At 39.3% G+C, this 72,089-nt stretch overlaps 2 protein-coding genes, 4 long non-coding RNA genes and 1 pseudogene across 6 annotated transcripts; 4 read left to right on the forward strand and 3 right to left on the reverse strand.

The window, feature by feature from the left end:
- Positions 1-18,274: 18,274 nt before the first annotated feature.
- LOC133722153 (uncharacterized) lies at positions 18,275-19,985 on the forward strand. Its single transcript, XR_009852506.1, has 6 exons — positions 18,275-18,641; positions 18,813-18,898; positions 18,986-19,143; positions 19,255-19,413; positions 19,721-19,765; positions 19,903-19,985. It is a non-coding gene; the product is annotated as an uncharacterized LOC133722153 (long non-coding RNA).
- Positions 19,986-21,090: 1,105 nt separating this feature from the next.
- Positions 21,091-23,180, forward strand: LOC133722152 (uncharacterized). The gene is made up of 3 exons (XR_009852505.1): positions 21,091-21,211; positions 21,600-21,745; positions 22,928-23,180. It is a non-coding gene; the product is annotated as an uncharacterized LOC133722152 (long non-coding RNA).
- Positions 23,181-36,978: 13,798 nt separating this feature from the next.
- On the forward strand, positions 36,979-38,944 carry LOC133722913 (glycerophosphodiester phosphodiesterase GDPD2-like; annotated as a pseudogene).
- Positions 38,945-42,463: 3,519 nt separating this feature from the next.
- On the reverse strand, positions 42,464-45,133 carry LOC133720178 (uncharacterized). The gene is made up of 3 exons (XR_009851720.1): positions 43,980-45,133; positions 43,392-43,468; positions 42,464-42,512 (listed from the first exon to the last, which is right to left on the reverse strand). It is a non-coding gene; the product is annotated as an uncharacterized LOC133720178 (long non-coding RNA).
- A 4,691-nt stretch (positions 45,134-49,824) lies between these two features.
- Positions 49,825-52,598, reverse strand: LOC133722430 (uncharacterized). The gene is made up of 3 exons (XR_009852732.1): positions 51,341-52,598; positions 50,753-50,829; positions 49,825-49,873 (listed from the first exon to the last, which is right to left on the reverse strand). It is a non-coding gene; the product is annotated as an uncharacterized LOC133722430 (long non-coding RNA).
- Positions 52,599-54,209: 1,611 nt separating this feature from the next.
- LOC133722914 (uncharacterized) lies at positions 54,210-55,052 on the reverse strand. Its single transcript, XM_062149766.1, has one exon. The coding sequence runs from the start codon at positions 55,050-55,052 to the stop codon at positions 54,210-54,212; it is 843 nt and encodes a 280-aa protein (XP_062005750.1).
- A 581-nt stretch (positions 55,053-55,633) lies between these two features.
- Positions 55,634-59,771, forward strand: LOC133721372 (probable purple acid phosphatase 20). Its single transcript, XM_062147961.1, has 5 exons — positions 55,634-56,450; positions 58,232-58,523; positions 58,635-59,209; positions 59,321-59,409; positions 59,502-59,771. The coding sequence occupies exons 1-5, from the start codon at positions 56,292-56,294 to the stop codon at positions 59,686-59,688; spliced, it is 1,302 nt and encodes a 433-aa protein (XP_062003945.1). The 5' UTR covers positions 55,634-56,291; the 3' UTR covers positions 59,689-59,771.
- Positions 59,772-72,089: the final 12,318 nt, after the last annotated feature.

Here is a 72,089-nt window from a genome sequence, read left to right on the forward strand (position 1 = left end):
TTGTTCCAACAAATCAAGTCACCACCAAAATTGAACGCACCTATAATTTAATAAGCAGAAAGCTGTACAGATAAAAATAAGAAAAACTTTCCATTTCAAAACCCCACAATTAGACAGATTTAATTAAAAGCCTTCACATTAAAATACACAAACTTGATGCTAACCCATGATATATGCTATTGAAAATTCCAAGCCTTAGCAGCAAAAACATAAACTTGATTGCAAAAAGTGAGACAAACATAGTAATAGGAACACCCAATATCAAAATGAAGCTAAAGACTCAACATTTACATAAAAATGTGGGGACAGTATATTCGTACTGATGAAGTGAAAAAAAAAATGCTTCAGTTTGGCGATGAGGTGGATCAAATTCCAAAGCAAACCCACATACCCACATTCATATGCACCACCCAGAATTACATGCACCAAAATTCAAAACCCAATCAATCACACCCAAAATTCAAGCTTACCTTCTCTTTTTTGTCCTTACACTAAAACCCAAAACCGAAAGATGAAAGTGGTGTGATCGATTAGAAGAAATTAAAAAAAAAAAAAACGATATACCCAAATTCGTGTTCTTCTCAAATGAAAACCTGAGAACCGAGATTTACCTTGTTCGTGCTCTTCCCGTTCCCATGTTCTTCTTCTCTCTCGAATCAGTTGTCTCCTTTAGTATTAGATTGGAAATCAGTACCCTTTCTCTTCGTCTCCTCATGTTTTCTGCATTTACGTTCATACCCCTTCTTGCTATCTTCCACCTATGCCAAACCATGGGCAATATTGAAAGTTTAAAAATTTGACCAATGATGAACAGTAACAGACTCCTCTCTTTATTAATAGAGATGTACGATACTTAAGCATACAAACATAAATTCTCATATGTCTGTATAACAAATATACACAGTCATTTTTAGATGGAGGAATGCTTTGCAGACTTGACACTCCACAATCATGTAAATCAAAATTTTCATTGGGATCCTTTTTTTTTTTGAAAACCCTAGCTAGCCTTTTCTCGTCCTATAGTCGCACGGTTTTCTTCTCAATCTCTATCAACGCTCGTCCAGTGGCAGCCCAACTCCGGTGCCAACCTTTATTGTGCTGATGTTGCGGTGTCGTTGCCGGACGGGTGATGCATATAGGGCATGCTTCTTGATTTTGGAACAGTTTTGGCTTCAAGGTTGGATAGAATTGGTCTTGTTGGGTTTTGTTTTTGGCTGCAGATTTGATGTGGATGCGTGGGCACCGCCTCAAGGGGAGGCTTTGGGCGGCATAGTTGGTTTGGGATTCCAGGCGACGACGGCGGCTTGATGGCATCTATACAGCGTCAGGATGTTAGTGGCTCTAGTGGTGGTGTCTGTGGCACCGAAGTGGTGGCCAGCATGCTCCGACGGTCTGCATAGGAATATAGGATGGCAGAAGCTGGGTTGGGTCAACTATTGAGCATTGGATTGGACTGTTTCTTGGGACCATTGGGCTGCGACCCTTCTAATTAGCTTAGGTTTTCTTTGCTTTCCTATTTCTTATTTTTTGTAGGAAACTATGCACTTTTTGTGTTTTTAGGTGCCTATTTACTATGTATGTTTCATAGTTCATAGGCTCGCTTTAAAATAAGTGAGCACTGATTGTCTAATGGGTGGTACTAGCATACCACGTCTTAAACTTGCCCTAGAGATGACAAGGAAAGGTATGTATCCGTGCAATTATAGCTTACGTTGAATGAATTTGATATTTGATTAAAAATAAATAAAAATCATGCAAATCGAAACTGTTTATTTAAGTACTTGCGATATTTACTTTTATAAAATTAGTCAAATTAATTGTATTCATTTGATTATCATAATCGTTATCTGAGTTCTATTCACAAACTTGATTTAACATAGTTTTATACGTTTGGATTATCTTTGTAAATACGTTTGGGTGATCTTTGTAAAAGAAACTAAAAATATAACATTTAGAATATATGAATTATTTTTTATTATATGTTGAGACTTTGGAGGTCCTCTAAATCCAATATTTTTGGAACATTGTGTAGATCTACCTATTATACATATTTTAGTGATCAATGTAATGAGCCTATGCATAAGTAAACCAAAGTCGAGGTGTATAATAAAGTCGATCCAATCTGTGGCAACTGGCAAGTAATCCCTACTAGTTAATTATGATGTGCTTCATTAGCAATTTAGCATTAAGGTCGAGGCTGAGATGGGGTTTCCCAACCTTAAGGATTAGTTTTAAAAGTACGTACTTAAGGACATCAGTCATCGATCAGGTGCTCTTTGGGTGTATGTAGAGTTACATTGTAGTGGAAGTCAATCAACAAAGACTTAATCTCTTGATGAAGCAATACCAGAAAATAATGGGAATCTAATTTTTCTGAGGAGCATACGGTTTGAAATTTTTATCAATTATTACTTACCAGGTGATCATGATTAGTTTCTTTCAACAGTAACTAAAGCTTCCTATAAACCGAAGGACTATGAAGGGTTTGTTGCTACTTTTGCTCATTGATCGTGTAATGCCAGGATTGTTGAGGGTCGAATATATATAGCTAACCTATTGGGATCTTCTCCATTTCTCAGTAACCTTAATTACGATTGGATCTTAGATCCTTCAATTATTCATGGCCCTCCTCTACTGGAAAAATTCTGCGATCGTATTAGAGAGGGTGATTTCAATTATGTTTAGCCAGTAAGATGAGATTTAACATTCCTTTCCTCTCCCATTCACCTTGTGAGTTACAAATTTGTATATATGATTAAGAGCTAAAATCATTTTACCACCCTGATCAGGTACAGCCTTTTACATACTGACATCCGTGTGAAATATATGGTAGTATTTCACACAGATTTAAATCTGTGTGAGTTGCCCGTTTTGCTAGTAGTGTGAACTTTACACCTAAAATCATGTGTGTCCTCAAACTTCTAATTTGATCACATATGCCCTTATACTCTCCAATATGATCAAGCAAAGCCATTAGTAAACTAATTCATCAATTTCTTTATAAATTGATGATGATGAGAGTCCACTTAGGGTCAGTTTTTAGCTTTGGACATGTAAATGGTGTGTTTCTTGCATAATTGAAGGCCAAAATCTAGTTTGAGTGGGCAACACTATATGAAGAAATTGATCGATTAGTCAAGGATTGGCTATAATCAATCACATTGGAGAGTACAAGGGCACAAGCGTTCATATTAGAAGTTTAGGGGCACAAATGATTTTAGGTATAAAGTTAAGGGTGGTAAAATGACTTTAGCGATCTATGATTAATCTATCATTAGTTTATCAACTCTAATCAGAGTGTTTAATTAACAAGTGTTGTTTTCTAGATTTCTTTAGACAATTCAATTTTTTTCAACAGCGGATTAAGTGTTATATATAACTTATCTATCTGATCAACTATGAATGGTTTCAAATAGCACTGATATCTTTTTCCTTCTTAATCACTTAATTCTATTCATAGAGTAATGTTCACCTTGTTGGTGGCTGAGTAGCTAGAGAATTCTTAGTTAATTATTATTGGATCTAACTGGGTGAGCGCCTTACAATACGTTTTGTTTACATGCCTTTTTCTTGTTAATCTGATAAAATAATGAGGGTTCTTTTTTTTTAATTTCTCCATCAATTTTACTTGAGTTTTGCATGGTAAATATTTTAGGAAAGCTTTCTTTGTCTGTGTATTTTGGACAATTCTTAGGTTCACCTTTAGGGTGAACGAGCATATTCACCCCATTGTCGATTAACATACTTTTACTTAATAGATTTATGATCCAACGGTACTCCATATCTTAAAATAGCCTTTAAAGATTATCTCTGTAAAAAATCAATCTAATTGGAAATCGTTTAATTATTTAATTGAATCAAACAAATGGATGGTTCTAGCAACACTTACTACTATTATGATGAACCATCCATGTATTTCAAAGAAATGAATAACTAAAAGGTTTTCGATCAATTTGATTGATTTTTTACAGAGCTAATCTTTGTATTACATTATACAACATGAATGGTTGGATTAGAAAATTATAAAGTTATTATGCGTTAATCGCAAGTGAGGGTGAATATGCTCATTCACCCAAGGGGTGAACCTAAGAATTGTCTGTGTATTTTGAAGTTTGAGGATTGAGAATGTGTACTATTTAATTTTTTACTAGTATACAACTTAATTCAACGATTTCAACTATTGATTTTTTAGATTCCTATGCAAGAATGATGTATACGTACGAAAAATCATCCAAATTCATAATCATTTGGCCGGTCAACTAAAATGTCTGAACAGTGAACGGTTACCAACAGTTACTAACGGTTACAGCGGGAGTTTGCATAGTAAGTTTGATACTGGTCATATTTCTTGGGCCTCTTCTACTCAATCACCCTCTACTTTTGTATTGGGTTCATTTACCCACTCAGGCCCAATCTATCTTAGGGCCTTATAAACAGCCATGTGGCTTTTTTACACCACCTATGTTTCAGCTGTCTCGAAAGGGATTCGATCCAGCTAAATCACGAGATGCTCTGGTCTGCTACCATCGCTATCGGTCTTGCTTATCTGTAACACAAACAAAGGTCAGAGGGAAGACCGGGTGTGCCGGCCTTCAACTCTCTGATACTTAAGTCAGTATCGATATAAGATAATGATAATGGAAAGCGGTAGTAAACAGTTACCTCTTTGGGTTGTTGGAGATGTTCCTAATATAGCAAATTTGTATGAGCTTGGTCCCGTTTCTTTCAGTGTGGGACGCTTGTGGTTCTCGATATCGCCTGGAGGGGTATCGGGACCCTCAGCTGGGAGCTTTCTTTACTTCTGCATTGGCGATACGAGTCTTGTGTTTCTGATACTTGTGCTTGGGAGGTATATGCACACCAACAAGTCCCCGGTCAAGAGTTCTCTTGGGTGGGGAGTTTGTCATTGGTAGATGTATCGGAAGTTCAAGGCAAGTTCATGCCACGTGGCTTCCGTACAACCATTACCTCCCAGTTCCCCAAGTCCCCACCCAAAAGGAGTTTTGGCTGGGGTGAGGAGAGCATTCTCGCCATTGGTGTTATGTTGTTATCGCGAATTTGTGTTGGGATTTCATGCGTCTTTTGGCGCATATGTTATGCCCAGATGACATGTGTGCTATTGTCATTCATTTTTCGTGTGCGGGAAGTGCGGTGTACTGGAGTCCGTAACATGTGATAATGGCGTAGTGGTAAGGAGTCGAGGCGACGGCGCATGACCTCTATAATGCTCAGAGATGTCGGACACGTGGTGAGATCTGGTGTCGTCATCCTTGCACGTCCAACGGTCCCTGTACTCTCATGGTCCCTATATAAGGACAGAGGGGGGAGATAGGGGAGGTTACTGTTCCTCTGTTTTTGTTGGAGATTGAGATAAGAGGTGAGTAAAGTTAGAGCCTTTAGTGTTTCGAAAACTTGAATCTTTTGATTGGTTGTCGGATTTCCAGGTTGTGGGCGTCGTTGTCTCTGTTTTCCGGTTGGATGAGTGAACAAGTGCATTGTCTCTTGACTTTCCTGGGTTTCTGTCTGAGAGCATTTTGTGAGTGTGGGTTTTGTTGAGGGGTCATTTGCAGGAGGTGGGGTTTGCCGGTAGGCTTTGGGTCGTTGTGGGTTCGGTTAGTCGCCAGGGGAGGTGAAATTTGGGTATAGTTGGATTTTTTGTGCGACGCCTGGATAGGGTATTAGATTTTGAAATTTGGTGGGGCGGGTTGGGGAAGCCGATAGACAGGAGACGATTAACTAATCTTGTGTGCCACTCGCAGTATAGCACGGGAGCATCGTGGTCACTGTAGGCGAAAGGGTTCTTCTTATGGAGGTAGTGAAGGTGTTTCTCGTAATGGTGTTGGCGCTTCTCGTGGAGTGGGTGATGGTGCTTCTCACGGTCATGGCGACGGTGCTCCTCACGGTGGTGTCGTAGGCACTTCCCGAGGCAGTGGTGAGGGTATTTCCCAAGGAGGTGGCGAAGGGTCTTCTCATGGGGTCCCGAGTATGGTTGGGCATATCGCGGGCCCCGTGGTTGCCGAGGTGGAGAATGTCGAGTTGTTGGAGATTCCTCACTTGCCAAGTGGGCGACTGCTCCTTGGCAAGATGCCCATTGATCAGCTGGGCCCGAGTATGACCGATGAGCATATTGGAAACATGAGGACGACCTGGGGCATTCCGGGCAATGTATTGCTACACCTTTTAAGAGATGGTGAGAGTTTTAGCCACCCCGAGGTGGGGTGGTTGTGCTTTTACGAGTATCAGCTCAAGTGTGGGGTGAAGTTTTTGATACCAGAGGAGCTGCAGTATCTGCTGTCGTGCCTAAATATATCGTTGGGGCAGTTATCACCGAACGCGCTGAGGCAATTGATGAGAGTATTGCTGTTGTGGAAGCTCAGTAGACAGATATGCCCCAGCATTGGCGAGTTTAACTCCATGTTCAAGATGCAATATTCGACGAAGGCTGGAGATAGCGGGTGTGTTAGTTTTAGGGCACGCGGCCACACGATTATTGAGGACCTTCCATCAAACATTTATGCTCACTGGAGGGGCAGGCCTTGCCTGGTTGGGGGCCGCTGGCAGAACCCGGACATGGTGCATATATCGGGTTCCCACTCATTTCCAGCCTATTTGTGAGTATCATGATTGCGTATTTGGTGAATTTTCTTTTGTCGTTGGTGTGCTAACAGTATGTCTTTGTATCGTAGTGAGGCAAGAGGCTGTTAACGTTAGAAATCCGAGGGGACTCTAGTTAGCTATAAATAAAGAGAGAGAGAGAGATTGACACAAGATGTATAGTGGTTCGCCTCCGCATGAGCGGGAGACTACGTCCACTTGAAAGCTATACTAGTGTGTCGAGCCTTGCGGCCTAACAAGATTACAAGAGATGTAATGAAATCTGTTGAGTTGTGGGAGGAGGCATATTCCTTTTATAGATGAAGGAATGCCCTTCCTATACTTATTCTTCGATGTGGGACAAGTTTCCACATATTTCTAGTCTAGAAAGCCTAGAAGCATGTAGAAAGCTATGTTGTGGTGGCATCTTGGCAAGGGCGGAAAGGTGGCTTCCCGGTGGCGGATTTGTGACTTCCGGATACCGCCGCGTAGCCTGAACATAGGGCTACACGATGCATGTCTCGGTTAGGCCTTGCCATGTCTTGTGGATGTCCCAAAGTGGGTGTTACTTATGATTGGTGATGTAGTAAATACTCCATATTATTGGAGGTATGTATAGAGGCTATCCTGACTACGCTAGAGCAGAAGCGTGTGGCGAGGGTGTTGGGCGCGTTCCCTAAGGGGAAGAGGGGGTTCTATCGCCTGTGTAGGCTTCCGATATACGAGAGGTTTGAGATGGGGAGGTGTCAGGGTGAGGGGTTTCTTTTCATTGTTCATGATGTTCGATCGAGCATTTATTTGTGTCTTGCTAACATTGTACATTTGTTTTGCAGCGGATATGCCTAACGAGGCCGCTAGCAAGAGCGACGCTCCTTACGCTGAAGTCGATACCAGTGTTATCATAGAGGAATTACTACGAGAGTCGGAGACGGCGAGGTGATGTGATGTTGAGCTTCCTGATAAGGAAGTGTGTGACCGGCCATCAGGTGAACATTGGGTGAACCAGTGAGCGGAGGAGGAAGCGGGTGGTGAAGGTGTTTAGAACTCGGCTCAAGGTCCCCAGGGACCGCGAGGGCAGGCGGATGAGGGGGTTCAAGGTTCCCGAATACCAGCTGGGGAGCGCAAGGCCCCCGAGTCTCAGGAAGGTGCGGGGCAGTCCCCCTGAGTTTCGATGGGAGGGGTGGAGCGTAGCACTAGAACCAGCCATCGGAGCCGGTGGTTGAAGTGGAGATCTCCGTCGAGGAGCTGTTTGAGGAAGCTGAACGGCGTCAAAGCGATACCAGTGCCAGGGCTCGCTTAGTACAAGATGCTGTTTTAGAGCAACTGGATGCTGTTTTTGGTGGCGACATTGGGGGTATGGTATCACGAGATGTTATTACTGTCAACAACGGGGAGGCTGAGGTGACTAGCCAAGCTATTGGCGATGCAATTCCGGCTGTTGAAGCTCCTGAAGCGCAACTTGATGTTGGGGGTACCTGGGTTGCCGAGATGGAGACTCGTGTCCAGGCTGGCGAGATGGATGGGATCTGAGTGTCTGATACTTGTGCTCGTACTGATGGAGTTGGGTTGAGAATGAGGGTTGCCGAGCAGCTTCGCCTTGGGAGTCCCCCGGTGGGTGTAAGTGTGGATACTCGCGGAGGCAAGAGGTCTCGGGTGGATGGTGCAGCACACTCGAGATCTACTAGCGGGGGCTCTCAGGGTTCTCGTGATGAGGTTGCTGGGGGTCTTGCGCGCACTCTTGGCGAGATTAGGATCATAGATGGTGCCATTCTACACATGGTTGCTAATCTGCGCAATTGCCATCCCGATCGCAGCCGTGTGAATGCCGAGGATCCTCGCCTTCGGTATCGGGAAGCTAAAGAGAGGTTAATGAGGGTATGTATCGCGATTTTCATGCCTTCATTTCCTTTCATCGTTCATTTTTGTTTTGAATGTTCTGATTGTGTGGTGTGCGGTGTAGGCTGTGAACATGAATTATCAAGCCTCCGCCGAGTTGCTTGCTCATTTTGATCAGGAGATCGCTCGACTGCAGGGGAAGCTAAATGCCTAGAGGGAGTGGGCCCGCGAGCTTCAGGATGCGCTGAATCGTGGCCAAGTGGTGCGTGAGGATATGAAGCGGGTGATTGACGATGGGATCGCAAGAAAGATGGAGTTGGAGCGATCGCTCGTAGTGGAGGAGTCTCGCCAGCAAGAGGCCGGAATGTTGTTGCCCCGCTTAGAGAGTCAAACCTGGACCTGACTGGGAAGCTGCAGAGGGCTGAGGTTGGCTTGAAAGTCTTAGAGTAGCTGCAGAGGGCTGAGGTTAGTACCCGAGTTGGCGTGGCAGAAGAGTAGCTGCAAGAATTGGAGTGGCAGGCCCTAGAACGCGATGACGAGTTAGAGCTTCGAGGTACCTCCTTGGAGAGTTTGGCTCCTTATCCTGATCTCGTTGTGCAATTGGAGGGGCAGGTCAGTACTATGCAAGGAGAGATTGATCGCCTGAGGGTCGTTGAAAGCCAAGCTGGTGAGAGAGAGGCCGAGCTGGAGTGATTGAGGAAGGAGCTGAGTGAGCAGCAGACTCGGGCTAGTTCCTTCGTTGAGGAGTGTATTCGACTGCATTCCGCTGTAGAGACGTATGTTGACAAGCTCAAGAAGGCCAAGCGAGATGGCGCGGACACGGCAGTCGATACCTATCTTCGGTCGGCGCACTTTCAAGAGAAGATGAACAAGGCTTTCTCAGATGGGGCCCTGCACTCGATCCGTGATGGTATCGTGGCCGATTGGATTGATCAAGGGAAGATGGTCTGTGATATGCAGGCGAAGAAGTCAGTGAGATAGCAAACTAGTGCCGCGAGTGGTGGTCGTGGCGCTGGGATTGTGATTGGCGAGCCAGCTACTGCAACCGAGCACGTCTCGAACCTGGCTGGCGATCGCGAGGCGGAGGCCATTAATGGCGAACAGGGGGAAGCGTGTGTGGAAGCCGAGGGCGATCTGCAGGGCGATCTGCAGGAGCGAGATGGAGTGGGAGAGCGAGACCAAGTAGGGGAGCAGGCGAGCAGTGTCGAGGGCGAGACATAATGCCTCTATTTTTGCTTTGCTAGTGATAGGTTTGCTGATGTGTAAATGCTTTTGAATTTTGTCGAGACATTGAACGATTAGTCTTCTTTTTGGATGGCCGTTTTGCTTGGAAATATGAAAGCTTTATTGGGAACAGACATTTCTTTGGGCGATAGTCCCCCATGTGTTAAATGCATTTATTGCTTTGTCGATTTGGTGTGTTGTCATTATTGCAGGTCATTAAAGCGGCGTGACCATCGGTCATCTGGAGGCGGTTAATAGCAGTAGCCTTCCCTTATAAATAAATAGAGTGGGGGAGGTTTTTTTTTTATCACATTTTCAACATGGCATTCTCTTTGTTTGTCATTGTGCTTCTGCTCCTGAAATCTTTTCTCCCCTTTGGCAATTTGCGTTTCCAGAATTATGGGCTTTATAGCTTAATCTCATGCCTGGACAGTAGGCTTTATAGCCTAATCTCAGGCGGGCTCTGTGTCGACGTCCCTTGGCGGGTTGAGCAATCGGTGCTCCTGCGGAACTGAGTCTCCGTTCAAGTGAGAAACCCAAGGGCACTGATTGCTGGGGGTGCAGTGGCGCTACAATGGTGGTGATTAGGTGGCGATAGGACGGAGAGTGGCGGAAATTGGCGTCGCCCCCCCAGTCTTTCCCACCAGAGCTCGACCAGCCCGTTAATCCTCTAATTCAGTGATCTTCTTTCGGAGCTCCTCATATTCCAAAGAATTAGACGTGGCTGGAGGGGTGACGAGAATAGTTGTATGTGAATCGCATTCGTGTGCTAGGGTGTCTATCGCATTTGTATTAAGATGTAACGTATTTTCATTGTGTATCGCATTTGGATGGAGTAACAATTGATGTATCGCTATTGGCCGCAAAGCTTTTGTAATAAATTTCCTTTGTATGACATCGTGGAGTAAAGAATGTATCGCCTTTCATTATGCTATCGTCTTTCATTTTTGTACTCGCCTTTCATTGTCTTGTTTACTTGTCACTATGTATTGTCTTTTGTGGCGACGGAGTATTAGCAGGCGTTGGGCGATGTTTCACATATCGTGGACATTCATTCATTTGTTGGAACACATTCGTTTAACGCGATGTATAGCGTAGCGTTGGCATTCATTCGTTCGTTGAACATTCATTTGTGGCGATGTACCGCGTAACATTGGCGTTCATTCATTTCGTTGGAGGCATTCATTCATTTATCGTGATGTATCGCGTGTCGTTGACATTCATTCATTTAACGCGATGTATCGCGTGTCGTTGACATTCATTCATTCATTTAACACAATGTATCGTGTGTCATTGACATTCATTCATTCGTTGGAGGTATTCATTCATTTAACGCGACTGGCAGCGAAAGGGTCTGCGAGGGACAGCGTCGTGCTGTATCAGCAGAGCCGGTCGTAAGCGATATCACATTTGGATTAGTGAACGCGTAGGCAATAAGTTGGGATTGCTATACAGCGTGCCCGTGCCTGTTGCGTGTAATCGTTGTGGTGGCCAGCGTAAGGCCTATGGCGATAGTGATATGGGAATATAACATTTGACCGTTTAAGGGTCCGATGGCGATAATCGTCATCGCTCGTTTAGTGCGATTGATAAGTAAAGAATATAATAAATGTAGGAGCATTGCGATCGTTGCCAATAGCATGTCATTCATTACTGCACGAAGGCAGTGGCAAAATACAAGGAAATAAAATGTTGCACATTGTCATGGGGAGGGGGCGATAGCGAGATGGAAATTGCAAAGTAGGGGCGTCACGCTCTACCTAGGATAGTAGTGGAGGTATTGGGCATTCTATGGATATGGGAGAGTAATACTGACTTGACTCATAAACCCTCGCAAGCGTACGAATCGTTGTCAAGTAAGAGAAGTATTTGAACCTTGATTATCGTACCTCGGGGATTAGGTGTTGGACCTAACTGAGGTAATTGGCGCTAGAATGACTTAAAAACATACAATAAAAAAGCAAAAATAAAAATAAAATAAAATATTCACAAGGCACCAAGTCTCGACAATACTCGGCTTTGCTCACACTAAGCCTAATCAAAGTCACTAACTTGTAGCCCAAATGAGTTATGCACAATTGAATGTAGAATTTTGTTTGGGAGTTTTGAATTGGGAATTAACTAATATTAAAAGCAAACTAAAATAAAAACGAACAACCAATTATCAAGCAAGAAATTAAATTTGGATTTTCAAATTAATGAGAGCATGGGAGTGTCGGGTGATTCACAATAACTATCTTGTAAACATCGATGCCAATTTCACAAATGCATGCATTTTCTATGTGTCAAGTCCCGTATCTAGTACCGGTTAAGGCTACTAAACCAATTATCATTTCGGTGTATTGACTATGCCGGTTAAGGCCACAATCAACTCTCTAATTTGGGCATTACGCCGGTTAAGGCCGCAATATCCAAAATTAGAGGCCTAGAGAGCAAGATTATAGAGACCCAAGCAAGCTTAGCTACAATTAAGCTAGCTAATGGTTACCACACTTAAATTCTAGATACCACAAGATTAATAAGTTGTTAATTCATCAATTTATTCATCACAATTGCCCACAACATAATTTCAAAGGGTGATAAAGCCTAGAAACATGCTTCTAAGGACCAATAAATTCAGATTTAAAGCATACACAATGGAAATTGCATTTATTTCATTTAAAGCATCAATATTTACACAAGATGAGTTAGGGCTTCACAACCCTAACTCCCAAAATTGAACTACTCACTACCCATACTCAAATATATCATCAAATACATAAGAAATTAAGATAAATGATAGAGGAGAGAGGGAACACAAGCTAAGCTCATAATTTGCTATAGGCAAACATGAATCCAACTTGAAATTAAGCCACTACTCTTTACTAAAAGTAAAATCTCTTTGTGTTAATGAGCAATTGATTGTGTGAGTAGTAAAAGCCCTTTGATTTTCTTTGGAAAATGGTGGAGAATGATAAATTGGGTGAGGAGGTTCTTGGTGAGGTGAAGAGGAAATCTTGGTGAGGTGATGGAATCTTCGTGAGGTGAAGAAAATTGGTGAGGAAGAGGGAGTGGTGTTTGCTGGTGTGTGCGGCCGCTGAGTGAGAAGAAAGAAAAAAATGGGTCTGGTATATATGATATATCGCCCCGAAAGGTTAAGAGAAGAAAATATATATGATAGGGTAATAGGGTATGGGGTGCCTGAGGTCTTGAGGTCGAAAGAAGAGAGGATCCGATAAGATGTGGTAACGTGGCTGCATAAGAGAGGGAGAGAGGCAAAGGAAAGAATGGATTGACTCGAGTGTGGCAGAAGAGAATGACTAAAAGATGGTGCGACTATGTAACTTAATTAAGCCAAAAAGAAGTGAAGGTGCAGCTGGGTAACTTAATTAAGCCACAAAGAAGTGATGCGGCTGGGCAACTTAATTAAGTCAAAAAGAAATGCGCAACGCCCTTTTTGGTTAATTAAACCAAATTGGTTTAATTAATTGTTAAGCTGTCCCCATTCTCTAATTAAACTAAAATTAATTAGTTTAATTAATTCTGCTGTAACTCCTTTCAATGTACTTGACTCAAGCTTGACTTTCGTCCTTTTGTCGGAAACTCCATTTTGCTCCAATTTCGCACAACTTCTTTCGAAATCCACAACTCCGCTTATTTATTACAATATAAATAAAAATATATTAATTACATAATAATTACTTTGGAGATTAGCTTAATTCTAGTGTTTAGAACGTAATTACGCGCATAAAAATGCGTGTAATCAAATACCATATGTACCCCTCAGATAGAAGGTGGCGGGTCCAACAGCCTCAGTGATCTTATACGTCCCTTCCTATATGGCTTTCAGCCCTGTTGGAGGTGGCATCTTTTCCTTCATCACCCAATCTCCGACAGAGAGGAGGCAAGGCATGACTCTTGCGTTGTAGTATCAGGCGATACGCTGTTTGTTATTGATATTGCGGAGGTGGGTTCACTCGCGGCGCTCTTCCAAGAGGTCAGAGTTGAGGTTCAACCCTTCCGAGTTGGTGAGTGCGTTAAATAATGCCACTGTATTGCTTTGCACCTCCTGCTCGACTGGGATCACCGCCTCGGTGCCAAATGACATGCAGAAAGGGGACTCGCCATTGGTCTCTGTGGGGGTCGTTCTGATCGCCCATAGGACCTCGGGTAATTTCTCTGCCCATAGGCCCTTGGCATCGTCCAGCCTCTTTTTCAATTCTACTTAATGATCTTGTTGATTGCTTCGACCTGGCCATTTGTCTGTGGGTGTGCGGGGGAGGCGTAGCTGATCTTTGTGCCGTATTGGCCTACGAATTCCCTGAGTGTATCGTAATCGAACTGTGCGCTGTTATCGATGATGCTTGTTTCAGGGATGCCGAATCGGCAATAAATGTTCTTCCATAGGAAGTTGATGACCTTGGCGACTGTGATCGTTGCCAGATCTTCAGCCTCGACCCATTTGGTGTTGTAATCCACGGTGACAATAGCGAACTTTAGCTATCCTGGTGCAGTGGGGAACTTGCCAATGAAATCGAGTCCCCACTGGCAGTATGCCCAAGGGGCGATGATGATTGAAAGTGGTACTGACGGTGCGAGAGGGGAGTTGGCAAACTAGTGGCATTTGAGGCAGGCGCTAGCGATACGCTTTGCATCCTCCTTAATTGTGGGCTAGTAATATCCTATACGCAATGCCTTGAATGCAAGGTTCCTTGACCCCGCGTGGTTGCCACAAACTCCGCTATGCAGCAATAGCAGAACTTGTTTTCCTTCCTCAAGGGAGATGCATTTCAGCAGGGGGAATGATCTTCCTTTCTTATACAGTTTCCCTTCTCAGACTGTGTATAGCGTTGCTCTTCTGCGGAGTCTGGTGGCGATGGTCCTGTCCGGTGGCTCGATACCCTTGGAGAGATAATCAATGAATGGGTCCATCCACGAGGGTGGGCGCTGGCTCTCCGTAAGGAATATTTCCGAGAATGGCTTGTCGATACTCGACTTTTCTAGGACTTCCATCTTAAGGCTTCCGATGTCTGTGTTTGGCGGCGATGTCGCCAATCGGGCAACAGCATCTGCCTTGGTGTTCTATGCTCGAGGGATCAGGGCGATGGTGTGGCTGGTGAGGCAGTGTTGGAGTAGGGCCTTGCTGAGTGATTGGTAATGAGATAGATGTGGTTCCTTGGCCTGGAAGTCGCCGCCGACACAAGTTGGGAATTGCTAAAGATTTCCAGGCTCGTGACTCCCAACTCTTTTGCCAACTGGATCCCAACTATGAGTGCCTCGTACTCGGCTGCATTATTCGAGGCCTTGAACTTGAATTGTAGTGCATACTCGTATGTGTGTCCCTCTGGGTCAGTCAAGACCACTCCGGCTCCACTGAGTTTACTATTGGAGGATCCGTCGACATGGAGAGTCCATGTCGGGGTGGTGTTGGGTTTTGACACAATCTCGTTAGAGGGCTCGTTGAACCCCTTGCCTGTGTAACAGACTGGCAGTTCATCAATGTTCTCGCGTCTGACCAGGGTAACACTGATTGTTATAACCGATACTGCGAGATATATGTACAAGACTTCCCCGCGGATGGGTTTGGAAAGAGTGGGCACTGATGTCAGGTAGTCTCGGATGCTCTGAAAAGCCTTGTCATGCTTGGGTCCCCAATTGATTTTCTCGATATGGTGAGTTTCACTACAAGGAAAACCCCATTTAGAGACAAAACTGTTTGTCGCCAATTAGTACAATTTTGTCACTAACTATTATGGGTGACAAAATGATTTTGTCGCTAAACTTGTCTCTAATACAGCGTGACAGATTCTCATTAGTGACAAAAGGTAAATTTTGTCACAAAAAAAGATCATAGACAAAATCTTGTTCGTCTCTAATTTCCTCCATAGTTGTCTCCCTTGCTGTCTACAATTCCCAAAAATTCATGATATATGGCGGGTGTGCCAAAAGATGTTCGCTCAAAAATCGTCTCGGCCACGTGTCACTCGGCCAAGGTCTTCTTGGCTTACACGCGTCCTTCTGGCTTGGTGACGTGTGCGCGGGCGTGCCAACTCACGGCCGGTAGGCCAAGCGAGGTTTTGTTCTAGATTGTAGATCTTGCGCTAATCTGACTTCTGATCAGTTGATTGTGGGCCGAGGAAGGATCAATCTCGGCCGCGGGGTTCTCTCTACCTTGAATGCAAGGACTTTAGCACGAATCGGCCTTAACTAGCCGCAGTCTTCGTGCTGTGTAACTCGGTGATTGAGGAGTGATGATGATTCTTTTTGTGATTTTATATAAAGTAAATGACGCAAAGTAAATAACAACAAATAAATAGCATAAACAAAAGTGCAGGAATGTAAAGGTGTAGCAAATAAAGTGCAGGAAAGATAAATACCGGTAAAGAAAGCGATAAGATAAACATGTAAAGATTGATAAGTGTTGTTAAATTGTTGAAATGTATTGAGATAAAATTTGAGTAATCGCGTAGAGCGTTTGGTCGAGGACCACTAACAATGAATCCTATGGTCCTTTTTATAGTGAAGCTAAACTACTGAATGAAGGAAAAGAAGCAATCTCAGCAGTATTCATGTTTGTGATATTTTTGACGTTATCAATGATTGATTCTTTCATGAGCAATCAATCAGGTCTTGTAACTGATGATTGGCAATAACACCTCCTGATGCTCATTCAAGTTAATTGCCCCAAACTTTGGTAAAGTTTCTCCTGACAATCAATCTCTTTGATGTGCCCGGCTAATTAGCCGCGGTCATTCATTACGACTTGTGGGTCCACGGTCATTCATTACGCCTTGTGGGTCCATTTGGTCTCTCCCAATCTAATAACGGTTCTCTGCACACGTTATCTTCGGTCATAAATTTGACAATAAACATTTAATGTGCCGCGGCTAATTGAGAATCAACTTTGTAAATCTTTAATGTGCCGCGGCTAATTAGCCGCGGATATTCATTATGTTTTGTGGGTCGGGCCCACCTATCTGCTACGTGAGCCTTGCCAAAATATTGGTTCAAACAGGGACTACAAAAAGACAAACACAGTTCAATGCCATCATATGACTGAGGATGAATCCCCTCGCCAAAGCCAATAGGATCGACTTTTCATATAAACTGCATAAAGATCCCTAATTTGGGTGAAATTTATGATTTTCAGTTACATGATCTCAAAAATTTTGTTCATAAATGAAGAATGATAAGAGTTACCTGAAGTGGATACATCATCGTCCTGCTCAGTTGCTCTAGAACACACAATTGGCAGACTGTCGACCATGGCCACCACCTACAATCCAAATTCAATGAATACAAATATGTAAAATCGAGGATGGCTATCCCACTGTTAGTTAGAACAGCAAATTGAAGGAAAGAGAAGGGAAAGACCTATGCCGTGACGAAGAACAAGATGGTGAATACAGTGAGGCCTACTCCATTTTGGTGCTGGGGATCGTGATGAAACCCTAGGCAGGTTTGAGTCGAATTTCAGGGGAAAGTGAATGCCGTTGTTGATGACGGAAGCCCCGCCCATGGCTAAGAGGAAGAGAATTGGTGCCAAATTCAAATGGGAAAGAGGAAGAGTAACCTCGTGTTGTAAATTACTTCCCGGTAACAGGAGCCCATCCCAGCACTTCAATTGATAGCAACACTGTGATCCCTGGAAAACCTAGAAAGAAAACAGAATAGAAATTTGATTTGGGGCTCCAAACCATTCCACCAAAATATACCCAAACTAAATCAAATCGCACAATAACGAAACTACAATTGACGAATATGAGCGAAGAAAGGAGAAAACAATGGCAATATCATTTTCCATGGAGGTTGATTTCTGGTGGAGGCCGAGGTTGAGCGTCAGAGAGCAGGCGAGCAGTTGAGACGGGAAAGAGGAAGACGTGATGAGTGGGGAGCAACTGTTCAACTATTTTACTTAATTTCTAAACACTAGCACGGGACAACGTCATATTCTTTTCTGATTTCAGTGACAAACACTACACCAATAACCTTAACACACAACACTTTTGGCACAACGAAAAAAAAAAAATTTGTTGTGTGATGAAGGAAAGTGAATCAGACAACACGTTTACTAAACTTACGTTGTATAAGGTGGTTAAAATTCTGAAGTTTTTATCTAGGAGGTCATTGCACAATGGTTACAAGATTATTCTGTTGTGTGAATTAAAAAAAAAAAATAGTGGCAGATTTCCCTCCTAGATCGACTCAAATTTAGCTCTAAATTGGTACTACATCCTACAACAGTATAGTTATATCTGTTGTATGAGAGTAGCATGCAAAATATGATACAACCGTTTTTTACCTTTTGTTGTGTGATCAAGAGGAAAATGTCTGGATGTGCCTATATTTGGCCCAAAATGGCACTCAAGCCCCCCCAAAACCTACAAGTTTTGATTGAGATATACAACAGATTGATGATCCCACAATCAAATGAGTTATTTGTGTTGTGTAAATGGGCACCACCTAACATATTACTTTGGTTTGCATATGAGCGGGAACTTTTCCCTCTTTGGAATTGGGTCAAGTTTAATTTATTCAAAATCAGACAACAAAACTTGGTCTATTTATTGTCTGATTCATATTAATAGCACGTGTTGGTACAACTTAATAATTAGCTAGCAGCTAGGTCTATTGAATGATATTTGCCGTCTCCCACCAACACTTAGTCAAAATAGCAGTTTCCTCAACTATCTTTCTTCGAGCAGCTCTCTTCTCAAAACACCATCGATCTGATCTCATCAAAACACCATCGATCTGATCTCATCAAAACACCATACATGGGTCTCTCAGCAAAACACCATATGCCATCAAAATACATTTCGATTAAAGCTCGACTGTACTTATCCACCACTATACTCATTGATTAGGGTTTCGATCCATCTGTGGGTTCTTCGTACTGGGGAGAAGATAGAGGAAATTAGAGTTTAAATCTAGACATTGAAATTCCGGAGTTGAAACTAGGGTCCATTTGTGGGTTCTTCGATTTGGGGGTTTCTCAGCTATTCTTGGTGAGTTAAATTTTGATTTGTTTTGGTGAAGAACTGCATTTTGTTTGGTTTTTAATCTCGATTATAACCTGGTTTGTTGGTTATTCATTGGCTAAGTAGCTTCAAAATCTCATCTTGCTTTGCTTATTTGCTTTCATTGATAGAAAGAATCTTACTTTGTTCTATGCGCAGCTGGTTTGCCTTATTTGCAGAGAATCTGCAGCAGACCATCTTCTCCAACCATTCCAAGGCCTTCTCATCACTACTTTCAACAATTGGTAATTGCAATTTCTGTGCTTTCTATTTTGTCGTGTTATCATTTACCTATTTGTAGTTGAAATTTAACATGGGTTTTATTGTGGCAGGGAATTTCGGTCTTGAAGAACTTACTTGCAGAGGAACCAGTTTCATGTCCATTGACTCCACTTTTGATTACAGAAATTGAGAAGAAAATTGGGTTTTGTAGGGGATGTGGGCAGCGTCTACTTTAGGCCCAACCATCCTATGAAGCCACATCGGCTATGTACGACCCATCACCTTGTGCTCTCATATGATCTCCACAAGAAGATGAAAATTTATGTCAGTTATCTAATTTTGTCATAATACTAACTCGATCTTATCTGCTTCTATTTAGATTGTTGAGGTTTGGATTTGGTATTTGGATAGCCTTGTTGATTATTCTCAGCGGACCCACAAGGCATATCTGGTGGAGTTGGAAGAAGCTGTAGACTCAGTTTGACTGGTGGAGTGAGCTTGACAGCTATTGTTGGTATTGATTGCAGGAGCTAGACTTGTGAGTATTCTGAGCTTGACTATTGAATTTGTGGACTGCTATTAAATATGTTCTGAAGCTTTAATTTGTTGAAATCTATTGTTCTATGCTTCATATATCGTGGTATTCGATTAGTTTTTGGTGAAATTTGTAGGACTGGTTTGGTTCATACTACGTCTAATCGTCTATAGTTGATGTTCTTTTTGGAGAATTGTTTTGTGTCACGAGAATTGTTCGGTTCTGATTGGTTCATACTAAACCGGTTTGGTTTTGTTTGTTTTTACAACTTTGCTAATTTTTCCCTAATAATTTTCGGGTTGCCTTGAAGAAAAGGGTTGCTACTGGAAATGGCTGCATTTCCACTGGGAAAGAAGTATGTTGTGCATTATCTTACTTTAATACCTGAATGAAATTATGTTTTGGTTATAAATGCTGAATCTTTTAGTTTCCATCTGATGAATAATATTTCTTTTCTTTTGCATTATTGAACTATTCTTTCTTCTTGAGCAGGCAAATGTTTATCATGCAACCAATTCTGATGGTCAGGAACGGGCAATCAAAGTGTTCAAAACATCTGTTCTGGACTTTAAGTAAGTTCTGTGGCACGTTTGGCCTTTTCTAATGACTGTATTTCAGCAACTTTTAACTGTGCTAGTGCTAGTGCCAAAACGTGCATATGATACATCCGTGTGGCTTTTGAGATATATGTGTCATTGATGAAGTGAGTTCATTGATGAAGTGATTACTTAAAAGAATAAAAACGGAATCTAAGAAATAGCCAGAAGCTTGAGAGCAATTTTCTAAGTCCAACTAGTTTATACTGTTAAGAGGTGGAGACTTTAACTGCTATCTATAATGAATTGAAATTTTGAACTATGTTAAATATAAGCACCTATAGTGCTTTGTATGGATACTTGGATAATGGATAGCTAGGAGTAAATGCATTTAATTTGTTGGCCTGATTGTGGGTATAATATTTGAGATATATGCCTATATCTGCCTCTTTGGCTATACCAAGTCTACTAAATGTCTGATAAGATTACATGGTATCTGAACAAAACAGTAGGCGATGATTCGAGGGTCTGCCTGCCAACATGAAATTTGGGGAGCATCACATAATATATTTGTAATACTTATTTAAGCAAACCAAAATGGTTCACAAGTCTCAACCATTGAAAGATTTGTAGAAAATCAAAAGCATGTATATTGATTCAGATAAAGTCATAAACATAGTCAAACTTCATCATCACAATGATCACACTGATACAATATAGGTACGTCTAGTACTCTTCAAAAGCATGTTTATTGATTCAGATGAAGTCATAAACATAGTCAAACTTCATCATCACACTGATACAAGATAAGTACGTCTAGTACACCGTTACCTTTTCTTGAATGCAACTAACCACTTAATCATTCACAAATAAGTACATGACCAATAGAAATATTCAAACGAACACACATTCTTTCTCATAAAGGTGGCCACTTTTGATTTCTTACTACAGCTCCAACACCAAGTCTGAAATGCAAGTAGTGGAAATTGGTTAGTATATTTATAGTAGACTCAACTTTGCAGACCATGAGGTCCATGATCAGACTCATTATGGAAAACTTGATATGTGGCCTAATAAATTTTTCTTGTGTTGTGAAGATGGTATGCTCATCAATGATAAGTTTTCTCTCTTTTGTGTCCAATAAACTTCAAGGACAGGGATAGATATGTACAAGGGGACTTCCGATTCAGACGCGGATACTGCAAGAACAATCCCAGGAAAATGATGAAGACATGGGCTGAGAAAGAAATGAGGAATCTGAAGAGGTAAAGCAAACAATTTCCATTAAATCACTGTAAAGATAAAATTGCAATGATAAGGCTTCCAAACCAGTGAGGCATTGTCCTAGACACTTGCGTTTAGTGTACTTGCGTTTCCAAATCATATCAATGATAATTCCTGTCTCTATCTCTTTCTGCCTATTTATTGATTTTTCCTTTGTGTGGAGTCCAATATTTGAAGCTTTAAACTTTTGGGTAGAAGTAAGACATCTAATTTAAGATGCATTCATACAAAAATGGTAGGCTTGGTTGCCAACAGCTGTGGTATACATGACTGAAAAATGACCCTAAATCTTGTTAGGAGTTATTCTACCATTTCCAGAATTTATATTATTCCGAACTGGGTTATGGGACTGAATTGGGTTTTGATCAGGTGGGCATGCTCCAGGATGGCAAGATGTGCATCCTCATGATCCTCAAGTTCATGATGCAGCCAACCATGTTGTGAAGAGCCTTCAACAAAAGTCCAATTCATTGTTCCCTTATGAGCTTCAAGAGATTGTCCATGCTAAGGCAGAGGTCAGTAGTGATTTCCTTCAATGTGTTTTTTTTTGTTTATCTATCATTGATATGTTGAGCTCGATAGTTGGGGTAGCTATTGGTTATGTTTAATTAGCTGTCAGCTCCATCGAGTATTGGGTGATATTTCTGTTTTCTGCATGATTTTAGGAATTGTTAATTTGCTAAGCATTTTTCTTCTAGTATTACCGATATTGGCTTATCGTCTCTAGGTTCAAGTATCTACAAGCATTTGATATGAGTGGCTAAGCCTGTTTTGATATTCTGACTCTTCCCGCGTTTGACACCCTAGCTGAACCAGTGGGGCATTTCATGATTTTTCGAAAAACCTATACTTCTTGTTTTACTCTCAGTTTTTGATATCTTAAAGGAGACTCTTCAATGATCATTTTGAACATTGTTTTGTGAAAAAATGAGTTAAAATGAGATACTTATGCTATTTTGAAGTTACTGCACTGTTTCAGGATTTCTGCAGAATTCAGCATTTTAGTCAATTTGGATTCTTGTTTGACCATCCATTTGAACTGCGAATAGCATGAAACTATGCAAAATAGTAGCTTTGCATGTCTACTTGAAATCTGGAAAGTTGTGCTTAAAATGACTGAAAGAATAGTTGTTGGTGAATTTTTCTTTCTTGTTACCAGTTTTCTGAAACTGTCTCAAGCTTGTAGCTTATTGTTACTCTTAGAATGCTTATGAGTATGTTTGTAGGATTTTGGGTATTTCCGGCAATTTTTATGGTTTTAGTTCGTGTTTTTTCGACTTAGAAATCAAACCCTTTTGATTATTTTCTGTATAACTGTTTTAGATTTGAAAGGGGTTTTCTTGGTCTTCATAGATGCATATAAACACAGTGCATTTTTAGCTGTTTTGGTGCTATACTTGGGGAGTTAAGTTTGTTTTCCAAATTATCCTTTGTACTATAAATGAAATTTTAATCATTCATGCTCTTTTTTTCCTAATGAAATTACCTTCTACTAATGTTTACCTTTTAATATGTTTTGGTGCATTTTTGGGTTTGTACCTTATACATGTGTTATAAATCAACTTCACTTGACCCTAAATCTAATGTAAGTTAAGCGCTTTCTCTCTCATGCTATTTAGATGATGCACTTTTCCTTCTCTATAGATAGAGAAAAAGTTGATGGTTTGATACTGACTTGTGTGTTGCTTTCTTTGCAGATCATATTGTTCAAATAAAGGATGGTGCATAGTTGGTGCTGGGAAGGCAGGTGGAGAGCTAGATTTGATCCCACATCCCACCACTTCCTGATATTAGTCTTGATTTCTCTCAAGTATTATGTACCAATTCATTATCAAAGATTCAAAGTACTAGGTCGATCATTTTACTTTTGGGTTTAGTGAACATATGCCACTTTGGCTTTTAGGTTTCATGATTTTGTGGAACAATGACTAATATGAATGCATCTTGGTGGATCCATTTGATGATTTGCAGTGTGTTTTGTTTCCAATTGATCACTGTTCATTAGGTAAAATGGAGCTATGCTCAAAATATAGCAAATGAAATTGATCGTACAACAGTTTTATAGTGTGGCAATCCCACACAAAACTGGCCATTCACTCAATGCATTCTATACATATCACACAATGGTTTTAAAGAAAAAATGTCTTCTCATTTTACAATCACACAACGATAAAAACTGAACTAATGTTGTCCAAAACCAATTCACACAACAAACAGACATTAAAACTGAAGTGTGATAGTATATCAGGCGACGATGACATCAAAGAACACGTTGTCTGACTAGGCTTTCCAACAACAGTTTGAAAACAAGTTCTGTTGTATGAATAATGCATCTGCCATGCTGTGCAGCAGCTCTGCCTATCATCTGCCGAGAGAAGACACAACGGTGATAACGAAAATCTGTCGACTGATTGCATATCATACAACGGTGTTGCACCGTTGTGCAAATTTTAAACACACAACGCTCCGATACACAACGGTGAGCGTCCAAATCAGACAACGAATTTTGCCCGTTGTCTGTTTCATTTTTTGGTGTAGTGAAAAATAGTTGTCCCCCCTTTTGATAATTTTGTCTCTAAAAAAACAGTGAATTATGTTTGTTTAAAAGACAAAACTTTAGCGACGATATCAATATATCGTCACCCATGAGAGGTTAAGGAGACGAAATCTAGGTTTGTTACAAATAGTTTTGTCTCTAAATGGGTAATTTCTTGTAGTGTTTTAAGGAGTTTAAAGAAGGAAGTGCACTTGTCGGTTAAGAGCGATATGAACCGGGCGAGAGCAACAACTTTCCCAGTAAGGGATTGTACCTCCTTCCTCGTCTTTGGCTGTTCCATGTCGAGCGCCAAATGTTTCAGCTGTCTTGGAAGGGGTTCGATCCAGCTAAATCATGAGATGCTCTGGTCTGCTACCATCGCTATCGGTCTCGCTTATCTGTAACATAAACAAAGGTCAAAGGGAAGACCGGGTGTACCGGCCTTCAACTCTCTGATGCATAAGTCAGTATCGATATAAGATAATGATAATGGAAAGCAATAGTAAACAGTTACTTCTTTGGGTCGTTGGAGATGTTTCTAATGTAGCAGATTTGTAGGAGCTTGGTCCCGTTTGTTTTGGTGTAGGACGCTTGGGGTTCCCGATATCGCCCAGAGGGGTATCGGGACCCTCAGTTGGGAGCTTTCTTTACTTCTGCATTGGCGATACGAGTTTTGTGCTTCCGATACTTGTGCCTGGGAGGTCTCCTAGCACGTCATCGAGGATGCAATTTGATTCAACGGCTGCTCTTATCTCTACATCAGTTGGGAAGTCACCTCCTTGTTCTCCAGTTACTGCTTCTACTCTTTTAGATTCATCTCATCTCAATTCAGGTTTGGTGGAAGTACCAATTGTCTCTCAATGTGTATCTTTCTCTTCTAGTCGTGTTAATTTAAAGAAGGCTGACCGCTCAAAAGCTACGAAAGCAGTTTTGACGAAGGAAAATTTGATCATATCTGTAATACCCCGGAAAATCCAAATTAAATTCCGTGGATTTTTAGAAATGATTTTGCGGTCGTAGGAGCGAGTACGAAGCTTGGAAAAGTTGTGGAATTAGTTCGAACGATTTTATTTTCGAAAACGAACGTTATTTAGGGGCTCGTGGAAATTGACTTTTTATACGTACGGAATTTGGGAAAAACTTCCTTCATGAAAGTTGTAGAGCTCGTCGATACGATCTCGTACATATGTGGAACGCAATATTCGGAGTTCGTATGAATAAGTTATGAATATTTGAAAATTGAGATTTTTCTATAAATAGCAGAAAAATCAGAATTTTTCATTAAGGACGAAAAAATCTCATTTTTGCTGAACAGTCCCCCAGCTCTCTCCGTTCTCTCTCTTCCTTCGACCCTCAGACCCGACGGGTCTTAGTCGACCCAACCCGGCCGAAAACGGCGCCTCCGGCCCCGGACCCGGGCTCTCCCGTGTTCGTCTCTTCACGCCCAGCCGCCCTGTGCTGCTCCCTCGCCCAGCCACTGCCCCCAGACGGAGATCGGAGCACCCCAGCCACCGATCGGTGAACCGGCCGGAAAACCTATTTTCCGGCATCACCTCAACCGATCCTCTCGGTTTTGGGTTGTCCTTCTCCCCCTGATCATACCCATATGAGCCTTGCACGACGATTTTGAGTGTGGAGTGAAAGATCACGAGTTGAAGATTTCGACGTCTCTGATTCAATCTGGAATCTGATCAGACGCACGAGATTAATCCAACTTCCAAGCTTGATCTAGGACGATCTAGGCCAAACCAGACTTAGATCCAGGTATGGAAGTCGATCACCCTTTCATTTTGAACAAGTTTGTAGTTGGTCGCTTTGCCATCGGAGGTGGTTGACCCGGAGTTGACCGCCGCGTTGACCGCCCACTGACCACCGCTTGTGGCGGCGCGTCAGACCATATTTCGAGTTTTCATTATCTAGGCGATGATCTATGCATCCATACGAGCGTTTTGATATATAACATGGTCATGTTAGAAAAAGTTGATAAATAGTGGATTTACGTTTTTACGTTACTATTTACGATTTTTACGTTTTATCTTCGGTTTACGATCTGCGAAGATCAGACCATTGGTTTTGCTTCAAATTTAGATATGTTGATCGTATGACTGTACCGATGACTTTGTGAGGTCACGGGCGAAGATCCGACCGTTGGATCTTCGTATGATTGTAAAACAGTAATTCGGAAGGCGATTCGTGAGAATCTGACCGTCGGATTTTCATATAAAATTATGGAGATATTAGTAAGGGCAATTCAGGAAGATTGGACCGTTGGATCTTCGTGATAATTTTGGAGGATGGTCCTAAAGGCGATCCGTGAGGATCCGACCGTTGGATCATCATTAAATTCAGATCCGACCGTTGGTTCATCGTTTAATTTGAATCCGACCGTTGGATCATCATTATATTCAGATCTGACCGTTGGATCGTCGTTTAAGTACGTTTATGAGTTGTTGGCTAAGTTAAGATCATTATTGGATTAGGTGATCGATGGATTGATTTGGTGGACGATTCGGATTGATATATTTGGCTTTTTAGAAGACGCAGCTGGATTAGAGGTGAGTAAACCTCACGTGGTTCATATTACGAACCGAATAAATTTAATTACTTTATTTTTATCGCAATTGTGTGAAAATATTTGTGGAATAAATATTTGTTTTAAATCATATGGACTTGATCAACTACGGTCCATAGGTAAGTAAAATGATTTTATTGTACAAATGAATTTCACGGTTTTTATGCTTGAACTATAGTTGGTATTAGTGATCATCCCTGAGCGGATGATTACGTATATATATATTTACGTGGAATATATATATTGGTTGATGTGTGATTGGTGTGATGAAATGATTGAGAATGGATTGGATATTATTCAAGCTATTAATCTCGCATTTTAATTGTTGAATAATGAAATGTTGATCATGTGGTGTGAAAGCTATTTTATATGCCCACTTGTGATTATGTGGAAATTATTTTAAGAAATAAAGATTTATCTTGAAATAATATGTCTCTTTATGTGGGTGTACATATACATATATACGATCTATAAATCATAAAGATTGTATTTTGTGAATTTGATTATGTCTGAGAAGTACAGTTGTGAAGCCGGGTGATTCCTACAACCCCGTGCTTAAATGAATTACTGGTAAATATGTTTTGGTGTTATGAGACGTTAAGTCTGGGCCCTAGTCCCTACAGATAGTGCACTATTATACTCATAGGAAGGAAGTAGCCGACCTTGGGTATACATACTTTGGAAGTAGCCTTAGTATGCTGCGGCTTACCCGTATTTTGGGTATAGTAGACATACCCTAGTACGTGGATTTGTGATTTGTTACCAGTTAATCCGAAAATTCACTAAAATGAAAAGTGTACTTATATTATTTTGATCAAATATCTATCTGTGATATATTGCTAATATGTGAAGGTGTTAGTGAAAAGAGAATCAAGCATGCTTTGCTTTAATGTTATTTCACATATTAATGTTGCAATATTTGTTGGTTGTGATCAGTCAAATGTGGAGTTTTAAAAGAAAGCATCGAGAATATACTTATATGTTTCTGTGATTTTTGGAGTTACCTTGTGAGTGTGTTGATTGTTTACTTGAGTTATAGTAAATATAATTGAATAAATCAACAGTTCTTTCTTGTTTACTCATACGGGCTGTCAAAAGCTTACCGGGTTTTGTGTTGTTGCAACTCCCGGTACACTATTCAAAATGTGTAGCGGGTAATCCTACAGGTCAGGAGAATCAGGGCAGTGATCGTGCGGTTTAGAGTATTAGTATTAGATTTATAGCATTTGTTTTGTGAGGAGAATTGTGCTCTCTTGAGCTTTATAATTTGTTTTGGTGAGAGTGTACTGTAATAAGTAGCTTGAGGATTTGGTTTATGTAATTATTGAGAGGTGTAATGTGCAGTTGATTTTGAGAAAAAAATTCTGAGATTATAAACAGGGTATTTGAGGTTCATGCTTCGAATATGAATTACTTAAATTCAGAATTCGGGGTGTGACAATATCTGAGGATCCTCTTCTGACTTCTTTGAACACAAATAATTCTTGTTCCCCCTCACATGCCTCTCTTCTATTGAAATTTCGATGGGAACTCTTCAAGATGTTGGTAATTGTAATTCTTTAGATGTGGCTTCCTCTCAAACCTCCAAGCATAAAATCAAAGTAATAAGTTCTACTTCACGAGCTATTTATAAAGGGAAGGCACCTTTGGGTTCGGCTCGGCAGACCCGATTCAAAAATTGACATGATCATGTGGTCTATGGAGTCATCAAAGAGGGTAAACTTGGATGGTATTTGGTCTTTGATTACTTGTGGATCTTCCTCCGATATGAATCTACTAGTGAAGTTTTTTCCTGTTGTTACCACTATACTGTTGACACTGCTAGTTCTTCACTATCAAGTTAAATCTATGTTGAATTGTAATTGTTGTAATAGAAGAAGCGATTACCTTTTTCTGCTTCTTCCTTACAGTTATTTGTATATAGGCCCTAGGACATGTATTCAGGCCGCGCATGTTTAGTTAGATAGCGCTTTTGTTTCCTACATTCCAAATTGGGGCAATGGATAGACTGTTGACGTGTGAGTCATTATGTTGACATGTCAGTCATTATTAGTTGACGCGTGAATCATTTAGAGAATATGTGTATTCAGTAGTTTCCTTATAGGAATTAGTTTCCTATACTAAGATCGTACTAATGTGTAGTACAAGTATAGTACAATAGGGTTTTGTATATATATCCCTTACACAATTGTGAATAATATAGAAGAATTCTCACTCACAAATATTTTCTCCTTTTTCCATCTCAATATTTGACTTGGTATCAGAGTGGGTCTCTCTCCAATTGCGTCACCAATTGTCATGGGCCCTAATTGAGGTCCCTTATATTGCCATCGGAATATTCCGATTGGATTGTTACCAAGTGTCCAATGTGGGCCTTGGATTGTTATATTGACCAAGTATTCAATGTGACTTGTGTCACAATTTCCAATGTGGGAATTGGATTGTTAATTAATTTCACGTGCAGACCTAGAGCTAGGTTGCACGTGAGGGGGCGTGTTGGAGAGGAAATATCACACATTGGAAAAGTGACAAATAAAATATAACTTATAAGTGGGTGGATCATACCCAATTGTACCGAGACCTTTTGTAATTAAAACTCAACACCTAACAGGTGGTAAGTTGGAACAGTATTGGTATGATGGTGGACCACGGGCCACGCTTGTCGCTGTTCTAACAGACCTTATTGGCTATCCGATGTACTTGTATCTGATGTACCTATCTCAATTGCTTAATAATATGCAATTTCTTTTTCTCAAAAAAAAAAAAAAAAAAAAAAACTGAAATGTCTGAACAAATATAATTTGTTAGATAAAATTAAAACAAACGCGGTGCTAATCATATGTATGTTAATTCTTACTTGCAGCTTGCTTCTCCTCATAAACAAAATTAAGAGAGGGCGAGAATATCTTATGCATAGGACTACAGTGTTAATTAGTTAACAATAACGTGAATGTCAAAGAGAAATACATACAACTACAACTGGATAAGTTAATTAACAAGTCTTAATTACGAGCTAAATTTATTAATTTTTCAGGCAGATCACGCAGACCACACATACGCAATTATAATTGCGAGATCGAATATCCAAAGCATCTGCCTTTGAGAGCTTAATCAAACTGCATCTACCATTGACTCGGGTGGCATCTCCGAACAGGAATATGGATTTAGACTCATCTCCCACATATTATGAGGATGAGCCAGCTGTGGAATAATTCATATTAAATATATGTATTTCATAATTAATCAACGCACAGGTTAAGAATCTGATCACATACAATATTCATTAATCCCGAAAGTGAGCTCGATCTGGAATTTCATTGGCATACTACAGAGACGTACGTACAAGTAACATGGCTTTACGTATAGGGTGCCGTATATGTATAATATGAGAGATATTTCTAAATTTCTTTCTTATAATATAATATTAGGCATCCTATTGATGATCATAAAATTATTGTCTTGAACTCTCGATTAAGCTTGCGTTTAGAAAAATCTAATGGGGGTGTATTCAATTCATATTTTAAAAGATTTTGTTTGAGTTTTATAATGGATTTACTTAATCCACGGATTGTTTAAATTCTATATGGTCTCTGATTGATTTTAATGGATTGATTTACTGGTATTTGTTTAGATTTTACAAGTCCTTATGATGTTTTTGGTATGTTAATTTTTTTTCCTTCTTCAAAAGCAATGGATGTATGAATCCAACTATATATCAGTGACAAAAAAGTGTGTGTGTATATATATATATATTTTAGACCAAAAATTATCCATTAATCAATAAAGCTTACAATGGGGGGGGGGGGGGGGGGGGGGGGACATGAACCAAAACCCCAAGAAAACCGCGATTATAGAGACCATCAGGCCAAAACTCTAACCACCAAACGCCCATTTCCAAGGCTACTTTGAGCATATGAACCCGAAAATTCCAGAAAAACCTTGTAATCAACCACCAAGAAGGCAGCGTCCTCTTCAACACTGATAGGAGCATTTTAATGTGGTATTTTAATAGTTAATTCCTCATATTTTGCTTCGTTAATTCCTTAACGAATCGTTTTTTAACTCAATTTCTATTTTTTAGGTACATTGGAGTAGATGATGATGAAATAAGTGTTAGGTCCATAAAATAATGGAGAAAAATGGAAATGCACGAAAAATGTCAACTTTACACATTTTCCTACTCCGGCTAGGAGAAACCAAGCCAAGCAAGGAAGAATGAGCGACCACCTGACCAAATGAACTTCAAATGAGCTGAAACCTTCCATATCCATTCTAGACATCCTAAGAAACATTTCTTATGAAGAGTGCAAGAGCCAAATAGAAGTGGAAGACCTTCAAACAGTCAGCCCAATTTTCTGCATAAGCAAAATTGGAAAACTGGACCTGTAAGGAGTCCAGCAGCGATTCCGGCCCAAAGACATGGAAAAAGTTCTGAAAATTTGACATCATGATCTACACTCATGGTGGATCATTTCATATGAAGAAGTGATCACGGGAAAAATCTGAAGTCTTGGTGGAGAATTAATTGAAGGAAAAATGAGCAAAAAGTGATTCAAACCTAACAAATTCCATTAAGTGTTTAAGTATTCAAACCTAACAAATTCCATTAGTGTACGTTTAAGTATTCAAACCTAACAAATTCCATTAGTGTTTAAATATTCAAACCTAACAAATTCCATTAATGTTTAAATGCTCAAACCTAACCCATCATCATTTGTTTAAGGCCAAATAGTTTTGCTTGGTAGCCTATAAATAGAAGCTACAACAAAGAAGAAAAACATTTCATTTTCTTTGTCTCTCCATTTCCATTCCATTTTCCTAAAAACATTCCTTCATCCATTTCATCTTCTTTGTCTCTCCATTTCCTTTCCATTTTCCTAAACACATTCCTTCATCCATTTCATCTTCTTTGTCTCTCCATTTCCTTTCCATTTTTCTCAAGCAAAGAGAAGAAGAGAAGAAGAAGCCATGAAGCCTCCTAGCCGTCATCATCCACCTTGTGCTGTGATAGTGAAGTCTTGCTTTCAAGATTCAAGATCAACGTTTCAAGCTCTTCATCATCCACTCCCTTCACGGTGTAATTCTATCTTTTTCCTTGTAACTTCTTTTGGTTTTCTTTGTTTGGATTTGTAGAACTATGAATTTTAGTTAACAAATAATGTTAAGGGCAAAGTTTAAGCCCATTCTTATGTTTGGATAAAAGTTGTGATTTCTTTGTGTTGATTTTTATGTTGCTTATGTGAGATTGCTTAATTGATTTTGGATTATAGAAAACTTTTATATGTATGTGTTCTTTGGTGGCCAACTTAGGATATATGCATGTAACTGAAGCTAGATTTAAGTAGTAAAGGCTTTGGACAAAAGTCGAAATCAATTAAGGAGGATTGCAAATAGGCTAGGTGAACTTATTCATAACTAGGTTGTGCACTTTGGTTGACATCCTTTCTTTGTTCTTCATGCATTGAATGTGTTCTTGATTAGCTAGTTTTCTAGACTATGATTGCATGTTCAATAGATTTAATTTAGGTGCTTTCACTTAGATTAAATATTCAAGGAAAGTAAAATATGGGAAATCGTTTGCTTACTAACGTTTCACATGGTCAACTTATTTCTCATGACATAGATAATCAACTATAGGAATTGTAATTTGATTTCATTCATATAATTGTGGTTTTGATCCTTGTTCCTTGCATTCCACCCTTGTAAATGTGTTTTTACATTTTCTTTATTTTATTTATTTTAATTTTTTATTTTAAAAATCCTAATCCCCCCTTTTTACATTAACATGTATATATTTCTATTCTTTATATTATTTTTGTACATAATACTTTTTACTTTATTATTTTAATTCTTTATTTATTTTTGCAATTACAGGTGTACCCTCAATCCCCGGCTAGAACGATCCCTACTTATTCTATACTAACAACTATATTTTGCACGGTTAAATTGCGCGCTTGCTTTTAGCGTATCAAACACCGTTTCCAAAGGTACTAGATCACGTGTAAAGAATCGCTTACCAGCAAATTGACAACACTACCAGAAAATTACACTTTTACGACGCACAATTTACGGCGTGCATCCCAGGCGCGCCGTAATTAACAATCACTAACGGCGCATTTCGAAATGTGCCTTAAAAAATATGTGGTTTGGGTCATTAACGGCGTGTATTTAATGTACGCCCTAAATGTTGCTTCTCATTTACTGCTTGCATATTTTGCACGTCGTGAATGACTTCTTTGAAGTCTTTTACGGCTTACCTCTTAGTGCGCCATAAATGGCATTTCACTAGCGCGCCCAAACTCTCGCCCTAAAATTTGACTTCCCACTTTTTTTTTCTTTTCCCACGCCAGAACTGTCACACCCCGAATTCTGAATTTAAGTAATTCATATTCGAAGCATGAACCTCAAATACCCTGTTTATAATCTCAGAATTTTTTTCTCAAAATCAACAGCACATTACACCTCTCGATAATTACATAAACCAAATCCTCAAGCTACTTATTACAGTACACTCTCACCAAAACAAATTATAAAGCTCAAGAGAGCACAATTCTCCTCACAAAACAAATGCTATAAATCTAATACTAATACTCTAAACCGCACGATCACTGCCCTGATTCTCCTGACCTGTAAGACTACCCGCTACACATTTTGAATAGTGTACCGGGAGTTGCAACAACACAAAACCCGGTGAGCTTTTGACAGCCCGTATGAGTAAACAAGAAAGAACTGTTGATTTATTCAATTATATTTATTATAACTCAAGTAAACAATCGACGCACTCACAATGTAATTCCAAAAATCAAAGAAACATATATAAGCATATTTATTCTCGATACTTCTTTTAAAACTCAGCATTTGACTGATCACCACCAACAAATATTGCAACATTAATATGTGAAATAACATTAAAGCAAAGCATGCTTGATTCTCTTTCCACTAACACCTTCACATATTAACAATATATCACAAATAGATATTTGATCAAAATAATATAAGTACACTTTTCTTTTTAGTGAATTTTCGGATTAACTGGTAACAAATCATAAATACAAGTGCTAGGGTCCAACGTACTATACCCAAAGCACGAGTAAGCCAGGTTGACTGGTAACAAATCACAAATCCACGTACTAGGGTCCAACGTACTATACCCAAAGTACGGGAAAGCCGCAGCATACTAGGGTCCAACGTACTATACCCAAGTATGTATACTCAAAGTAAGCAACCTTCCTAAGAGTATAATAGTGCACTATCTGTAGGGACTAGGGCCCAAGGCTAACTTCCACATAACACCAAAACACATTTACCAGTAATTCACTTAAGCACGGGGTAGTAGATAACACCCGACTTCACAATTGTACTTCTCAGACATAATCAAAATCACCAAAATACAATCTTTATGATTTATAGATCGTATATATGTATATGTACACCCACATAAAGAGACATATTATTTCAAGACAAATCTTTATTTCTTAAAATAATTTCCACATATTCACCATTGGGCATATAAAATAACTTTCACATCACATTATCAACATTTCATTATTCAACAATTAAATGTGAGATTAATATCTTGAATAATATCCAAATCCATTCTCAATCATTTCATCACACCAATCACACGTCAACCAATATATATATTCCACGTAAATATATATATACGTAATCATCCGCTCAGGGATGACCACTAATACCAACTATAGTTCAAGCATAAAAACCGTGAAATTCATTTGTATAATAAAATCATTTTACTTACCTATGGACCGTAGTTGATCAAGTCCATATGATTTAAAACAAATATTTATTCCATAAATATTTTCACACAATTATGACAAAAATAAAGTAATTAAATTTATTCAGTTCGTAATATGAACCACGTGAGGTTTACTCACCTCTAATCCAGCTGCGTCTTCTTAACAGCTAAAACAACAATTTTCCCGAATTGTCCGCCAAATCAATCCGTCGATAACCTAATCCAATAATGATCTTAACTTAGCCAACAACTCATAAATGTAATTAAACGACGATCCAACGCTCAGATTCAAATTAAACGATGATCCAACGGTCGGATCTGAATTTAATGATGATCCAACGGTCGGATCCTCACGGATCGCCTTTAGGATCATCCTCCAAAATTATCACGAAGATCCAACGGTCAGATCTTCCTGAATCGCCCTTACTAACATCTCCACAAAATTATATGAAAATCCGACGGTCGGATTCTCACGAATCGCCTTCCGAATCACTATTTCTCAATTATACGAAGATCCAACGGTCGGATCTTCGCCCGTGACCTCACAAAGTCACCGGGACAGTCATACGATCAACATATCCAAAATTGAAGCAAAACCGATGGTCAGATCGTAAACCGAAGATAAACGTAAAAACGTTAAATAGTAACGTCAAAACGTAAATCCACTATTTATCAACTTTTTCTAACATGACCAAGTTATATATCAAAACGCTCGTATGGATGCATAGATCATCGCCTAGATAATGAAAACTCGAAATATGGTCTGATACGCCGCCACAAGCGGTGGTCAGTGGGCGGTCAACGCCGGTCAACCACCTCCGATGGCAAAGTGACCAACTACAAACTGGTTCAAAATGAAAGGGTGATCGACTTCCATACCTGGAGCTAAGTCTGGTTTGGCCTAGATCGTCCTAGATCAAGCTTTGAAGTTCGATTAATCCGGAGCGTCTGATCTGATTCCAGATTGAATCAGAGCCGTCGAAAAAGTCAAACCTTGATCAAGCGCTCTACACCCAAAATCGTCATGCAAGGCATATATGGGGATGATCAGGAGGAAGAGGAGATCACGAAAATGGGGAGGATCGGCCCGTGCAACGCCGGCACGGCCAAGATCCGGTCGGGTCGAATGCTAGGCTCTGGGGGGCTTCGATCCACGTCTGGGGGCAGCGTCGATGCAAGGCGATGGCACCAGGCGACTGGACGGCTCACGGCGAAGCCAGGGATGGCCGGGTCGTGGCCGGAGGACGCCGGAGGAGGGAGATGGGTCCGGGTCGGGTCAGTCGGGTCGGCTGCGTAGGGAGGAGAGAGAACGGAGAGTTTCAGGGACCAAAATGCAATTTTGAGAAACTTTCGTCCTTCCGAAATAAATCAGATTTTCCACCTATTTATAGAAAAATCTCAATTTTTAAATATTCATAACTTATTCATACGAACTCCGAATATTGCGTTCCACATATGCACGCGATCGTATCGATGAGCTCTACAACTTTCATGAAGGAAGTTTTCCCAAATTCCGTACGTATAAAAAGTCAACTTTCTCGGCCCCCCTAAAAAACGTTCGTTTTCGAAAATAAAATCGTTCGAACTAATTCCACAACTTCTCCAAGCTTCGTACTCGCTCCTACTACCGTGAAATCATTTCTAAAAATTCATGGAATTTAATTTGGATTTTCGGGGTATTACAAGAACCCTTTGAAGATCTAAATCAAAAGACTCAAGAGAACAAGAGCCGGTATCACAAAAATTAGAAGACCCTCTGACTGGAGAAAGCACTAGATTGAAAACCCTCTCTTCTCCAATTCTTCGAATCTCTTTCTCTCACATAATCCATTTTGGCCTCTCTACATATGCGCAGAAGAACCTGAAGCTTGAGCTCCTGCGACCCCATGAATGGGTGAAGAGGATCCAGTCGGTGACTAACACAGATGACGAAGAATCCCATCGCAGTGGTACCGGTCAAAGCTGATTGCCTCCCGAAAGGAAAGGTAAACGTCCCAATTTAATTTCAATTGAAATTTCTAGGGTTTTTAGTTTGGAGGATTTGGTTTGGTGGATGTCTTCTTCTCTCATCACTAAGATAAATTATCAAAAATTGCTGGAATTTCTTTGGGATTGTTAGGAAAATAAATCTAGTTGTGGTTTTCCGAAAGGTAGAAGTCCCCAATTCGGAACTGTAAAAATAATGTTCTTGTGGAATCAGTCCCGTCAAGGTTTTGTAAATCAACCTTTTTACTTTTGACATTGTTATGCTTTGTATTTCTTTGTGTTTGTAATTCAAATTGAAAATTGTGCAGATGAAACAGCTCGGATTTTGGTCAAAAGAACTTAATTACCTTCCAGGTTTGTTCTAATCATATTCAATCACAAAGCCCATTTCTTTTTGTGGTTTCTGAGATATTCTATGGTGTTGGTTCTGTGTTTTCTTCAATTATTTTGGAAAACCCAGAAAGCAAAATCCATGGTCTTAGTGTTTAAATTTTGTGGTTCATAGAGATTATATCCATTCTGCTGTCTCAGGACTTCTTCCTTTTGGATTTGAAAAGAGGACAAACTTTCCTCTTCCACTTTCTTTCAGAAGCCAAATCCAGTTATGTATCGGCATTTTTAGTGAAATGGTTAGTGGTTACTATTAGTAATGGTGTTGATGATGAAAAACAATGGAAAACTTAGTGCATTAAACGTACTAAGCAGATTTTCCTATTTTTGTTGTTGTATAGGTTCATGATCTGCAAGTTCATTGGTGAATGGTTACTGGTTGGGTTAATATATAATATGAAATAGTAGCCTGATCTTTTGGTGGTTGTGACTTTTGACAAGTATATATATGACATGTACTACATCTCTTTTGTGTTGAACCAAATTCTCACATAGTGTTGAACCCGCAATGGCAATTGTGCCAATCACAGCCGCTGGTGCTCCCGGTGCTGTTTCGGGAGCACTAGTTACTCCAGGATATCGGGATGGTGCTCAATCACAACTTTGGTTACAAGTTAGTATACTTCCCTATATTACAAATTCAACTTGCTTGCTTTCTTATCACCGTTTTCTATAGCCTTTGAATTAGTTTTTTGAAGCTTAGAAGTTGGTTTGCATTCTATTTCGAAAATTGATATTTGATATGCAATTCATAAGTCTTCAATAGGATTTGTGTAGCTGTTATACATAATGACAGGAGGAGTGTTATGTGATATTCCACAAATATGTTGAGCTCTATCAATGTAGTTGACTGATCACATATGTTTTTTTTGGGTCTTAAAGAAAGCTGGACTTGGAGCATCTTTTGCCAGCTCCTATTGGTTTTGTTGACAGCAAGACACAAGTTACTCGGTGGGAAGAGGGGAATGGTGTTGGTAAGATGGGTCGTTTTGGCTCTATCTTGTGCCCCATTTGGATGGTAAGATGGGCAGAGATGCAAAAAAAAGGCACTGCCTAATTGAGTTTTTTGGTTTACAAATTTGTTTAGTTTGTTATATGATGGTGACCATCTGATAATGGCCTTGATTTATATATTGGTTCAAGCACATAACTTAGCTGTCTCAATTTCCTATTAAGATTATATATCATTTATAAGCTGGAATTTATTACATGTTGGTATAGAACACAGAGGCCGAAGTTGGTATTGATAGGACACAGAGGAAATGGAACGAACATGTTGCAGTCCTCTGATATCAGAATGAGAGGAATCAAAGGGAACTCAATCCTCTCCTTCAATACTGCTGCTCAATTCCCAATTGATTTTGTTGAGTTCGACGTTGAGGTAATTAACTAAGCATAATCTTTGTACTTCTTTTGGGTTCCCAATTTCTAAACAAAATCAAGAATCATGATGCACCTTCATGCATTTGGTCACAGTTTGGTTTCTTAGTAGTATTGCTTTTACTGTAAGCAGAATTTACTTTTGTAGGTGACCAAAGATGACTGTCCAGTAATTTTCCATGACAGCTTTATCGTCAGCGAGGACAAGGTTAGTTGGTTCTTGATCGATCCCTCTAAACCCATAAGTTCTTGATTTGATCTGCTTATTTTCATTAGTGTAATATGTAATCTGAACGTAGGTGATATCTTGTGTGGAATTTGGTTTCAGGATGTTTTCATTGAGAAGAGAGTTACAGACCTTAATCTACCAGAATTTCTTTCCTATGGACCCCAGAAACAGCTTGGAGAGGTCATCATCAATGTTGATTTGTTTGTTTTCATATTGATTTTTTTGTATCTGTGGATTTTTTGTGGAATTGAAGTTTGATGATAACATAGTTTACACAGAGAGACAGCTCAAGCATGTTCTTCAAGTAATCTTGCAGGTAACAATGCTTATTTTATAGTCTATATATGTGTAATAGTTGTTGTCTTAAGGTTTACTGGTAGAACACAAATCGAAATTGGGTACTTCAACCTCTTTCTTCTACAATGTACAATACTTCAATACATATAGGTCATTTCACTAAATTGTTGAAATGGATTGAAATTGAAAATGGGTTTTCAACCTCTTTGTTATACAATATTGAACATATAGGTGGTAATTTTTACCGAAAGTTGTTTAAACAGGTGGGGTAAATGAGTATGCAGAGGGCAGACCAATCTTCTTTTCAACCTTTCAGCCTGATGCTGCTCTTTTGATAAGAAAAATGTAGAGCAGTTACCCTGTAAGTAGATCACCTTGATTGGAAAATTTCATGCAAACTTGGTGTTTTGAATAGATAGAACGGTTTTGCAGTGACTGACTTGTTAATCTATATACTTATTATCTCCAGGTATATTTCTTGCCTGAAGGAGGGTCTCAAATGTATGTTGATGTTAGAAAGAACTCTTGGGAAGAAGCAGTTAAGATGTGCATGGCAGGTGGTTTGTAAATTGTAAGGCATTGTTTCAGAAGTGAATGAGAGAAATGAATGTAAAGTTGTTGTAAAGGTTTCTTTTTGCTTATATATATGTTTTTCTTTGCTTGTAAGCAAATTTTATATATGTACAATAATTATATAAATTAAGTTTATATACTAACAAAAAAATAGAAACATGAAATAATACATAAATTGTGGATTTTTGGTTTTTGATTTTTTTTTTTTTACTTTTTCAACCCTCATTTACGGTGTGCATGGTACGTGTGCCATAAATGTAACCTCTTTTACGGCACACATTTGACTCATTTACGACGTAAATTTTAACTCATTTACGGCGTGCAAGGTATGTGTCGTAAATGCACCCTCTTTTACGGCACACTTTTGACTCATTTACGACGCACATTGTGACTCATTTACGGCGCACTTCATGTGTGCCGTAAATAATAATTGTCTTTTACGGCGCTCTTTGCGGGCCGTAAAAGACCATTTTTCTGGTAGTGCAACAAACGTAAACCAGAGTTGAACAAAATCTTCCTCGTCCTCAGGAATGACACCATTTACATGGCAGAACACCTAGACCAACTCCTATCTCAACAGAGTAGGAAACCAACCCTAGCTCAGAAGAGTAGGGACTTATTAAACGTGAACAAACCAAACAGAAAACCCTAATTAAGACACAACTAAAACCAGAACAATTGGAAACCATGCCACACCAGCAAGGCCCGAAAACAGGGGCCCTGCCCAGCACCCACTTCCCCCTGCAGTAATCAACCAATGCAGAAAACCATTCCCGTCACCGGCAAGCACCATCAACACTCCCCCGCCGCTCCACCTTGCCAATATGCATACAGATTCTACACCCAGTTGACAATCGCAACCAGATCCAGAACCACGACAGAAATAGATCCCAACGGGGATCCCTTTTGCTACGATTTGCCCGCATCCGCCATCTCCCACCGCCGGTCAGAGCAGCCCCACAACCATCGTCGCCCTCCATTCGAGAGGGACAGATCGAGAACGATCTGCCCCATCCGAAGTCAAGAGCCCACCCTCCTCCCCTAGACCGCGTCCCTACCCTGAGGGCCCGCCACGAACCAGTAACGACATCCCCTCTCGAGCCGGAACGCAACGTGGGGCGCGTTCCTCTCCTAACACTTATGAGAGTCTCTCAATTTTTTCAATTTTTAAGTGTAATGGCAATCTATCATTCTTTATGTTGTGTATAATGATATATAAAGAATAAGAGAAAACTAATCAACCAAAATGTTACACAAAAAATAAAGTAGTAAACTAATGGCATAATTTATCTCATATCTAATTTACAAAAGAAACATGTGTATATGTAACGGCCTATTCTGGCTTTAGATGAATATATATCGACACCCAGCTTTGGGTTTGATTCAAAAAAGAAAAGAAATATGTGTGTATGTATCATCTTAACAATACCATTGAAAGTGAGCTTAATTAGCTAGAAGGATTAAGGCTTCCAAAGCTATAGTGATAAAAATAAAAAAATTATTAGATGAGAGCAGAGGTAGAGGCAGAGCAGAATAGTGGGAAGATAGGTCTAAAACAAAATGGATGAGTGTCACCTTTTGAGAGCTGCTTCTTTTTCTTCTTTTTTTTTGGTAAAGAGCTTCTTCATTTTTTGAGTGAGAAAGAATCCATCAAAATCTCTTGGGAAGTGGTTGGATTATTTTTTAGTTTTGATATGTATAAAAAGCACTATAAAATCCTCCAAAATCCAGCATTTAATGAAATCCTTAAAAATCCGTATACTTTTGAATATCTGCATATTTGAATGGATAATTTTAAATCTTAATTGAATTCATCAAGATTTTAAAAGATTGTTTAAAATCTCAATTGAATACCCATATACTTTCTTTTTTTTTGAGATTTTAAACAATCTTTTAAAATCTTGATTGAATACCCATATAATTTCGTGAGTTGAACTCACAACTTCCCACTTACGAAGGGGAGACTATGCCACTAGACCAAATGGTACTGGGCAATACCCATATACTTTTAAAATACAAAAAAAATCTTGTAGACTCTTAAATCCAATTGATGTATGAGGCCCATTTTGCGTAGCCCAACTCCAAGTCAGTCCAAGTCCAAAGTTTAAAACCTAGCTGTCTAGGTCATCGAAGGCTCAACCTAAGCTTCTAAAGTTCTAATATTAGGCTATTAGCTTAGTGGCAGCCATTTGGAGAGAGAAAGAGAGCAAAGGCAGACGACGAAGCCGCCGCTTTGTTCTTGTCTATAGTGATGAAAAAAAAATGGGGTTGATTCGTATATAGTGATGAATCCAATGATGTATTTCGGCGGCTGTAACTATAAATTTCTGAATTATAGTGCGTATCCGAGGTAGAAAGCTCATATTATTAGCTCTTTGGCAGCAATTTGATCCATTTACAAAGCTATTGCAGTATTGCTAATAACTTGTATCTTGCTATCGTTGGACTCCATTTTTGACCAAACGTTTGCTCTCGGTGGTTTTCTGGTTGGGTTGAGAGAGACGGAAGAAGAAGACTTCCAGATTGGTTAATATGTTTGCTGTGCATGTTTGATTATAGTTAGTTAATATGTTTCTGCAATGTTGTTTAGCATATATTATCTCTTTTCTTTGCTTTTGGACTGATGTAACCATGGTAGGCTTATGTAATATTTTAATTGATGACATTCTCCAGATCTGATATGATCACTTCATAGCATCACTATCGTTGATGCTACCGCATAGCAAGCAATAATAACAGCTCCACCATAATTTGCAGAAGCAAATCACGGAAAATTGTAGAAGCTGGCGGTCTTTCACCCTTGTTGATGTTACTCAAAACCTCTGAGGAACCATACATAGAGTTGCAGTAGGTGCCATTGTAAATTTAATTTATGACTAAATATTGTTTAGTCCTTGAGATTTTGACCAAAACACTTTAGTCTCTGACCTTCTAATTTCACACTTGTACTTCAAAATTTCAGACCAATAGGTCATTGCCATTTAAAACCTCAGTTAAGTCACGGCAAAATGTCTATTATGCCCTCAGTTCTTTTTTTTTTAATAAATTTATTCATTTCTCCTTTTTTATTTATTCTTTTTTCTTTATTTTTTTCTTTTTCTTTCTTTTTAGGGCTAAATACAAATTACTACCCTGTGGTTTAGGTGCAAAATCAATTCAGTCCCTGAACTTCCAATTTCATCAAAAACACCCCTGCACTTTCAATTTTGATCTAATAGGTCTAATTTGTTAGTTTTCCGACAATTGAGTTATTTAACTTGTTAATGTGGCTCATATAAGGCCTATGTTTTATGATGTGGTGTCGAGGTGGTCTGCATAGTCAATTTAGGTGTCACGCCCCGGATTTTGAATGATAAATTCAAATCCGAAACCTGAATAATTACAATTACAAAAAAACCAAATCTCGAAACTTCGAGTTCATTATTACAATTCACTCTCACAATATATTATAAAGCTCAAATGAGCATAACACACCTCACAACTTACAATTGTTGTAAAACTCTAACAACTTGCTCTAACCGCACGATCACCGTCCTGGTTCTCCTGTCCTGTAGGATTACCCGCTACACAATTTGAATAGTGTACCGGGAGTTGCAACAACACAAAACCCGGTAAGCTTTTTACAGCCAGTATGAGTAAACAAGAAAGAACTGTTGATTTATTAGATTTCAAGACTACCACAAACCCACGTTACTTTCTCACTCTCATATATATATGTAGACACTTATGAGTTACTCTCAATTTAGCTCATAAGATCACTCACTCTCGTATATATATATAGACACTTATGAGTTACTCTCAATTTAGCTCATAAGATCACTCACTCTCATATATATATATAGACACTTATGAGTTACTCTCAAATTCGTTCATAAGATTTCCCAACATTTGGTAGACAGACTCATATATATATATAGACCCTTATGAGTTACTCTCAATTTCCCTCATCAGGTTACCATATATATATTGACACTTATGAGTTACTCTCAATTTCACTCATAAGGTCACTCCACATTTGGCAGACAGACTAGAGCTCTAACTGAACGTAACCACTCGTCCGGCCACAGACGTGATTACGATTTAATACTATTAATAACCACCAGCCCGGTACGAGAGCGTGATTCACTAATAGATGCCATGGTCACCTCGTGACCTAGTGATCTCCACAGATCACAACAATTTATTGTTCCTCAACAATAAAACTCAACACCTCTCACAATATATTGTTTCTCAACAATAAACTCAATATCTCTCACAATATATTGTTTCTCAACAATAACTCAACACAACTCCAACAATACATATTATTTCACGTAATAATATATATACAGACATTCACACAGGAATGTCTAGTAACACCAACAATAGTTCATATGATTGCAACAAAATAAAGCAATTAATTGTATTGGGTTCGTAATATGAACCACGTGAGGTTTACTCACCTCGATAATCCCGCTGCGTCTTCAATTCAGCTCAAAATACGATCCACAATCGTCCACCAACTCAAACCGTCAATCACCTAGTCCAATAATGATCTTGACTTAGCAATCATTCATAAACCACACATATACGGAAATCCAACGGTCGGATTCTCACAAATCGCATTCCGAATCATTACTTCCCAATTTCAATCCAATTCAACCCAACTTTTCCTGGTTTGACCAGGATTGACCAATTTTGACCAATCGAGACTAATTCGATAATTAACTCAAATTACCGAACAATTTCTTAAAATTGTGATATCGATTTGACATATTAGGTGCACTACAATTTACTAAGGCCACCCAATATATATAAACCTTTCTTTTCTTTACTCACTAACATTTTTACAAAATGTTTATGCAGACCATTGTTATCACAATTTCTCAACTCCACGAACTAATTCAACTCCGTCGACAATTTAACTAACAACAATAATTTTCTACACACAAAGGCCATTTCATGCTTGTCCATAAATAACTAATTTTTCAACAATTAGTCAGTTAATATAACTAACTTGAATTCCTAATTTATAAGGATAGGATTCTCACCTTATCCCGAATCTTGCCAAGGTCATGAACTCGATGATTGCTGCACCTCATGGCCCTCATGCTCATGTAACTCAATCTGTCATCATGCCAAAATGAGTTTGCATCCAATTCCGGCAGCACAAGGGTAGCATCCATTTACATTATTACCATCATCACCACCCACATCATCATCATCATCACCTACATCATCATCACATTAACATCAAAATCTGCAAGCTCCACCGAACTCTCACTCCCTCACTCTCATTTCTCAACTCCACAGATCCGAAGTCCTCCCAAAAATGCAGAACTCCTCAGCCACATCCAAATCAATAGCTTCCAAAGCAGCCAAAGCATTACTCTATAACTGGATTGGACCTCTGAACTGTCCCTCACTCACCCACAGTACTCAAACCCTTCTCAAACACCAAAACCTCAAATCTTTTACAAACAGGTCGACGAACTTCGAATCGGATCCTTCGAGCACGGACTGGAGCTCCTTGCTCTGGAGGACGAGGAAGTGAGTCAACTCGGTGGCCGACTAGACCGAGCAAGCAATCTCAGTGGAGAGAGAAGAGAATGGAGAAGGAAGAGAAGACAGGAAGGTGGTAGTGCGATCTGTATCGAGTGGTGCCGGTGCCTCAAGAATGGCCATAATTGTTTTCTTGCAAAAGTGACCTTCTGGGTAAGTCTCATCGCAATTAAAGCAAAGACTCTTTGCTCTTCTCTTTCTTTATTCTGCGGTAGACAACGCCTAATGGGCTGCTTGTTGCTGCTGCCCCCATGGAATCCAAGAAGAAGAAGCAGAAAAGTGATGAAAGGATGATTGCCACCGACACCCACTAACTCAAAATCAAATACCAAGTAATAAATATTGGATATTATTCTAGTGTTGCATGAACTGATGGATGAGAGAGTGAGAGGTAGTGCGCACCATGGGGAGAAAAGGAAAAGAAAGAAAAGAAAGAGGAGGGACCGGGGAAAGGGAAAGGAAAAGAAAAAAGAAAGAAGAAAATATAATTTTCTATTTCAAAAAGAATCCCTAATTTCAAATAATCGTAACTTAATCATACGAGCTCCGAAAATTGCATTCCACATATGCACGCGATCGTATCGACGAGCTCTACAACTTTCATGAAGGAAGTTTTCCAAAATTCCGTACGTAGAAAAGTCGATTTTTCTTGAATCGCACAATTCGAGCTTTTGTTAAAAAGAAAAGTTTCGGGACTTCGATAATTCAAAAAGATGAATTAATTAGAGTAATATTCGTGCAAAATCACTTTAATCATTTCGTACTAATTCATGAAACGAAAATGAAAATTGCGGGTATTACAATCTACCCTCCTTAAAGAAATTTCGTCCCGAAATTTGAGCGTAAGTCAATTCCTCTCGATTAAGGTTGACCTAACCATAGAATCTCCATCTTTTCCAAATCTGTAGTAATCTACAAAGCCTCAGCCCTTTGTATAAAAATACATTTCTATGGCCACTAAATCCTTTCATCACAATGTAAATTCACAAAACAACTGCTCAACATCACTCCACATCAATTACACAAAATCATCACATGGATCATCTCATAGATCCTCACATAGATCTTCACATAGATCTTCACATAGATCATCACATAGATCTTCACATAGATCATCACATAGATCTTCACATAGATCATCACTCTGTACTGGCATACAAGCACAGTAATCACTCCCACAAAGTGTTTCGCTACTCAATTAGCATCACGGTAAATCTCCATAGTAAAACTTAAGCATGCACCACTCTTCACAACCATAGAGATGCATCACTCAAAACAAATCATCCCCAAAAGCACGCCAATAAATTATGTCACCCAATGATGATGACTTGGGCTTGCTCAATCCTTGGGCTAAGCACTAGGGCTGGCCAATTGGGCCTGAAGAAATCGGACCATCCACATTTCGAACCGGCCCAAACCACTTTGGGTTTAACATTTGGGCCTACTATTCGGGCCGAACAATTGGGCTTACCATTTGGGCCTACCATTTGGGCTTACTATTTGGGCTTACTATTTGGGCCTACCAATCGGCCCACCAACTTCCAGCTCGGCTACGGTATGAAATTGTACATACCGTATATACGTATACATACCATACAGACCGTATATACGTATGCATACCGTACAACTGTATATACGTATGCATACCGTACAGACCGTATATACTTATGTATACCGTACATACCGTATATACGTCCGTATATCAAGCATATACGAGATCCAAAAATATTTGTAAGAGGTAAGGTTCGAACTCCCGACCTCGAACACGAAGGTTTTGCTCCCAACCACTGAAGCAAGAGCTGCCTTCATTAATATATGCTCACGTGTTATATTTATTATGTCATAAGTGACATAAATAAAATAACGGGGAAGGCAAGGTTCGAAACCTCAACCTGCCGCACGAAACCTTTGTCCCCCAACCACTGGAGCACAAGCTGTGCTTAATATAATGTGTACAAATTTTATACTTATTATGTCATAAACGAACATAATAAAAATAAACGAGAGGCGAGGTTCGAACCTCAGACCTCTTGTACACGAACTGTACACTCAACCACTCGAGCACGGCTGCTCACGTTATTATCCATACCAATCCTTTTATTTAAACCAACTGTTTCAACTGTTTCAACAATTCGGCCCAACTCATCCAAAACTGTTTCAGAAACTCGGCCCATCATGTCCAAAACTGTTTCTGAAACTCGGCCCATCAGGCCTCCACCCACAGCTACAGTGATGCCTTGATCCGAGACAGGCCCAAGTACGGCCCACTTGTGTCACGGCTTATCCCTTCCGTGATTTACGGCAGTCAAATCTGCTTTCGGCTAAAGCTGTCTGCCACAGCATCTCGAGGTTCGGCCTGTCCCCTTACACGCTCTCCACGCGCCAACAACTTTTCCGGGTTTTCGGATGACTTTAATCCAACGCGTGGATTCAAATTCTGAGATCGTTCATCCAACGGTGGAGATCTGCTCACCTTGTTCTATAAATAGGTGCATTCTGGGGAAAAACTGTTCACTCCAAAAGAAAAGAAATTTTCTTCCGAGCTCAAGCCTTTCTCTCTCAACTCTTCAGCCTTTCTCTTCTCAAATCCCCAGTTTTTCACTCTCAGATCTTCAATCTTTTCCTCCAAATCCTTAATCCTTCTTTCTCAGATCTTTTCTTCCCTTTGAAGATTCGATCTCATCTTTCCTCTGAGAATCTCAGATCTCCAATCACCAGTTCAACAACTCCAATCCTTCTAACAAAATCTCCCTCAAACACTAAACCATGTATTCCTCGATTTCCACATCCTCTCACCCCATGACCCAAGAGCCACGAACTCTGCAACTAATGGAGCTCCAAACCCCGCAACAAATGGAACCACAACAACAGCAACCAACAGAGGAGGGAGGAAACACCCAAGCAGCTGGAAGTAGTGCCAACATGGATTTCTGGCGAAGCCGTACCAGGTGGATTCCTACTCCAGAACAAATAAGAATCCTCAAGGATCTTTACTATGTCAAGGGATTTAAGTGCCCAACTACAGAGCAGATTCACGAGATCTGTCTCCAGCTGAACCAGTATGGGTATGTTGAGGGTAAGAACATTTACTTTTGGTTCCAGAACGTCAGGGCTCGAGAGAAGCAGATGAATAGGTGTAATCAGGCTGCTCCAGTGCCCATGAGAACTAGTTCTCTTGGTACTGGTAGATCCATTGATCTCAATTTTGGGTCCACTGGTTCTACTGGTGCTGGTGGATCCATCGACATCAATTTTGGGCCAGCTGGTGGATCCATTGACATCAATTTTGGGTCCACTAGTTCTACTGATGATGGTAGATCCATTGATCTCAACTTTGGTTCCACCTATTCTACTGGTAATGAAGGATTTCTTGATTTAAATTTTGTTTCATATTCTTCCTCACACTTCAACACTAATACCAGTCCAACTCTTTTGGCACAACAGGAGGACAAACATCCCTGCAACAACGAGGAGGAGATCACCAGGAGGTTCAAACTCTTCCTCTGTTCCCCGTGCACGGCGAGGACGTCTTTGGTAACCTGAAGGCTACTTCCGAGGAAGGTAGCGCTTTTGGTTACTATTCTGGTGGCTCAGGCGGTTACCACAGTGGCTCAAACGTTTCTCTTGAGCTCAGCCTCAACCCATCCGGAGCTGCTGACTAGGCTTAGTATAGCATAGTCCTCGCTTTTTTTTTCTTTTTTTTTCTTTTTTTTTTGTAATATAAACTCAATAAGATGGTGTGCATGTTTTCTTTCCTGTTTGTTTAACCAACAACAACACCAAGGATCGAACCTTGGTCACCCAATACTGTTTTCAAAACCATAAACAACTCTACTGCACACATCTTTCATAATGATGCAATAAAAACAATCACTCAAAAAGAATCCAACAATCAATTAAGTCGCATCGAGGTCTAGCTAGTATCCTCTGAGTCAAACCAAACACAACAATTTCATCGATAGGATTAGGGATTTATAAAGCTAAACACATCCTGAGTTAGCTAGGAAAAACCCACGTTTTTAGAGTTACTCTTACAACTCTTATAGAATCTCGATAATTCCATCTATCAATTGCTTCAACAAAAACTCACCACAATTCGATCCCTAACATTTAGCGATTCAGAAATCGAATCAAACTCCATATCACATAGTAATTCACTTGAACCACTATGGATACCTAACAAAGTCACTAAAATCAATATCTGAAATTGCGTTTAACTATATCACCTAAAATCAATCACCAAAGGCAAACCCTTGCCTGACTCTAACATGTCCTCCATGCTTCTTCCTGCACCATACATAGGCCTCAAAATTCAATTTCATTCACTTGAACAAAACTATATTCACAAGTCTGCTATAGACATCAGGGAAAAACCCATACTTTTACTCATAACTTTTCCTTCTAAAAGTTCATCACGTAGTGTATATAAAATCACCACACAACCTTCTTAGTCTACACTAAGAATTCAATCTCACACAAGGTCAGCATAATTGCCTCAGAGTCACTTTAATCACGTATCACATGTCAATTACCAAAACTCCACTAAGACGTCTCTTTATAAAACAAGATATCTAATCCTTGATACGTACACCTCATCTAAACATCTGTACGTCCAACTTAAGAAGACAAAATTTATAACAATTCATACTCGTATCCACACTAGGTACGTGCATAGGTCCACACCATGTCTTCAACCAAACACTTCAACAATCAAAAGAACCTCATTTCCATAAAACAATCCTCGTTGACTTAACAGAGTTGAATCAAGAGGTTCCTATTCCTCAAGGATTGTAACTCGCGGCCACTGAACTTATTCCAATACGAACCTACAAGACAACTGTAAGGTTCTAAGTACAACCCCTTCGAATCTCCATCACCTAAGGAGTATAGTATGCTTGGCTAAGACATGTATAACACTTAAAACACAGTATAAGTCAAATACAAATTCATATTAACCAAGTCAATACTATAGGGAAGGTATTCACGTTCCCTAAACGACCTAGCGGCCTAAACAACTCCCAACACTCACGCATACCCAATGACTTAGCCAATACCGAAGAGCACACGATGGGGATCCGCTGCAGACGGGCCATCACTCGGAAGGTATTGACACATCACCAAATATGCACCTTACGCTCTGATACCAAACTGTCACGCCCCGGATTTTGAATGATAAATTCAAATCCGAAACCTGAATAATTACAATTACAAAAAAACCAAATCTCGAAACTTCGAGTTCATTATTACAATTCACTCTCACAATATATTATAAAGCTCAAATGAGCATAACACACCTCACAACTTACAATTGTTGTAAAACTCTAACAACTTGCTCTAACCGCACGATCACCGTCCTGGTTCTCCTGTCCTGTAGGATTACCCGCTACACAATTTGAATAGTGTACCGGGAGTTGCAACAACACAAAACCCGGTAAGCTTTTTACAGCCAGTATGAGTAAACAAGAAAGAACTGTTGATTTATTAGATTTCAAGACTACCACAAACCCACGTTACTTTCTCACTCTCATATATATATGTAGACACTTATGAGTTACTCTCAATTTAGCTCATAAGATCACTCACTCTCGTATATATATATAGACACTTATGAGTTACTCTCAATTTAGCTCATAAGATCACTCACTCTCATATATATATATAGACACTTATGAGTTACTCTCAAATTCGTTCATAAGATTTCCCAACATTTGGTAGACAGACTCATATATATATATAGACCCTTATGAGTTACTCTCAATTTCCCTCATCAGGTTACCATATATATATTGACACTTATGAGTTACTCTCAATTTCACTCATAAGGTCACTCCACATTTGGCAGACAGACTAGAGCTCTAACTGAACGTAACCACTCGTCCGGCCACAGACGTGATTACGATTTAATACTATTAATAACCACCAGCCCGGTACGAGAGCGTGATTCACTAATAGATGCCATGGTCACCTCGTGACCTAGTGATCTCCACAGATCACAACAATTTATTGTTCCTCAACAATAAAACTCAACACCTCTCACAATATATTGTTTCTCAACAATAAACTCAATATCTCTCACAATATATTGTTTCTCAACAATAACTCAACACAACTCCAACAATACATATTATTTCACGTAATAATATATATACAGACATTCACACAGGAATGTCTAGTAACACCAACAATAGTTCATATGATTGCAACAAAATAAAGCAATTAATTGTATTGGGTTCGTAATATGAACCACGTGAGGTTTACTCACCTCGATAATCCCGCTGCGTCTTCAATTCAGCTCAAAATACGATCCACAATCGTCCACCAACTCAAACCGTCAATCACCTAGTCCAATAATGATCTTGACTTAGCAATCATTCATAAACCACACATATACGGAAATCCAACGGTCGGATTCTCACAAATCGCATTCCGAATCATTACTTCCCAATTTCAATCCAATTCAACCCAACTTTTCCTGGTTTGACCAGGATTGACCAATTTTGACCAATCGAGACTAATTCGATAATTAACTCAAATTACCGAACAATTTCTTAAAATTGTGATATCGATTTGACATATTAGGTGCACTACAATTTACTAAGGCCACCCAATATATATAAACCTTTCTTTTCTTTACTCACTAACATTTTTACAAAATGTTTATGCAGACCATTGTTATCACAATTTCTCAACTCCACGAACTAATTCAACTCCGTCGACAATTTAACTAACAACAATAATTTTCTACACACAAAGGCCATTTCATGCTTGTCCATAAATAACTAATTTTTCAACAATTAGTCAGTTAATATAACTAACTTGAATTCCTAATTTATAAGGATAGGATTCTCACCTTATCCCGAATCTTGCCAAGGTCATGAACTCGATGATTGCTGCACCTCATGGCCCTCATGCTCATGTAACTCAATCTGTCATCATGCCAAAATGAGTTTGCATCCAATTCCGGCAGCACAAGGGTAGCATCCATTTACATTATTACCATCATCACCACCCACATCATCATCATCATCACCTACATCATCATCACATTAACATCAAAATCTGCAAGCTCCACCGAACTCTCACTCCCTCACTCTCATTTCTCAACTCCACAGATCCGAAGTCCTCCCAAAAATGCAGAACTCCTCAGCCACATCCAAATCAATAGCTTCCAAAGCAGCCAAAGCATTACTCTATAACTGGATTGGACCTCTGAACTGTCCCTCACTCACCCACAGTACTCAAACCCTTCTCAAACACCAAAACCTCAAATCTTTTACAAACAGGTCGACGAACTTCGAATCGGATCCTTCGAGCACGGACTGGAGCTCCTTGCTCTGGAGGACGAGGAAGTGAGTCAACTCGGTGGCCGACTAGACCGAGCAAGCAATCTCAGTGGAGAGAGAAGAGAATGGAGAAGGAAGAGAAGACAGGAAGGTGGTAGTGCGATCTGTATCGAGTGGTGCCGGTGCCTCAAGAATGGCCATAATTGTTTTCTTGCAAAAGTGACCTTCTGGGTAAGTCTCATCGCAATTAAAGCAAAGACTCTTTGCTCTTCTCTTTCTTTATTCTGCGGTAGACAACGCCTAATGGGCTGCTTGTTGCTGCTGCCCCCATGGAATCCAAGAAGAAGAAGCAGAAAAGTGATGAAAGGATGATTGCCACCGACACCCACTAACTCAAAATCAAATACCAAGTAATAAATATTGGATATTATTCTAGTGTTGCATGAACTGATGGATGAGAGAGTGAGAGGTAGTGCGCACCATGGGGAGAAAAGGAAAAGAAAGAAAAGAAAGAGGAGGGACCGGGGAAAGGGAAAGGAAAAGAAAAAAGAAAGAAGAAAATATAATTTTCTATTTCAAAAAGAATCCCTAATTTCAAATAATCGTAACTTAATCATACGAGCTCCGAAAATTGCATTCCACATATGCACGCGATCGTATCGACGAGCTCTACAACTTTCATGAAGGAAGTTTTCCAAAATTCCGTACGTAGAAAAGTCGATTTTTCTTGAATCGCACAATCCGAGCTTTTGTTAAAAAGAAAAGTTTCGGGACTTCGATAATTCAAAAAGATGAATTAATTAGAGTAATATTCGTGCAAAATCACTTTAATCATTTCGTACTAATTCATGAAACGAAAATGAAAATTGCGGGTATTACATTAGGAGTGAGTCCTACTATTAAAAATAAATAGTTTTTCAACAAATAATCCAACTATAACTTGAACCCATAACAGAATATTAACGAATTGGACCTATTAGATCAAAATTGAAAGTGCAGGGGTGTTTTTGATGAAATTAGAAGTCCAGGGACTGAATTGATTTTGGACCTAAACCACAGGGTACTAACTAGTATTTAGCCCTTCTTTTTATCTCTTCTCCTCCACCCCCTAAGAGGAATGATGAAGAAACAAACAGAAAGAAATGGAAGAAAAAAAAATTCCTTTTCCAAAAAAATAAAATAATTAATTAATTAAAAAAAAAAACTGAAGGCATAATAGACATTTCGCCACAACTTAACGGAGGTTTTAGACGGCAAGGACCTATTGGTCCGAAATTTTGAAGTACAAGGACTAAACGTGTGAAACTAGAAGGCTAAGAACTGAAGTGTTTTATAGTCAAAAGCTCAAGGACTAAACAGTATTTAGTCCTTTAATTTAAGTAAAGCTCGGCCTGGCCCTATTTAAAAGGGCTGGCCCGGCCCGGCCCTTTTGACCCGTGCGGAATGGGCCTTAAGGGCGGGTAAGGGTTTACGTATTGAAACCCTAGCCCGGCCCGGCCCTAAATTTTGTTGACTCGGTCAAAGTCCGGCTCGGCCCTACCCTAAGCCCTAAAATTTAGGATAGGGCTGGCCCTAGCCCGGCCCATGATGAGGCCTAGTCCATGGTATTGTATATTATTATGTAAATGTATGGTGTAATTACTCTTGATATGCCCTTTTAATTCATATTAAGACTGAAGTGTTATTAGCCGTCGTTTATGTATATTTTAAAACTCTAGTTTTACTCTCAAATTGTGTGCTGATATCTTATTCTCTTCTCGAGAGATTCTTGCGTACGGCAACCGCACCACGTGGCAGTGCGGCTGACCAATCAGGCCCTAGCAGGCGGGTATTTTAAGTATTTTACTTTTAGAAAAGTAATTATAGTTTCGAAAAAGGGAGAAAAAATTCTGGTTTTTTATTGACAATACAGCTGACCCTATGGAAGAATTTCTCTTCACGTTGTGAAGGCTTGAACCCAAAAGTGAGCTATCCCAAAAATATAACCCTAGCCAGAGCTTTAGTCATTTTATTTCAGATCGACTTGATCGGGATTCGGTAATAGGGTCAGAGTGTGAACAAAAGTGAAAGTACTACTTGAGATCAGCACTACATTCCATCGATCGCTTAACATTGTTGTGCGTTGTTTCCTCTGACATGCATATATATATATATATATATATATATAGGTCGGTAGGAAGTGGCATCTGTGCGAAAGAGACATGAACTTTGGAAGATATATATATAGGTCGGTAGGAAGTGGCACCTGTACGTGCGAAAGAGAAAGTTCGTTAAAAAACTTGAGTGACCCATGACCATGAATATATCCGTGATCGATGTGAGGCTGAGGTCGATAGACACATATGTCACATGTAGTGCCTTGTTAATTTGCTTGGTTAAGTCATTAAGAAATTTCCATTGCAGTTTTTTTTTTTTTTGGAGAAAAGAGAATAGCAACTAAGCAATTGAGATATTTACATCGGATATAAGTACTTCGGATAGCCAATGAGGTCCATCCTCTACCCAAGCCTGAAATGTAGGAAACAAAAACGCTTTCCTAGCTAAAGTATGTGCTACCTGATTACATTTTCTAGGGGTACAAGTACAAATAACCGGAGAGAAGATGCGGAAAAGAGTCTTCACTTCTTCTATAAGAGCACCCTCCATAGACATGTTGTCTTCCTCTTCATGTAAATCACGGATCACCTCCAATGCATCCATTTCCAACATCAAAGAAGAAGATTGGAAACCTGTCTCAATACAAGCTTGCAGCCCCAATATTGCAGCAAATAATTCAGTGGCCTTGGGAGTGAACCGACCTTGCATTCCTTTAGAAACTGCCAGCATCATCTCACCTCTATCATTCCTTAACACTGCCCCCAAATTGCGTAAATCAGCCTTTAAATCAACCGCACCATCAACATTAAGTTTCAAGTAAGGAAAGAGAGGTTTAACCCAATGTTCAATAGTAGCAGCAGTAGATACAGATGAACCAAGAGGGGAAGGTAGAATTGCAGCGACAAATTCTTGCACCTGATGTTGAACTTGGAAGTGGATTAACTGAGGGCTAATAAATTTACATTGAAAGTACTTTTCACTACGGTTTTGCCATAATCGTCGACACATGACCACAATAAAAGACAACTCAGACACTAAAGAGAGAGGTGTAGCATAAATGAATAACTCCAAAAAGGTTCCATTCTTCCAACTCCCAATAGCATTATGAAATGGAGAGAGATACCAAACCTGCTTGACTTTCTTACAAGACCAAAGAGCGTGGAGAGTGGTTTTTGGAGCCATGTTGCAGCATGCACAGATGGGGGAAGAAAGCTATTAAATTCTATTTAACATTACCAAAACATTTTCTATACTTATTTAAGTAAATGTTATTATTTGGCAACCTGCTTCATTTTTATTAAAAATAAAATAAAATAACTGAAAAAAAGGCTTTTTTCAAGGGTAGGATGAATCAGTCCGCCAATATAGTTAAGATTAGGATGAGTTAGCTCCACCAATATATTCCAGTGTGCCAGAAAAAGGAATTAATTAACCAAATTAATCCGATATCGATCATTTAGTTAAAATACCTATATTAAGATCGGTAGATCAATTCCAGTGTGCCAGAAAAAGGAATTAATTAACCAAATTAATCCGATATCGATCATTTAGTTAAAATACCTATATTAAGATCGGTAGATCAATTCCAGTGTGCCAGAAAAAGGAAGTTGGTGAAATCCGATATCATTTAGTAAAAATACTTATATTCTAGATTTCCTCATTTATTGACTAATGTCTAGGATAATTATATAATTTACTAGCCTATCAAGATTCAAGATGATGACATTAATTGTATAGTGTCATACAATATATTAGTCATTTCCACACCAAACGAAATTTTCTATTCCTTTTTAGAACAGATTTCTTTCTCATTTGAAGCAAACTGTCACCAATTCTTATACGGCGGTGTGAATTTGACAAAAATAAAAACAATAAATCATATTTCTTCGTTTGAGGTTTTTCCCTTTTTAGCTAGGAAGCAAAACTGGTGACATGCATGGGATTAGAAATAACCTGCTGTAAAACAAACCGCCATAAAAGTCACTACAAACGTCAATAATCACCGAATCCGTCACGAAAAAGCTACCACCTCCATTCAGGTTTCAGACCTATAAGACACCTGATTTCCCATAATCTGATGCCTGCTGGTATATTCCACTTCCTGATTTCCCACCTCCATTCAGGCACTCATGACTTCTTTATCTGATTTCCCATAATCTGATGCCGCTGGTATATTCCACTTCCTTTAGCCACTCGTCCATCTGGCTGTCATCCACGTGTCATAACAAACCGCTGGGGTTGAGAGATTTCCTAAAGTTGAATCCAGGGGCACGATTCATTATCATACTATATATATGATTATGGATTAGTTATATATTGACAGCTTTTCTTTGCATACGAGGAAGACGAAGGGATCTCGTTTTAAAAATTCTGGGTTGTTGTCTTTCTCAAGTGAGTATTGTGCTGTTGGAAATAGCAAAAATGGGTGCGCAGAGGCTGGGACTGTTTCTCGTTCTGACATTATTGGGGTTGGCCTTGCCGGAGTTCTCTGGTGTTGCAGAGGGGTATAACCGTCCACCGGCGCGGAAGAATCTCGACGTGCCGTCGGATACCGATCCTGACTCCAATTCTCCAGAACAGGTACATCTTCTGAGTTGACGTCTTGATAATCTATTGCAGAAACTGGAAACTGATTGAATTAAACCTGAAAGTTTTGAATGCGATTAAAAAGGGAATTTGGTTAGGGAGTTAGGATAGAGGGGATGGTAGATTACTGGTTTCTTGGTTTCGCCAACCACAAGATGTGCGATTGATTAGCCAAACATGTCGTCAGTTTCGTGGTTTAGTGTTGAGAATATGTTCACGCGAGAGACTCCCATGTGTCGTACGTAGTTCAAACTTTTAGCGAAATGCTAGGTCACATGTGACACAAGGTGCCAAATGACAAAGTATTTGCATGTAGTCGATTATACTCTGATTTTAGACTATTACATCATATAGCGGTTGAGATTAAATAATAGTTTTTATTGTTTATTTATAATAGTTTTTATTGTTTTTTTTTTCAATAAATGTATATTTAAAAATACATAAGTAGAGGATTATCCTTTTTCCTTTTTTTCTCAATCCTTCATTTACTGCAGGAAAAACCCAATTTAGAATACCAAATCAAATAAGATTATCTATTTAGTTACTTTCTTCTCTAACCTCATTAAGGTACCAATTGAAAAACTATTTAATTTTTCATGTAACATAGAGTAAATTTTATTTAGAGGTTGAGAGAAAAAAAATTCTTTGTTTGTTGATTCTACTCCTTAGGTGAGTTGCATATCAATGAAAATAAATTAAAAAATTCAATTTTATTTTCTTAATTAATTATTTTTCCTGCAACAAATGAATTTAGAGAATAAGAAAAAGAAGAAAGTAATTTGAAGAAATGGATTCTGTAATTATTGAGCATTTTTTAAGTTGTCTGTCTTGTCTGTAATAAATGAATTTGAAGGAGAATAGAAAAGAAATTAATGGCTAGTTATTTGATTAGATATATAATAGAATATATTATTAAAAAACAAATAAAATATTTTGTTTAATCTCAACCATTAATTGCTATATGATCTAATGGTCTAGAATCAGAGTATAATCTTAACTATAATTTAGGTGGCCACGGATCCGCCCCTACAAATATTAACCAAAAAAAAAATGTACAATTGATTTGCCCTCAATTATTGATGTTATTGATGTTCTGTTTATATTCAAGGCCCTTTTTTGGGTTATGAAAAAAGAAAATTCTGTTTTGGGGCGCATCGGGGGAAATGGATTTTGAACCTTATTTTATGATTAACTACAAGTACGGCTTAAATTTTACAAAATCAATTTTACTTTTTTAGAGAGTCCTAATAAGGTGTAAGATTTTAAGAGTAAATAGTATATGACGTATGTGTGATGTACAGATTAATTAAGGCCTTAAAACTTTAAGCTCTTAAGGCTTACAATCATTTTCGTTTCAACTCAAATATTGCTTTAAACCTACTGGTGGTCTTTCTAGAATTGAATAGAAAGGTACGGATTATCCTGTCATAAAAATTTATGTTTGGATGGTTCACCAAAAAACAAATTATGTTTGGAATCTTTGGGTGTGTTTAAATGTTTAATCAAAGTTGTTGAAAAATTAGAGGCCCAGCAAGTGACCGTGATAGGTTACTTGATGAGGTAAATGCAGAGATGCTTTATTTTAAAGCATTTCATGTTTCAATAGAACTACCACAAGATGTTACAAGAGAATAAAGGCTGGACTATCAAATAAAGAGTATTCTTTTTCAACTATCAAATAATCATTGGTCATAAACGAGTTGGACTTAATTATGACGAAGATTTTAATTAAAAAATTCACGCTCTTCTCACAATCCCATTGTTGACCGGTGCAGGTGCATATATCTCTGGTTGGTGAAGACAAAATGAGAGTATCATGGATGACAAAGAACCCAAGTCCAGCAACAGTGGAATACGGCACATCTCCTGGTGCTTATTCAAGCTCTGCAACTGGAAGTACAACTTCATACTCCTATTTATTGTACCACAGTGGAGAATTCCATCATGTCGACATCGGTCCATTGAATGCCAACACAGTATACTACTACCACTGCGGCTCCAGTCCGGGTCCCGAGTTCAGTTTCAAAACCCCTCCTGCCGCCTTCCCTCTCACATTTGCAGTGGCAGGTAACTAGTTATGTTGTCTAATTGTTAATATGTATCATTCGCTTCTTCAAGTGGATCGTTTAAAATGGTCAGCTGATTTAATTTGGTTTACATGTTTATTACTTTATCCAGGTGATCTTGGACAGACTGAGTGGACTAACGAAACCCTCCAACACATAAGCAAATCACCATATGACGTACTCCTATTGCCCGGAGACTTGTCCTATGCTGATTTCAAGCAAAATTTATGGGACTCATTCGGCCGATTGGTCCAGCCACTGGCTAGCCAGCGGCCGTGGATGGTCACAGAAGGCAACCATGAGGTCGAGAAGATCCCAGTGGTGCATTCTGAACCCTTCACGGCATACAACGCCAGGTGGAGAATGCCGTTCGAACAGAGTGGGTCGGAATCCAACCTCTACTATTCCTTCAATGTGGCAGGAGTCCATGTTATCATGTTGGGTTCATACACCGATTTTGATCCTGCTTCTTCACAATACAAGTGGCTACAGGCGGATTTGGCAAAGGTTGACAGGGGGAGAACTCCTTGGGTTGTGGTGCTTATCCATGCCCCATGGTACAACTCTAACGAAGCTCATCAGGGTGAATCCGAATCAATTGACATGAAGAGTTCCATGGAAGAATTACTCTATAAAGGTCGTGTTGATCTTGTTTTTGCAGGACATGTACATGCCTATGAACGTTTCGTAAGTTTTCCTCACCCTTACTTCTTGGGTTTAAATATGAGCCATAGCTAGCTAGTTTCATTGCTTAATTGGTTTTCAACCCTAAAACCCATAATTGGTTTCCTTTCATAGACTCGAGTTTACAAAGACAAAGCAGATGATTGTGGTCCGGTGCATATTACTATTGGAGATGGAGGCAACCGCGAAGGACTTGCCACAAAGTAAGTTGAATTGAAGCTTTTCATTTCTTAGTTAATGTGTTAAATTACTCATGTATATTTGGTAACTAAAACATGTCTTGTTGTATATATAGGTATGAAGAACCAAAACCGGCAATATCGATGTTCAGGGAGGCGAGCTTTGGGCATGGACAGTTGCAGGTAGCGAATGGAACCCATGCGCTGTGGACATGGCATAGGAATCAGGATGATAATGAGACTGTTGCAAGTGATAGCATTTGGCTCACAAGCCTCTTGGCTACTCCTGCTTGTAAAAAGTAGAAAACAGAATTACAACAATTTCTCGGTATGGCAAGTAATGAAAAAAATTTAAATGAAATTAAATAGGACAATTCTTAAGTTCACTCATTGGTTAAATGAGCATATTCACCATCTCTTGCGATTAATGCATAATAACTTTATAATTTTCTAATCCAACTATTCATGTTATATAACGTAATACAAATATTAACTTTGTAAAAATCAATCAAATTGAAGACCTTTTAGTTATTCATTTCTATAAAAGACATGGACGGTTCATCATAATAATAGTAAATGTTATTAGAATCATCCATTTGTTTGATTCAATTAGATAATTAAACGATTTCTGATTCGATTGATATTTTATAGAGATGATATTTAAAGGCTAATTTAAGATACAGACTGTTGGATTATAAATTTATTAAATAAAAGTATGTTAATCGACAGTGGAGTGAATATGCTCGTTCACCCTAGGGGTGAACCTAAGAATTATTCAATTAAATATATGTTTATAGGCAAGGATTTCAAATTTCAACTCTGGCGAAATTTCGTTTAGAAATAAATAAACAAATTATATTTATAAAAGGCTTAATGGCCAAAATATATATCCCCTGACTTTTTTCTTCTATTGTCAATTTACACACTAACTTATCAATTTTATTCAATAACACACCAACTTTCCCAGAGTTTGCCAATATCCACATTTTCGTTAACTTCCATCCCCGTTAAGTGTCCTCATGTGCGAAACAAGTGAGGGTATTTTGGCCTACTCTTCTTCAAGTTAAGCTGAATCACTTGAAAAATAGCAGCATATAACTATATATCTCTGAAATAAGCCTTCCCAAATGAAGCTCGATCGATCACTTGGCTAGGTCTAATTGTTTTCTTCACTTAGGGGCACTAATCTGCTAACCACAAGCTTAATAGATGACAACTTCATAAAGGTAATATTAATAAGGCTAATTGGTCTACAAGGGACCATAATCTTCAGATATTTACCACGTTAGGGGCTAGAATAATTAGAGTGCTTTCCAACTCGTGAGAAGAATCTACGGCAGTTCTTTTTTTGTATAGTAATGTACAGTAGTTTAATCATTCCAATACTAAAGTATGAAAACCCTGACAGTAAAATTTTTTCTGATTTTGCTTATAGAACACAGCATGAAACTCATCCTAGTGGAGAGGCCTCCTCTTACAAGATTTTGCTTTCCTTTTCAAAAAAAAAAAAAAAGATTTTGCTTTCAAATGAAGTTGTTTTTCTTTTTCATTTCCAATTCTCTGTTTTTTTTTTTTTTTTTTGAAAAACGGATGAAATTCTCTCAAAATTCCAAATATGAGATTGATATTCATACTCAAAAAAAGGGTCGATTGAGCACTTACAATAGATTGGAGGGTGTTCACAATCTCTTATTTTGGTACGTAACATCCATTTCAAATTCACAGATGTGCACAATATATGCAGTTTGAATCTCCTGTGCAGTGGGTTGTACGTCTCAAAGACTCACTTTGGCTGAATTTTGATTTGATCAAGCATGAGGTCTTGAGAGAATTCTTGGAGATGAGAAAGTTATCTGCCGCTATAAAGGTGAGACGTTTTTTTTTGGGCAAAAGATTAACAAGAATTAGAATATTAGATAAGCACAAACAAACAAAAATGACCAAAATACCCTCACGTGTGAAAGACACTTAACAGTGGAACTTGACGGAAATGTGGAAATTGGCAAACTTTGAAAAAGTTAGTGTGTTATTGAGTAAATTGATAAGTTAGTGTGTAAATTGACAGCCTGTATAAAATCACATATTTGAATGAAACTTTTACATAGACTAAATTAACTTATAATCAACCTATTACAATGTAACCTCTTTCAGGTCCACTACCTAGGATCCAGGTCCTGGGTTCGAGTCAACATGAGGGTAGGAGTGAAATTCTTTGATCATTTTTCAAAAAAAAAAAAGAAAAAAAAAAACTATTACAATGTAACCTCTGTTTTTTTTTTGAAAGGGGGTTAAGAGCCCCATTAGATGTTATTATTGATGGAATTATTATACCGCGAGGGGGACATGGTGCCTAAACCTCGAGTATGATTACATGCATCTGCAAAGAGAACGTCCTCAATAATAGAGGGAGTCTCTTCAATCCAAACATCATCAAAATAAGATAAACTAGCAAAGTGTGCTAAACGGTGAGCGACACTATTTGCTTCACGTAAAATATGTCGAACCTGTATAAAGTTAAAGGCACTCATGTACTCTTTGCAATCATCCAAAATTCGACCTATCTCTGAGTAGTCCTCATTAAGATTGGCTAGGGCAGTAATCAACATAGCGCAATCGGTTTCCAACTCAACCTCTGACCACCCTTCATGTATAGCTAAAAGGAGCCCAGCACGGATAGCCTCAGCTTCGACTTGAAGCGCAGAAGTAGCGAAAGGTAAGGGTCTTGCCAAAGCAGCCCTGCAAGACCCAACACTATCTCTCACTACTACACCCAACCCACTCTGTCCAGTCTCACAATTGTATGCACCGTCCACGTTGACCTTCAATCTTCCACTTGGTGGACTCAACCACCTAACATTTTTCCTCTTGCTTCCCTTAGACTTAATGGGGTGAAACTTCTGGAATTCTTCCAAGTAATGGGCTGCCCATGCAGCCATATTCAAAGGGTTATAAAACCCACCCTTCCATGCAATGTTATTCCTCTCTGACCATATCACCCATTAGCACATAAAAAACTTATCAATCTGTGCCTTCGTGCATGAATCAATCACATCTCTAATCCAAAGCTGTACCCATGTTCCAGGCTGCGAACTTGGTCTAAAGCCAACATTACATGCAGACCAAAAACACTCCAAAGCTACACAATTCTTGAATACATGCACATCCGTTTCCACTTCCAAATTACAGAAAAGACAACATGGATTATCAATACGTACCCTCTTACGCAAAGCATCCTTTGTAGGCAAAATACCTCTCAACAGTCTCCATATAAACGTCTTCATTTTGGGCGGAATCCGTGCTCCCCACACAACCCTCCATACTCTATTGGCCTCACTCCCCGCTTCGGCTGAAGACGAAGCAGAACTTGTATGTGTCTCCAGCGTACGAGCTACATAGTACCCACTCTTAACATTAAACACACCCTTCTTGTCATAGTGCCAGACCATTCTATCCCCAGCCAGTCTCAGACTCAGAGGGATACCTAGGATTATATCTTTTTCCGTCTTCGTAAATAGGTCTTCAATAACAGGCTGAATCCATTCTTTTTGTACCGGATCAATGAGGTCACCCACCTTCCAATCTTCTGTACCGGTCAAACAATGTAACCTCTTTAAGATTGTACATTTTTGGGATTATTATGTTTAATTTCACTTCATGACCTAAGATTAAAAAAATGCTCTCACTTTCTCTCTCGAGATTGCCCTTAGGGACGTTATCACTATTGACTGGTGGTGGTACTGCAAACTCAACTCTCGCAAGAGAGGTTTCTCGACTACATAGTAGTCCTGTACCTTGAACATGGAAGGGTGGTGGCACACCTCTTTCTACTCCCCTCGTTGGTGGCGATGGCGATTGGTTTGTCTTGTTGGCCTATCGAATTCTCAGATGGTGATCATTTTGGCCACGATGGCACGAGACTCCTAGCCTTCAGCCTTCAGCCTTCAGCCTTCATGGTTGTCGTTTACAGGCGGAGGAGAGGCTTTCGCTGACGGAGTTGATTGCATGGTTTTCTTGCCATTGGCGACATAGGATTGGCTGCTAGAGATGACAGCAGTTCTACTTGGCTCCGACGACGAGTGGCGACGACATTGGGGGGGGGGGGGGGGGGGGGGGTCGGTTTTTAAGGCCTATGTTTTTGGTGTTTTCCTGCCTGCAAAGGCAGCATCAGAGTGGAAGAACTGTTTATCTAGGGTTTGCTCTATGGGAAGTTGTTGGCCCTAGTCAATCTGATTGGGATCATAAAGCTGTTAGTTTTTTATTTTTTTGATTTAGTTTTGGGTTCGAATCCTTTTTCACGAAAGACTGATGTGTCTATTTTTTTTTTTAGTAGGAAAAATCAACAAGAAAACTAGAAGCTTCGTTGTCTCAACTTATTTTGGAGTTCTAAGTTTTCTTGTCTCAAGCTTAATTCAAAAAAGGTGGGGGTGTTAGGAGTGTGTTGTGTGTAGCATGCTCATGGGAGTAGTATGTTAGGGTAGTATGCTCTATGAAGCATGTCATTATTGTACTACTTGCTGAATTCAAATTACTGGTCACACCCTCATCTTTTTGGGATTCGACAGTTCAGTCTCTCGTATCGTAATTTTAACAAGTAACTCCTTAGACATTCAAATTTCACACAATTTGGTCCAAAATGACCATTTTACCCCTCACTTCCTTCTTTTTTTTTTTTTTAATTCTTCTCTCTCTCTCTCTCTCTCTGTTTTTTTTTCCTACTTCTCCCCAAGCAACTGAATCGACAATACCGTCTCTTCAATTGGATCAACCTCTCTAACACTCCTCAACAAACCCGAACCCCCTCCCAAATCTTTAACACCACTAGAATCCACTCCTCCGAATTTTCGAAGATACCCTAAGCTTTCATTCTTCTTCAACTTCATCTTAGGATTAAACAAAGGCGCCAAATTCCTATGACCTAATGATTTCACAGGAAAACCAGCATCACCACCACCACTCCGTACATCAACAAATTCATCCAAATCAGCTAAAAACCTAGAACTCGAATTCCCCTCACCTTTACGGGCCGTGTGGCCCGACTTACCAGACTCGCCCTCCAATTCCTCCATAAACCGATACAAAGCCCAAGGCGAGAACCGACCGGGTCGGATCGAGGCCCGCTGCTTCTCGGAGCGGTACCGTTTGCGGAGCTTCTCGATCTTGTTGTGGCACTGTGCGGCCGTCTTGGAGGGGGAGACGAGGGGGAATTGGGCGGCGAGGATGGCGGCGACGTCATCCCAGTCGTTGGCTTTGAGATTGGTGCGGCCGAGGGAGGACCACTTGTCCTTGAAGACGGAGATGAGGGCTTGGGCCTCGTCGTCGGTCCAGCACAGCTGCGGGAAGCGGCGGCGGGGAGTGGGTGAGGACATTGGGGATGTAGGTTAGGAGAAGAATGCGGGTTGTGATGGTGGTGGTGGGTGGTCGTTGACATTGGTTAAGGGAAGAGAGAGAGATAAGGTGGGGAATGCTAGTGCGCGCAGGTGGTGTTAGAGAGAGACAGAGTGAGAGAGAAGCAGAAAAAAAAAAAAACAAAAAAAAAAACGAGAGAAGAATTTAAAAAACAAAAAAAGGAAGGGGTAAAATCGTCATTTAGGACTAAATTGTGTGAAATTTGAATGTCTGAGGAGTTACTTGTTAAAATTACAATACTTGGGACTGAACTGTCGAATCCCAAAAAGATGAGGGTGTGACCAGTAATTTGCCCTTTATATAATAGATGACCTCTTCGACTAAAAAAAAGGGTTTTGCTAAATGTACCCAACAAATTTCTTAGTGTACCCGGCAGTAAAAAAGTTATTTCTCAATTTCCAATTTTATCCTTACACCAAAAAAAAAAACAACTCACACCCAGCAATCTTGTGCTCCTCCATGACTGCACATACCCAAATCATCTCTCTCACACCCAGCACATTTTCTAATAAGTACAAGGGTGTCTAAAAGGCCAAGTCAAATCAAAATTCACCATTACTGCATATATAAAGTAAGAACCTACAAACTAAAAACTATAAATTAATCCTAACAGCAAATAGTCCAAAACCCAAAGAGAATAGAGTTTGCAGTTCTGTGCTACAAGAATGCCATCAGTAATGCCCCATAAACTCCTTAAAGATTCTCCCCAACGCTGTCCCTGAGCTTAATAACTGAATTGTCCGTCAAATTACCCCTAAAGGTCCGATCATCAACTCGATAAACACTCCCCATTAATGCCAGAATCCAAATGACCCCAATCGCAAAATCCAACACTCTTGTGCTGCTCTACTCACACCCGTTACTTCAATAAACCCATAACCTATTATTTCAAATGTTGAAATCTTCAACACCCAAATAAAAAATCTACAATTAGATGAACCATTTGAGAAAGAAACTTAGTGTTTCTTGATGGAGAAATCCTCAGTTAGACAATTGATAAAAATCATCAATAACTATAAAGTTTATATAGAATTGGATTGTACGTGAAAACTTAGGAGATATCAATGTTGAAGATTGGAAAAATCTGATGGAGAGTTGGTGGTGAAGGGATGAAGACTGCTGGGTACAGATATGGGGTTAAAATTGGAATTTAGATAATTATTTTTTACTGCCGGGTATATTTAGAAATTTGCTGGGTATATTTAGAAAGACCCAAAAAAAAATATATAATAAAGTTATGACGTTTATTATGGATAAGTAATTAAGTAGGTTGTTAACTAATGTTATTATTAATATGTAATTATATGTGCAGTAAATTGAAAATATGAATGTATTTATCTTTTTTTTTATTTTTTTATTTTTTATTTTTATGGTGGAACCAGCAGGAAACTTAGCCATCACACATTAATTAGAAAAATACAACTAGGGGGCTTAATACCAAAGCCCCATGTATGACAATGAACAAATATCCAGCTAGTTGGACTGTTTCTACTTAGTATCATATATAACTGCTCTCAAGTACATAGATTTTGATATCGATTATGGTACTTCATCACATGGGTAGTGTATGTTTGTGGATCTCTTTCTACATGCAATCTATAAATCAATCTTTCATCTGGAAAGTAAAATGTGTTTCAGGGGATCCTTTTCACCGGATCGAACCTAATTTCATGTGTATGACATAAGAAACTTCTACGAAATTTCAGGCTAATTTCGTGTATTTATGTGTAATTGGGTAAATATTATGAAAATTAAGAATTTCGTGGAAACTAAAGGAAAATTTTGAAAAACTCCAGATGGGAATGACATAGCATATGAATTTCATCTCGGTACGTCAATATTGTGGAAATTTCTGCAATTTTAGAGGACTTTCAATTCTTACGTGTGGGGCATGGCTCCCCTGTTTGGCGAAATTCCACCCAAATTTCGGCTATATAACTTCTTGTATTTATGTGTAAATATTATGAAAATTAAGAATTTCGAGGAAATTGGCAGAAAATTTTGCGAAATTTCGAAAAAAAAGTGATGGAAATAACAAAACATATGAATTTTGTCTCGGTACTTCAATATTGTAAAAATTTCGATAATTTTGGAGAGATCTCAATCATTAAGGCATGGCTCCTTGTCCAGAAAATGTTGTCAGAAATGTTTTTTTTTTGTTAAAGGAAAAACACATTATGTGTCTTCGTCAAAGTAACTGACGAAAAGGGAATTAAGGAATTAGTGATTACAATTCAATCAGCATTTATCGCCATTATTGTAATCGATATTTTCGTTGTAATTATATCCCTATATAAAGGGAATATGAAATGAAATGAGTAAACAAATTCCCATATACTTTTACACGTTATCAGCACGAGTCTCTAGCCCTAGTTTCGAAGAAAAAAAAAAACCATTTCAAACCCTAGAATTTTTTTTTTTCTGCAACCCTAAAAAAAAAAATCTTCTCTCCCCGGCTGCGCATCGCCCCGCGCTACTGCCTTTTTCCCCGACACCTGCAGCCTCCACCCGGGCCTCGCCCTCTCCTAGCCCCCCCCCCCCCCCCCCCCGCACACAGCAGCGCAACCGTCCAGACCGGCCTCTTCCCCTGCGCAACCTCCACCCCTCCAACACCCCTGCGCAGCCTCCTCCCCGCCTTGCAGCAGCCCGCCTCCAACACTCTGCCCAACCCAGCGCCCCTGCCCAGTCGCACACCCCAGCCCAGCGTTCGCTCAACTGCAACGGCGCTTCTGCCCTGCGCCTGCTGCAGATCCTACCACCGTTGCCAACCACCCTTCTGCAAACTAGAAGGAGGGAGAAAAGAGAAAAGAAAGAGGAAAAAAAAAAAAAGGGGAGTGACCCGGCCCATTCAAAAAAAAAAAAAAAAAAAGCAAGCCCTGCAGCCCAACAAAAAAAAAAGGGCATGTGGCCCACTGCTGAAAAGAGAGAGGAAGCGGCCCAGTTTTTCTGAAGCCAAAAAACATCGCTACGTACGCACGCCTGCATCAACACACGCGTGCGCTAGGATTGTTTCGTTTTCGAAACCAAGTATGTTTTTTTTATTTTATTTTTGGCTACCTTATTTGTATTTCACTTTTCATATATCTTATTATATGTGTTTTATATAATTGTGGAATTTAGTACACTAGGTTTTTGAATTTAATTTATGTTTTACATAATTACGTTTAAGCATGTTTTAATTATGCTATTGTTTATATATTTATTTTGAGCATGCCATATATATACTTTGTTATATATTATGAAATTTTGAGCATGTTTTGTTTTTTTTTTTTTACGATTATATAATTACCCCTATGCATGCCTATATATTATAATTGCATTATTTAAGAATGCTACATATAAATTAAGTTTTGCCATGATAATGAAAATTCATGCGCATTATAAATACATACTAATTACCATGAAAAAACATTTTCACATAGCATCAAAAGAAAAAATGTGACCATTTTGGACTCAGAAGGACTTGAGTACCATCGTTGGGTTTCTGATGTGGAAACTACCTTTGTGGCAAAAGACTACACTGCCACCATTACCGACTCCAAAGACGATGTACCGTATAACAAGGTGAAAGCAAGTGCCTTAATGTTTCTAAGGCGACATATTGATCCTAGCCTACGCTGGGAGTACCTTCAGTTGAAGACACCCAAAGAACTGTGGGATGCTCTCAATGGACGTTTTGGAAATATTCATGACTCTTTACTCCCAGAATTGACTGTTCAGTGGAATGAAATCCGCTTGCTTGACTACAAAAGGGTCAATGACTTCAACAAGGACATATTGCGCCTAAAAGCACGTCTCAATTTCTATGGATGGGAACTCACAGAAGATGATATGATCCAGAAGACTCTTTCCACTTTTCCTACTTCAGCACTTATACTAGCGAATGTTGAATCATAATTCATATACATATTTTTGCCCTAAAACATGGAAATTACTTGTTCTAAAGTCCAATTTAATGTTGACTAATCCAATTCCATTATTCTCCTAATCTTGTACTTTTGCTTAACCTTTGTGTGTGTGTGTGTGTCTATATATATATATATATATATATATATATATATATATATATATATATTATGTGGTCCTTATCATGCTAGGAAATGATGGAGAATCATGGAAATGCACTAAAAAGTCAACCTTAGCACATTTTCCTTCTCCGGCTAGGAGAAAGTGAGCTAGACAAGAAAGGAGGGGCGGCAGCCTGATCAAAAGAACTCCAAATAAGTTGAAACTTATCAGATCCATTTTAGACATCCTAAGGATCATTTCTTAGGAAGAGTGCAAGAGCTAGTTCGGAGTGTAAGACCTTCAAAAGACCGGTCTAAGTTTCTAACTAAAAGACGAAAAAACGGCAAAACCAGACCTGTACAGATTCCGGAAGCATTTCCGGCCAAACCACGGTGAACTAAGTTCTAAAATTTTACCAGAATGATCTACACTTATCAAGAAACATTTGGTATTAAGAAGTCGAAGGCCAATTCCGAAGTCTAGGTGGAGATTCAATTAAAGGAATCTTCATACACAGAAAACAAAGTCAAAACATGGCAGTTTGGCCTAGAATCTTCTTTGGACGGATTTCTTGTGCATTTTTAGAAGGTCTGTGATGCTGAAATTATCAAGGAGAGCCCTAGAAAAATTCTACAAGATTATGGCAAGATAAGTCCATCATATTATCCTTTGGATAATAGGCATCTCTATGCACCTTCTCTCATTTGGTTGCCAAATTGACTTTGGTGACCCAAAACCACCCCAACACTCTTCATTTTCATTTTTCCCATGCACAATAAAGAGAGCAGCTGCTCCTCTCTTCTCCTAAGTCATTTTTTCTACTCTACACTCTCATAGCTCATCATTACTTCCCTCTTTTTTACTTCATCTCTTCCATACCCATTTTCCTTGTTTTTAGGATCTATTACCACTCTCATACTCTACCTCCATGCTTCTTACAATGTTTGAGCTGCTCCTTTTTGCTTCCATTCATCATCTTACTCCTCTCTCTCTTCTCTATATAAGCATCCCTTCATTACACTCTTAAGGCATCACCCATTACATATTCTTTCCCTCTTCATCTCCTTCATAAAGCCTCCATATTCACCTCCCAAAATCCAAACTCATACTATCCATACTACTCTATCTCCTCCATCACCACCACCATTTCTTATCCTCTACCTTCATTAACACCGCTACTACTACAGCATTTCTCCACTCTCTTTTCTATCATCATTTTCTCCATTTACTCCACCTATTCACATAATACATAACACAAGCTTCACTATCTTTTATCATCAAATGTTTAAGAGCAAGAAGGAGAGAGAATCACCACCACCACCATCACCGCCAAGACATGAGCTTGGGGACCATCGGACACACCACTAAGCTAACTCTATCCCTTTTACTTTAGATTATATTTTGGTGTTTAATTTGATTATGAATTTAGTATATGTAATTATGAGTGAGTAGTACTTTGTTGGGTCTAGGGTTGAAAGCCCTACCCAAACTTGTATGAATTGATGTTTTAATTGACATTTAAAGTTATTTGTGATTTTCATCTTCATATGCTAATTCAAGAAGTGAATGCATTCATTCAAACTTGTTAAGTTTCAAAGATATTCGTACCAACGGTTATCATGTAGAAACACACTGTGAGAATGGAACTGAATACCTTTATATTACCTCTAATAAATGTGGAAGGAAACGCATTTTAAAGGAACTAATGAGTCAATCTAGTGGACTGTACCTCACTACTATTCGGATCATGAATCCTATGCTGTCACCAACAATGAAAAGTGGGACACTGACTCATACAGGCTTTGGCATGACCGCCTAGGGCACACTGGTTGTGACATGATGATCCGTATTTTAAAGAACTCACACGGATATCCCTTCTTTCGAGTGAAAAATAAAATGGGACAAAAATCCCCCACACTACAAGGTGTCGGTCCTAGTACTGCTCAAATGTAGCCATTGCCCTCTGAAGTACCAGAAGCATTACCTAGCTCCCATTATGCCTCATTGACTATTTCATAGGCACATCACTCGTTTTGCAAAGCCTACTCTTTAGCAAAAATAGGATCGAGACCTTCCTATGCTAAAGATACAAAACAAAACATTTCATTCTTACAAAGGATACAAGGAGATATCTGTGGACCTATCCATTCAGAATGCGGACCATTCAAGTACTTTATGGTTCTGGTGGATGCTTTGACACGCTGGTCTCATGTCGCTTTATTATCCACAAGAAATGCTGCATTTGCAAAACTCCTAGCACAGATTATACGTTTAAGGGTTCACCACCCTGATCACCCTATCAGGTCTATAAGGCTTGATAACACTGGAGAGTTCACATCAAAAGCATTTGATGATTATTGCATGTCTATTGGGATCGATGTAGAGCATCTTATACCCCATGTGCATACACAAAATGGTCTCGCAGAAGCCACCATCAAAAGGCTACAGATGGTGGCTAGGGCACTGGTTATGCGCACCAATATGCCTATATCTGCCTGGGGTTATGCAATATTGTACGCAGCTTTACTTATTCATTTCAGACCCACAGCTAGCTAACTATTTTCTGCGTACCAGTTGGTAACTGGATATGAGCCTGACATTTCACACTTACGCATATTTGGTTGCTTAGTATATGTGCCTATTGCGCCCCCACAGCGCACCAAAATGGGTCCTCAGAGACGATTAGATATTTATGTTGGATACGAATCTCCAACCATTATCCGCTATTTGGAACCCTTGATAGGCGATCTCTTTACTGCTAGATTTGCGGATTGTCACTTTGATGAGACAGTCTTCCTGTTGTTAGAGGGAGATAGGAAAAGGATTTTCCAAGAGAACTACAGAAATTGTCGTGGTTTGTTACTACTCTGTCTCATTTTGATCTCTGCACTTCACAATGTGAAAGTGAATTGAAAAGAATAATCGATCTTCATAACATAGTAGATTCGATGCCTGATGCGTTTACTGATATCGCAAAAGTGATGAGATCACATATACCGGCTGCAAATGTGCCTGCAAGATTAGAAGTCTCCAACAAGGGGCACGGCGCTACAACCACACTTAGTGGAGATGTGGTTGAGGCCGTGGCTCCCCAAAGGAAGAGGGGGAGGCCACTTGGTTCAACTGACACTCACCCAAGGAAGAAGAGGGCGAGTAAGGCACAAACCGATCCATTAATCATCAATGTAGAGAATCCCTCTCATGAGATTGTCTCTTATTATAGTTATGTCCATAAATCAATACTGGAGGACACTCCGATGTTTGAAATGATTCCAGAGAACAAAGAAATC

This window comes from Rosa rugosa, chromosome 7 (assembly GCF_958449725.1).
Source record: "Rosa rugosa chromosome 7, drRosRugo1.1, whole genome shotgun sequence".
NCBI lineage: Eukaryota > Viridiplantae > Streptophyta > Magnoliopsida > Rosales > Rosaceae > Rosa > Rosa rugosa.

Excerpts from the sequence above, each read along its gene's own strand:
- LOC133722914 (XM_062149766.1), bottom strand. The coding sequence starts at position 55,052 with ATGGCTCCAAAAACCACTCTCCACGCTCTTTGGTCTTGTAAGAAAGTC.
- LOC133721372 (XM_062147961.1), top strand. The coding sequence starts at position 56,292 with ATGGGTGCGCAGAGGCTGGGACTGTTTCTCGTTCTGACATTATTGGGG. Across the intron at positions 58,524-58,634 it reads TCTCACATTTGCAGTGGCAG|GTGATCTTGGACAGACTGAG; the intron begins GTAACTAGTTAT and ends TACTTTATCCAG. Across the intron at positions 59,210-59,320 it reads TACATGCCTATGAACGTTTC|ACTCGAGTTTACAAAGACAA; the intron begins GTAAGTTTTCCT and ends TTCCTTTCATAG.